General features: G+C 42.1%; 1 protein-coding gene across 2 annotated transcripts; it reads right to left on the bottom strand.

The window, feature by feature from the left end:
• Positions 1 to 34,018: 34,018 nt before the first annotated feature.
• On the bottom strand, positions 34,019 to 71,477 carry DNAJB12 (DnaJ heat shock protein family (Hsp40) member B12). 2 transcript variants are annotated; one of them, XM_034425989.3, is made up of 10 exons: positions 71,264 to 71,470; positions 60,020 to 60,194; positions 58,686 to 58,831; positions 53,794 to 53,973; positions 51,614 to 51,733; positions 50,754 to 50,833; positions 48,092 to 48,201; positions 41,224 to 41,396; positions 40,359 to 40,510; positions 34,019 to 36,472 (listed from the first exon to the last, which is right to left on the bottom strand). In XM_034425989.3, the coding sequence occupies exons 1-9, from the start codon at positions 71,394 to 71,396 to the stop codon at positions 40,389 to 40,391; spliced, it is 1,239 nt and encodes a 412-aa protein (XP_034281880.1). In that variant the 5' UTR covers positions 71,397 to 71,470; the 3' UTR covers positions 34,019 to 36,472; positions 40,359 to 40,388. The 2 variants fall into 2 exon arrangements, with proteins under 2 accessions (XP_034281880.1, XP_034281881.1); XM_034425990.3 differs by lacking the exon at positions 51,614 to 51,733 and having other exon boundaries at positions 71,264 to 71,477.
• Between the last annotated feature and the right edge of the window lie 612 nt (positions 71,478 to 72,089).

The raw sequence follows: 72,089 nt of genomic DNA, 5'->3' as shown, positions 1-72,089 counted from the left end.
CCACAATAGCAGATCAACACGCAGAGATCACGGCTTTTATTGCAGGCCCCTTACCTTGCTTGCTCCTCGTTTACTCATGGTACAGGTAGTCCTCGACTTATGACCACACAACTGAGCCCAGAATTTATGCTGCTCAGTGTGAGAAATTTGTAGAGTGAGTTTTGCCCCATTTTACGGCTTTTCTTGCCACCTTTTGTTTAAGTGAATCACGGCAGTTGTTAAATGAGTAACCCGGTTGTTAAGTGAATCTGGTTTCCCCTATTGAGTTTTTTTTTTTTAATTTGATTTATATGCCGCCCTTCTCCAGAGACTCAGGGCGGCTTACAATGCGCTAAGCAATAGCCTTCATTCTTTTGTATATTTATACAAAGTCAGCTTATTGCCCCCACAAACTGGGTCCTCAATTTACCCACCTTAGAAAGGATGGAAGGCTGAGTCAACCTTGAGCCTTGGCGAGATTCGAACCTGCAGTAATTGCAGGCAGCTGTTCTTAATAACAGGGTGCTTTAGACCACTGTACTACCAAGACTTTTCTTGCGACATTACAATCGTCATAAATATGAACTGGTTGTTAAGCATCTGAATGTAAATCACGTGAGCATGGGGATGCTGCAATGGTCATTAAGTGTGAAAAGTGGCCATAAGTCACTTTTTTCAGTGCCGGTGTAATTTCAAATGGTCACTAAATGAACTGTTGTAAGTCGAGGACTACCTGAATTTGGTGAGAAGAGCTACAGCTGGGAGTGCAGGGTTTGAACAGAAGACAGGGCTCTCATCTCTACGTTCCCAGATGTTATAGGACTATAACTCCAATAAATTCCCCGCTCGGAAATGCCAAAGGTTGAGAATGGTGGGAGTTGTAGTATAAGGATCTTCAGGGGTACTAAGAAAAACTAGAAGAAGCTAGAGAGCAAGGCAAGGAAACGCAAGCCAAGATCGATCCTCTCTTTTCATTCTTTTTAAGAGCATATGGGATGGAAACTGGCACTGGTTACTGAGCTCATCTTTTTGCACGATGCCACATCACCAATCTCTTCCCCATGAAGTTTTTGTTGAATAATTGCCCAGCTGTATTTTGCAGTGATTTCAGATGAGATCATCCCATTTTCAGAGCCCCTCAACATTTTCCCAGAGCTTTTCCTATAATCATTTTTTTTTCCTTCTTCCCAAAGGCAATATACGAGCAGCTTGCCTATTTATCTGTTGTTGGTTTAGTTCAGAGGTGGGTTTCAGCAGGTTCTGACCAGTTCTGGAAAACCGGTAGCGGAAATTTTGAGAAGTTTGGAGAACCGGTAAACACCACCTCTGACTGGCCCTGCCCCCATCTATTCTCTGCCTCACGAGTTCCAGCTGATTGGGAGGGAATGGGGATTTTGCAGTAACCTTCCCCTGGAGTGGAGAGGGAATGGAGATTTTGCAGTATCCCTCCCCTGCCATGCCCACCAAGCCATGCCATGCCCACCAAGCCACGCCCACAGAACCGGTAGTAAAAAAATTTGAATCCCACCACTGATTTAATTGTTTATTTCCATACTGAAGTTCTATATTCTGTCTTTCTGCTGGTAGGGCGCTCGAGGCAAGGAACAATTTTGAAAACTGCGCTTAATTGGCAGTGTCAGCATCTCTTCATTGTCACCTTTACGAGAAGCATAAAAGTGTACACATCTATATTTTTTTCCTAAGGGAACAATTAGCAGTTGGGAATCGTTGTGTGTTTATGTTTATTTTCATAGGAGGAATTAAAGCTTGGAAATCTAACCAGGGAATTTGTACAACTGAAAATCATATTTTTCTTTTTTTCTCTCCTGCCGAAAAAAGCTGCTGAGGTGACCTCTATAAGTATCGAGAACGCTTGAGGAATATTCTAACTGCATATAAAATAGGCTGCTATCCCATTACTCCTGTTTTTTTATGTGCTCTAGATTCTTGCAAGCTTATACATAAAATCTAATCATAACTTTCTATAGATTAATACAACCCCCCAAAAAGGAAAACTAAAACTAAAAAGGAAAACCCTTCACTTACAATAGATCATACTTTTAAAAAATAATAGCTATAATGCCAATCTATTTTATTCATACAGAATCATGAGTTTTGGTATATAAAATATAAGCAGAGAAAGTATTTAAAATATTAGCAGGGGAAAGAAATTCTGTAGATAAATCTAAATATCCAAAGGACACTTGTAGACATGTGAGAGGGGAATAAGCACAGTCTATTTCTGCCTTTCTCTTTTTTTACCCAAGTGAGAATTACACTGTTTCCATCTACCAATTATTTTTTCTTCCTTTCAATCATGCCCGATTCTTGGAGACTGCTTGGACAACTCCCTGCAGTTTTCTTGACAAGGTTTCTCAGAAACGGTTTGCCATTGCCTCCTTCCAAGGGCTGAGAGAGTGTGACAGGCCCAAGGTCATCTGTCCGGCTTTGCGCCTAAGGTGAGATTAGAACTCACAGTCTTCTGGTTTGTAGTCTGATGCCTTAAACCAAATTGGCTCTCAATCATTAAATATAGGAATCCAAATTTGGGTGTTTTTTTTTTTTAAAAAAAAGTCAATTTTGTCAAAGCAAAGGTGTATGATTTGCCACTGGGTTAAATCAAATTGTCAACCCTCAATATCACACTATATTTTGGAGATTTGTGGCAAAGGAAGCCCAGGGCTTCCATCCTCCACACCCATTGTGCTACTTCAGACCACAATAAAACACTGAAGATGCAAAATATATCAAATAATAACAAACATCCCCATCTTCACTTTTAATTTAAGGCTATAACTACATTAATATTTCAGATCTGGCTTAAGAAATCCGGGTAACAGCTACAAGTAGATGGGCAGAAGAAGATACAGAAAACCCTAATTCTTTGTTGCCAAGTAATAATCATTTGTATAGTCCAGCTCTGGTAACCTTACCTGGTGTTAATTATTCCTTTTTCTGAATAGTTTCAGAAGCTGGAATAGTTGTATAGCTTAGTAAATAAAAATGAATCTCCAGCAATCCAGCTCTGGGATTTTTACATGACTGGGCCTTATCTTGGATGTCATTTTGCTGAAGTTCTAAGCAGAGCCAACTCCAATCCTGAGAGGAATTCTAGAGGTCCAAGTGACTTAACTCGTGAATGGCCAAAAGACCCTAGTGAGTAAACATAGTTATGATAATAGTGTTAGATATATTAGTCCTTTACACGTCTGGTTTTCCCCTAGTACAAGGGTCTCCAACCTTGGCAACTTTAAGACTTGTGAACTTCAACTCCCAGAATTCCTCAGCCAGCTTTCCTGAGAGTTGAAGTCCACAAGTCTTAAATTTGCCAAGGTTGGAGACTCCTGCCCTAGTATGTCTATTGTGCGAAATTAAAATGGCTGCTCAATTTAGGGCACTTCCATAGTACTTCCATTTTCATTACCAAACCATCCAGAAGCAGACCATCCAGAACCATCCAGAAGCAGCATCTGCGATTGTCTTAATTTCTGCCCATCTAAAAGGACAACAAACAAAAAATTAAAACCCGTTCCCCCAAAATATTGCAACCCAACAGAAACAGTAGCCTGGCATTATGCAAGTTGGATTTGACCCAGGCTGGGGAGAAGGAGAAAAATGATGAACCTCTTGTTAATTTCACTCTTGTTCGTTTTGGCCACCCTATTGAAAGTGTCAGCTTCGGCCTGGGCAAGACCTCTTCAGGAAGATGAACAAAGCAGCGGAAGAATGGAGCGCCATCAACCTCCAGCATCTCAAAAAGAAGCAAACCCTTTAAAATAAAAACTGGCTTAAGCACAATTCCAACGACTATACAGTACACTACTGTCAATCTGAAAAAAGGAAAATAAATCAGCTCAGCTCTCCAATCCTGTCATCATTGGTCGTATGACTGGGTGGTTTCCCTTTGCTTGGCATCATGTGGAGTATTTTAAATAAATAAATAAATAAATAAATAAATAAATAAATAAATAAATAACCAACCAACCAACCAAACAAACAAACAAACAAACAAACAAAAATAAACAAAAATAAATAAACAGAAGAATAATTTTCAGATATCAGCACTATGCTATGTGTTAGAAAAGAAGTAAGAAGAATTTTGTCTCTTTTTTTTAAATAGATAAGGCCTGTATTTTAAATTACTATTATTTATAATCTATTTTTCCAAGTTCCAAGAACTACCGGGAACAAAGTGGGGACAGGGCGATGGGCCCTGCAAGGGATGCAATTTCATTCCTTAATGCCTTCAATTACAAGGATCAGGTGTCATGTCATTGGAACAACACCTGCTAGTTGTCTTGCAAAGCTACTATCATTCAGAGCAGACAACAGGACTAGACAAGGAGTCTATCTCTGAATATCAGAGGCTAAGATCAAACACAGGGAGGCCATAATTTCATACCTAGTTGGGAACTTCCTTATCAGATATGGACTAATTGGACTTTAGCTGTAGTTACTAAGGGCAATTCAGAGGTAACCGAGATGTGAATTGCTGAAGAAGCAAAACAGGTACTGGCCACAATCCTATTGGCCCCACCTCTAGATATGATGATCAGAAACAAATTGAATAAAAACTCTACCAACCAGTTTGGATCCATCTTTGGAGCTTTTTTTGTTACCCTATTCTAAATCCTGTGGTTTTCCCCTTGTTTCCAAGGCTGGGTTTCCTGAGCTCCACTGGGAATAACCCTGGTCTCACTGTCCATTGTTCTCTTAGACAATTATACAATGGGGTAGCACATCATAATCAAGCAAACGGAATCCAAAGCATACTGAACATTTCAACTGTGGTCATCTCTTCCACCAAAACCTTTTGTTATTTTTCTTTTTTTTCTTATATCCCATTCATCCACTCCTGGTGGGATAATTGAGTCTATTTCCCATTATATCATTATAGTCTTGCTTGGTTGGTTAGGCTGAAAGATCATAAATAACCCAAGGCATTATTATAGTGACCTTCATGGCTGGAGGAGAACTTGAATTCTTGCTATGCTAAGGACAAGAAAATTGTGGCTCTAAAGTTGTTGCTGAACTGTAGCTCCCTTCATTCCTCTTTCTTGGTTATCCTTTTTTGTAGCTGCTAGAAGTTGCTAGAAGAAGCTCTGTGATATCTATCACATTTATAGAATAATAGAATAGAATAGAATAGAATAGAATAGAATAGAATAGAATAGAATAGAATAGAATAGAATAGAATTCTTTATTGGCCAAGTGTGGTTGGACACACAAGGAATTTGTCTTTGGTGCATATGCTCTGTGTACATAAAAGGAAAGGATACATTCATCAAGAATCATAAGGTACAACACTTAATGATAGTCATAGGGTACAAATAAGCAATCGAATCACACTAGGAAACAATCAATATAAATTGTAAGGATACAGCAACAAGTTACAGTCATATAGTCATAAGTGGGAGGAGATGGATGATAGGAACGATGGGAAGATAGTAATAGTAATGCAGATTTAGTGAATAGTTTGACAGTGTTGAGGGAATTATTTGTTTAGCAGAGTGATGGCGTTTGGGAAAAAACTGTTCTTGTGTCTAGTTGTTCTGGTGTGCAGTGCTCTATAGTGTCGTTTTGAGGGTAGGAGTTGAAACAGTTTATGTCCAGGATGCGAGGGGTCTGTAAATATTTTCACAGCTCTCTTTTTGACTCGTGCAGTATACAGGTCCTCAATGGAAGGCAGGTTGGTAGTTGTTGTTTTTTCCTGCAGTTATTTATTTATTTGTATCCCACCTTTGTTATTTTTACACAACTCAAGGCGGCAAACATATCCAACACAACTTCCTCCTCCTATTTTCCCAACAACAAGCCTGTGAGATGGGTAGGGCTGAGAGAAAGCGACTGGCCCAAAGTCATCCAGTTGGCTTTCCTGGCTAAGGTGGGACTTGAATCCACGGCCTCTTGCTTTCTAGCCTGGTGCCTTCCTTAATGACTAAACCAAACTGGCTTGGTGCATTAACCTCCCACAAATTAGCCCATTCCAGATGTGTTGGATTTCAACTTCCATAATTCTCAGATGGCTGAAATTCAAGTCAGATTCATTCGGCTTGCATCTGGTTGGAAGAAGCTGCAGTCCACAATATTCTCTCAGAGATACATCGTTAGCTCTAGAAGGCAAAGCACGGGGGATCTAAAAAAACCAAACCCATCAGCATAAATCTTTATTCCCTGGACAATTTTGGGTTTCCAAATGCAATAAGAAGGAAAGGTCAACCATGCCTTTAAAAATTGTGTGGAAGGAAAAATGTTCAATTGGGGATTAAAACTAAACAGCTCTGCTCAATCTTGCATTGGGCAATTCAAGAGCAATTTTGTGGAAATGTTTAAGGATTGACAGGGTGGTCTTACGTGAACCTTCAGAAGTAAACCTAGGCAAGTTCAGTGGGATTAAACACAGGAAAGGATTGTACCATATGAATTGTTGTTGTTAGTTGCGAAGTCGTGTCTGACCCATGGACAACGATCCTCCAGGCCTTCCTGTCTTCTACCATCCTCTGGAGTCCATTTAAGCTCATGCCTACTGCTTCAGTGGCTCCATCCAGCCACCTCGTTCTCTGTCGTCCCCTTCTTCTTTTGCCCTCAATCGTTCCCAGCATTAGGCTCTTCTCCAGTGAGTCCTTCCTTCTCATTAGGTGGCCAAAGTATTTGAGTTTCATCTTCAGGATCTGACCTCCTAAAGAGCAGTCAACGTTGATCTCCTCTAGGACTGACCGGTTTGATCGCCTTGCAGTCCAAGGGACTCGCAGGAGTCTTCTCCAGCACCAGAGTTCAAAGGCCTCAATTCTTTGGCGCTCAGCCTTCCTTATGGTCCAACTTTCACAGCCATACATTGCAACTGGGAAAACCAAAGCCTTGACTATACGCACTTTTGTTGGCAGGATGATGTCTCTGCTTTTTAGTAAGCTACTATGTGAGTATCTCAAAAGGAAGCAACCAGAGTCAGGAAGTTTATTTTTATCAGATTTTTTTTTTTATCTGATCCAGCAGTGGAAGTGGATTTAATACCAAATTTTACTTAGGCTGTTTTGGTTGTAGCAACAAGCCCAGTAGTGTTGCCTGGACAAAAACCTGCAAAGCGAAAACCCACAAATATACCAACGACAAACCTGAGCTTGTCTCCTGACCTTATTCCCTGCAGGCTTGTATTTGTTCTTGCAGTTTGCATACACTGTGTTCCCAGCCAAAGCCCTTCTATAGCTGGGTTTGTGAAGCAGAGAGGCAGCTGTGACGACAATGGCTACAGAGTCGGCTGCCTGCTAACAAGGGCTTGTTTATTTCTTGACTAGGATACACACACATGGAGCAGAGAACAGGGGCGGAGCTGTTCCCACAGGTTTCTAAGAAAAGGCGAGTTAATGTGTTCCTGCTGGAGAGAGGCAAAAACAAAAACAACAGAAAACACACAACAAGGCAGAGCCAATAGAGAAGTCCTAGGGCAGATAAGGAGCAACAGAGGAAAAACACACATTCATAAAAGGAGAAAGAAATGATTAAATTCAAGGAGAATGTAAGTTCAGTGCCATCAACCAGCATGCAAACTTTCTCATGCCGCAGTTCCCTCAGGTTTTAGCCTGTTGTTACCTGATCTTTTTGAGGCCTATTGCGCAGATTGAACCTGGGATTCTCCACACCGTTTCTCACACAGAACTGTGGGTCTTCCTCAAACAAGACAACCAAATGCTTCTCAAATGAGCTGTCTAAGGCAGGGACTAGGAAACCTGTATCTCTGGGTGCCATCCGACTTGGTCAGAACAGAAGTCTCTTGTCTTAGGAATTCTTACAAAAAGCTGCTTTACAAATAACACGTGAACCACACATTCATGTCACATACGGAGTCAGATGTGTGAAATATATATATATATATATATATATATATATATATATATATGTATGTATGTATGTATGTATGTATGTATGTATGTATGTATGTATATGTATATATTTATTTATTTATTATTCGAATTTCTATACCGCCCTTCTCCTTTCGGACTCAGGGCGGTGAACAGCCAAAATAAAAACATTTATACATAAATACGATTAAAAATAGATTTAAAATAATTAAATTTGGCCCATAGTTTAAAATTTATCAATTTAAAATCCATATCAAAATTTAAAACCAACCATAAAATCATAAAATCAAGAGAGACCGGCTAACTGAATATATATATATATATGTATGTATGTCTTTGGTTATTTGGGCTTTCTCCCACGTAAAATTGGAGGTTTCTTGGCAACGTTTCGACGAAGTCTCATTCATCATCCTCAGGCTGGTGTCTTCGGCTTCATGCTTCTAGGAGCAAGAAGCCGAAGACACCAGCCTGAAGATGACGAATGAGACTTCATCGAAACGTTGCCAAGAAACCTCCAATTTTACGCGGGAGAAAACCCGAATAACCAAAGACCTACATACAAACACCCGCGAAAACCTCAGAAAACAAATATATATATATATATATATATATATATATATATATATATATATATATATATATATATATATATATAGGCTATCTGAAATCTAATATCACAATTTAACTATTACTCCATATGTTGTATTTTTTACCCGAAGGTCACAAAGCCAGTGAGGTATAGAGGTGAAAATGTGGGGTCCTTGTACTCCCTAAGCTTGGTTGTTTTCTTGCAGACGTTTCATTACTCAACTAGATAATATCATCAGTGCTAGAAGGGAGTGGGATTTGTAGTCTCTGTTTATATACAAGTGACTTGCTCTGTCAGTGTTGGTGGGAGTGTTTTGCTCTTGGAAGGTCCTTGATTAGGCTGTTGTTTACTATTTCATTGTTTGTCTGAGTTGGTAGCTCCTTGATTGGGATTTTGTTTACTGCTTGGGAGACCTAACCCTGCTCCCTTCTACCACTGATAATGTTACTTAGTTGGGTAATGAAACGTTTACAAGAAAACAACCAAGCTCTGAGACCTACAGAGGGCCCTACAGTTCAACTTTGAGCTACAAATATTATTTTCTAGAGATGAAGGTATTGGAATAGGAGTGGAGATATCCAGTTCACCCTTGGTTATGTTCATGTTATGATTGTGTGGAATTATATCAGTGGTGAAATGCTACTGGTTTGCACTGGTTTGGGCAAACTGGTAGTGATAAAAACTACTGGTTTATGTGAACTGATAGTTAAAAAAAAGCTACCGGTTCCTCCAAACTGGTATTTCCGATGATCAGCTGTGCCGCGTGATTTAAAATCTCTAGACAGCAGGAAATCCTGCTTTTTAGTGAATCTAAATTGCACGGCAATTGTCCCCCACCCCTCGCTCTTCTACTTACCTTCCCAAGTCTCCTTTTTCCATGGGAAGAGGACGTTTGGTGTGTACTGTGTATGCACATGCGCGCAGCATGTGTTTAGTAAGCACTGTATGTGCGCGCACACTGGACATGCATGTGCGCAGCACACGCCTGGCGCACACCACGCATGCACACCAAGCGAACCAGTGGCAAACCGGTTCAGATATCACCACTGAATTAAATAATATGTAAACACACTACATTTATATTATATCTGCAGAATTATTTTTCAGGATATTCAGCCCGCTTAAAAAGTTTAATGAATTGCATCCAACTTTCCAGCCAAGATTGGCTCCCAAGCCATCTAAAACAACTCCTTCAGAGAAATTGCAATGAAAACTTCCTTTCACTGCAGTGAAAGGAAAATTCTTCCTGATCCCACTGGGAGCTCTCTTTTACGTATAAGAGGAAATACAGGTTCTCTTGTTTCAGTCTGGGATCCAGAAACAGGCAAATGTGGAAACCTTCCTAGCTTTTGCAGAGTCCTGATCTGATGGTTGAGTGAATCTGTCTTCCCCATTGACTTTGCTTGTCAGAAGGCCGCAAAAGATTATCACATGACCTCAGGATGCTGCCATCCTCATAAATATGAGTCAGTTGCCAAGTATCTGAATTTTGATCACATGACCACATAGATGCTGCAATGGTTATAAATATGAAAAATGGTCTTAAATCCCTTTTTCCAGTGCCATTGTAATTTCAAACAGTCACTAAATGAATAGTTGTAGGTGGAAGACTACCTGTACTATAACAAAAATGGCACTAACGGTCAATAAGGGCTTTTGTAATGAGATGGAGTCAAGGAGTTGGGTGTAGGGCTTCATTTGCACAGTTGCAGCTGCCATCTTGACTTTTTTGACCCTGTCTTGAGGACATTCCTGAAAAACTAGCTTGACCCAGAACCGTCTCGGAGTTGCTGCTAATCTGGGGGAAGTAGTGAGTTAACCAGGTTACAAGACTGAAATTAAGTTGCAATTTAAGTCTTCCAAGAATTGAAGACTTTTTTTGTTGTTGTTGAAAAAAATCTTGCTTGGCAGGTCAAAGTTTGGCTAGGATAGTAAAAAGTAAATGAAATTAATAAAAATCTCAAATTGAAATGCTGTCTGAACCTGATTTTTTTCTTGCAGATATTTTGTTACCCAGGCTAGGTAACATCATCAGGGCTAGTCAAGTAAATAACAAACCACTTTTGTATTGTTGCCCAAATCCATCACATGGATGTGGCCTTGAAATCACCAATAGGCAGCTGTACTTGCCGAAGACTTTTGTAGTTAGTGTTGTTATTTCAACCATTTGTGCAGGATGATATAAGGCAGGGGTGTCAAACTAAAGGTGTGCGAGCCAGATCTGGTCCATGCGATGCTTAGATCTGGCCCGCAGGGCTGCCCTGGAAACAGTGAAGGATCAGTCCGCTGTGCCTCTGCCAGTGAAAACAGAGCTCAGGAGGGCTGCGTGAGGCCTTCCTGAGCTTTGTTTTCACTGGCAGAGGACCGCAGGAGGCTGTTGCAGCCAAAAACAGAGCTTGGGAGCCCTTTTTCATTGGCAGAGTGCTCGGGCCGCCACAGGTGCCCCCAACACGAGTGATGTCAAGCTGACCACGCCCACCCTGGCCACACCCAACCCGGCCCACTGAAGTCAAACACAACCCTGATGTGGCCCTCAATGAAATCGAGTTTGACACTCCTGATATAAGGTTTCTTGTCATGGGTAAAGGGTTGAACTAGAAGACCTTCAAGGATCCTTCCAGCCTTGGAGAATGAGCAGACAATTAGCTGATTCTCCTAAAGAAGCTTTTAGAGAGGTCAGAAATATCTAATAAGGGGGTCAGCAAAGCCAAAATGTCAACCAGAACCATGTGACACACGATACACGCCAAAAACGGTGGAACTTTGATTGCAGAGCTGTGCTGCCATCTTGACTTTTTTTTTTTTGACACATACATGCACACACCTTATGGACACCCGTGGCAAAGAATGCCAACTCCCTGCATAGTCCCAAATCTAAATGCACTTGGGCTTTCATCCGGAGATAAAAACTTTTGCTCTTCCAGTAGTTTGCAGAGGCAAGAAAAGCCATAAATCATGTCTAGTTTACCACCACACGCTGAACTGAGAAATTCCTAGAAAACAGCATTCCAGCCCCCACATTGTTTTCACAAAGACCAATGTCTAGTTCTTGTGTGATTCCTCCTTTTGGCAGAGAAATATATATTCAAGAGCATTCTGATAGTTCCTTGAATATAGCCACATTTGTAATTCTCAGAATCCAGACAATAATATCTTGGGCCATGTAATATGTACTGCCAACATAAAGATTTCTCAGCCTAGTTTTAGATGTTCTGTCCCTTAATTTCTTCCTGCAAGATTTAAAAAAAAAAAAATCTGGCTTCCTTCCAGGAATTCGTGTTCCTACTGCTCCAAAGAAAGGAAAAGAGACAGAGATACCCTTTCAAAGATGAGTCAACATCAACACAGAAGACACCATTTTTTACAACCCAGATGGAGATAATCCAGGGCAACCATTGCCAACGTATCATTTGTTCTTGAAAGCTTTCAGATGAGATTTCTTTGAAATGTTCATGCCTCTGAGGTTTGAAATGCATGCCTCATTGACACTTGATCGATTGGAGTGGATTTCTTTCATCGTTGAAATGACATTCTAAAATAGCACTCAACATCAACATCAGAAAGGTATTATTAAAAAAAAATAGCAAGACAAAAATCAAGCAACACAATGGGGAAAAAAAATAATAATTAAGTATTGTTTATTTACTGTGTTTCTGTACTGCATGTCAGCTTTGAAAAACAAAAGTGATTAACCCTAACAAAATTATCCTTACCAAGCACTAGAAGGAAAAGATTCAGTGGTGAAATCCAATTTTTTTTACTGCCGATTCTATGGGTGTGGCTTGGTGGGTGTGGTGTGGCTTGGTGGGTGTGGCTTGGTGGGCGTGGCAGGGGAAGGATATTGCAAAATCTCCATTCCCACCCCACTCTGGAGCCAGCCAGAGGTGGTATTTGCCGGTTCTCCAAACTACTCAAAATTTCCGCTACCAGTTCTCCAAACTACTCAAAATTTCCGCTACTGGTTCTCCAAACTACTCAAAATTTCCGCTACCGCTTCTCCAAACTACTCAAAATTTCCACTACCAGTTCTCCAGAACCTGCTAGATTTCACCCCTGAAAAGATGATATTTTTTTTCACACAAAGTTTGAGTTTAACACAGAGCTATTGTTCATTCCAAAACAGATGATCAGAACTCAACGCCATATTTTGATGTGTATAGAACATAGAATACTACAGAAAGAGCAACACTGCACCACACCAAAACTCACAACTTATATCAATTGTTCGCTCTGATACAAAGGCATGGAGAGAGAAGACAGCCAGATTATGTCGTGTTTAATTAGGAAACTTCTGTAATAGATTCTGGGAATGCTGCAGATATAATATATCTTGGCTTCAGCAAAGAATCTGATGAATACCCCATAGTATGCTGAGCATGCAGGCAAACATAGTATGCAAGTTGGGTTAACGTGTAAACTATGTATTGGTACCATGATAATGGCATGGATACATGGCTCACTTGAAAATTGTATAGCTTCCTCGTATTTTAATTGAAGGGGAACTGAAGATAGGAGTGGCGAATAAAGCTCAAGGGTGCAATGTGACAACCCTGAAGTCATTTTCTGTGTAAGAATTTGTCCCATATAAATCAACTCACCCCCATTCCTCAAGCTCTTGTCTTTCATGAAACCCTAATGACTTTTCAGTTCAGGACATTTTAATCTGTGTTCACTCAGAAGGCAGTGAATCAAGATGGCCATTAAAATACAAATGCTGGAGGATGAAGAAGCAATTTAACGTGAAGCAGAGTTGGCCAACCTTTGTGTTACTTCAATATGAACTATGCGGTATTTTTTTCAGTTTTAATAAATTAAACTGTAATCTGGGATATGTATATCTAAGAATGAATCCTTTGGACATAAAAGAAGTGACTTCTCCACAAAGATTACCGTATTCTTTGGAGTATAAGATGCACCGGAGTATAAGACGCACCTTGGTTTTTGGGGAGGAAAATAAGAAAAAAGCTGATTGGCAGGTGGATTGGTACCCCCAATCAGCTGTTCCCAGAGGTGAATTTTAGCAACAGGTTCCCTGGTTGTGAGCTCCGTGCCTTGCTTTTTTTTTTTTTCCTGCCTCTGAAACTTCTGAGACTCCTTTTCAGAAAAAACTTTTTCCTGCCTTTGAAAGCCTCCAAAACAGAGCCTCAGAAAAAAAGCCTCTGAAACTCTGTTTGGGGGCTTCTTTTCTGAAGCTTTGTTTCTGATGCTTTTTTCAGCCTCTGAAGCCTCCGTTTGAGAAGCTGGGTGGGGCTACATTCGGAGTAAAAGATGCACCCAGATTTTCACCCTCTTTTTTGGGGGAAAAAGGTGCGTCTTATATTCCGAAAAATATGATAGATTGTAGCGAGTATTAGCTTTTTCTCACTTTAAGCTATGAGGCCGATGGAGGTTGTATTCAAATTAACTGATGGGCATTAAACAGGAAAAGTCTAGCTTTTTTGCTAGAACTCAAGGAAAATATTTACATTTGGTTGAATCCAGTCTCCTACTAGCACTTCACTGTCATTGAAATCAATGGGACATTCCTTTCCTATTGATCTCAATGGGGTTAAAGCATGAAGAACAAAGTTGACATCCAATTCAAGCTACAGATTTTAAGATATAATGAAATAATCGTTATTCTAAATATAGTAATAGCGATAAATTACTTCAGTAAACTCTAAATACTGAGATGAAGGCTTCAATTATAGGAGAAGAGAGAGGGGATGCCAATATATATATATATATATATATTTGTGACAACCCTCCTGTTCTCAGATGAATTTAGAAATCATCTAAAATTTGGGGGGAGGGAGGACATAGGTCATATAATGTGTATATTTCACTGGTTCTCCTTCCCTCCTTTTAAAAAATTACACCCACTACCGCTTCTTTCAAAGAGAAAGATTTGTTCCCTCTCAAGGAAATGAACAGAAAAAATAACAGATCCTGTTCTCTCTCTCAAAACCGAAAGGAAGGAAATACAGTTAAACTCCAACTCTGCTTTTAGAGGCATAGTATATTGATAAAAAAAAAGAAGACTTAAAAATCTTAATTTCTAATAACAGAAGTGAGCCAATGGCATGCAGGTGGCACGCAGAGCCCTCTCTGTGGGTACGCCAGCTGTTGCCCCCGCCCAACTCCACCCCACATGCATGCGTGCGTGTCTCCCACTGGCCAGCTGGTCTTCGGGTCTCTGCCGTGCATGTGCGGGGGGCGGGGCGCATGTGGGGGATGCACATGTGCATGTGCGGGGGGGCACATGCATGGGGGGTGCAGGAGGCTCAAGCCCAAAATGGGGTGCCCCATTTTGGGCCTGGAAAGCCTCCTGCACCAACCTGGAAGCCAAAACAGGGGCGGGTGGTAGGGGTGCATACGTGGGGGATGTGGGCATATGTGTGGGGGCACACGCATGCATGGGGGTGGAGCGCATGCACGGGGGTGCTCACATTGCATTTTGGGGGTTCAGGCACGTGCATGGACGCGTACTCTTTGGGCACTCGGCACCAAAAAGGTTAACCATCACTGCTCTAGTGAAATAGGATGAGAATTTATGACTCATTTAAACGTGTTCTCCCTTCTTCAGCACTAGGTGCCTAACCAGCCCTGGAGAAGTTAGGAGTACAGCTCAGGAGCCTGACCAACCTCATAGCCCTTTCTATGGATCCATGGCAGGGTGTGTGTGCCTGCCATGCACCTCATCGCGCCTGTAATATTAAAAAGGGAGCCCGAAGAAGAGACTATCAGCTTCATTGTAGGGCCGGGCATGACCAAACCAATGATACTGGCTGTTCTGCCCCAGCTACGGGTCCCAAGAAGTGTACCACACACACACAGCAACAAAAACTCCGTTTAATACAAACAGACCCCTTTCAAAATGCAGGCTTTTAACCACCAATGTCCTTATGTGCTATGAATTACAGAGATTAAACAAAGTCCGACAAGGGTTGGCAATTAGCCCAGAAACCAAGTTGTAACAAAAACCTCACTCTCAAAATGCTCTGCGTAGGACCAAACGTTGTTTCCAGCAACGTTTGCTATCTGTGTGCGAACATAAATAGGCTAAGGGAGTGGCCACTTAACCCCAAGCCTTGCTCTCGAGGAGACCTCCTCCTGAGTAGCCACTCCTGCCTTTTGGCAGCCCTGCGTGCTCGAGCATTGAGAAGAGGCTCCTCCACTTCACTCTCTTCACTTGAAGGAGCCTCTGGAGGTTCTGAAGGCCCTGGCTGAGTCTCTGCCTCTGGCACCACATCCTCTTCAGCCTCCTCACTGTCCGACTTGAGCGTCGGCTGCACAGGCTGCAGGCGCGACACCACACCAGCCTCCTCGTTGGGCTCAGCCACAATCCGCGCAGGCCGCTGGCGGGCCACAACACTGGCACTTGCTTGGCTCAGAAAGTGGGATCCCACCATTTATTGAAAGCAGAATGCTTTGTGGATTTGTGCCAAGCACCAGGGGCGGCGGTGGGGGGGGGAAGGATGAGACTACCAGAGAAGTCACCACCAAGCGGCCAAGGGCTGCCTCCTAAAAGACTGAAAGGTGAAATCGCGGCAGCAGCCAGCCAAAAGGGCAGAGGCCTTGGCCGGAGGCTAAAACATGTGAAGAACAGTTTCAGGAACTGGGAATGTCTAGTCTAGTGAAAAAAAGGACTACGGATGACATGATGGTTCCAATATTTGAGGAGCTGTCCCAAAGAAGGGGGAGGGGGCAATCTATTTTCCAAAACATCTTCAGAAGGCAAGACAAGAAGCAATGGATGGAAACTAACCAAGGAGAGAAGCAACCTAGAACTAAGGAGAAAATTCCTGACAGTGCGAACCATCAACCAGTGGAACGGCCTGCCTTCAGAAGTTGTGGATGCTCCATCATTGGGAGGCTTTTAAGAAGAGACTAGATAGCCATTTGTCTGAAATGGTATAGGACAGTGATGGCGAATCTTTTCAGGACCAAGTGCCCAAACCGGAACATACATGCATGTGCGTGCATATGTGCACACCGGAAACCCAAAGAACGGCTGGCCAGGGCCATGCCTGTTTTTTGGCTGGTTTTGGCCATTTTCATGCTGTTTTCCAGCTGTTATTTGGGCTGTTTTCAGACCATTTTTCAGGCTGTTTTCCACGCATGCCCACAGAGGGGGCTCTGCATGCCACCTCTGGCACATGTGCCATAGGTTTGCCATCACAGGTATAGGGTCTCCTGCTTGAGCAGACGGTCAGACTAGAAGACCTCCAAGGTCCCTTCCAACTCTGTTATTCTGTATTCCACTCTCAATAATCCATATTCAATCCCCAGATCACTGACAAACACAGTTTTGCTCCTTGCTATATTATCTACCACTAAGCACAGATTTAATTTAATGGATGTGTTTCTTCCATCATTATACCTCCAAGCTACCCGTGACCCCCTGATAGCCTCCTGTCTGCATGTTGCAATTAAAGGCATCAGAGCCTTGCTGAACAACAACAGGCAGCAGTTCTGCTATGATGTCAGCCCACTGTTTTTAAATGTTTAGCTATGATTAAATTTTAAATAGAATTGTTCTGCAGGTTTGCAGGAGGCCAGTAAATGGTGCCTTTTTCCGAGGAGAAGACAGCAATCCTAATTACACAGTACGCCAAACAATAGTAAGCTTTCCAAAGACTTGTCCTTCATACCCATATATTAAGCTGCATTTCTTCTTCCCTTTGCTCATTACCAGCATTGTCAGTGTGTCAGAAAGCTGCTCTGGAGAACCTGTTCTTCCACTGGGAATTATATGGTTCTGTCTGGCTGCAAAGTTAGCGCAATTAATTGCAGCCAGCCTCGGCTCCTGAACATTTGAAAACGTGGGCCATGAGACATTTGGCAATCTCTAGGATCAGTTGCATGTAAATCAGGGGTGGGTTCTACTTACCTTTACTACCGGTTCGCATCGCTTCTGCGCATGTGCAGATCACCTATGACCGTGATGGTGAACCTATGGCAGACGTGCCACAGGTGGCACGCAGAGCCATATCTGTGGGCATGACAGCGTTGCCCTAGCTCAGTTCCAGCACGCATACACGTGCCGGCCAGCTGATTTTCTGGACTTCCGGGCCCACCAGAAGTTGGGAAACGGGCCATTTCTGGCCTCCAGAGGGGTCCGGGGGTGGGTGGGGACAGCCATTTTCGCCCTCCTCAGGCTCCAAGAAAGCCTCTGGAGCTTGGGGAGGGTGAAAAATGGGCCTACCAGGCCCACTGGTAACCTTTTTGCCATCGTGTGCCAAAAGCGGGGGGAACACGGGGTGGGTGGGTCATGCACGCATGGGTGGGGGAGCATTAAATTATGGGTGTTAGCATGCATGGTGCGTGTGACCCCCCCGTGCTCCCCCCACTTTTGACACGTGATGGCAAAAAGGTTAGCCATCACTGACGTATGATGACGTCCGGGTCAGTGGACAGAGCCTCCCGTTGATTTTACTACCGGTTCTAGCAAACCGGTCCGAACCGGGGACAACCCACCACTGATGTAAATCTTTGATTCTTGATTATTCCTCCCTTTTTACCACCAAAAACTCCCTCTTCTAACCCCTCTCCCCCCCCCAAGAATGTAAGTCATGTCAGAATCAATGGTAGGGAAATCACAAGGGAGAAAGAGGGAAAGGGAGCAGAGCAGAAATTATAGTTGAATTTAGGAACAGCTAATGCTGAACGTTGGCTTAATGGATTTTATCCACTCTCTGCAGTTGAATTAGCCTTGTATCAACAAAGACTGGGGGATATCATTCCATATGGGCTAGCCTTAAATAATTTTAAAAATTGAATCACATCTTGGAAAAAAATAAGAAAGCCATATAAGCTTAGTTGTTTTGATACACATCTAGTATTTATGTAACTCTGTATCTTTCAATGGATTTCATTTATTTTTATTTATTAACTTTATGTGCCACCACCCACCTCGCTGTTCATTTATATACATTTTTATTTACTTAGAAAAAGAGATAAGTTAAATATTTAGGAATTTGGTTGTTAACTTGATTTCTTTTTGTTTAGTATAGAGAGTTTTTTTCAACCTTTCAATCTTCTTATTTTAGGTTCTATTACTTTTATTTAATTTAGTGGTTTACTTTTTTATTTTAGCTTTATATGTGTACACGAAAAATAGTTTGGATATCTATACTAAAATACACTATTATTATAAACGTATAATTATAAAATTGTGATATAGTTATATTATTATGCTGCTGGTTTTTAGCTAGCACTATCTCGTTTCAGAGATACCTAAACAGAGAAACAGAATGAACAAGGCCAAAAAAGCAGTGGGAATATGAGTGACTTTGGACTTCCTGCTGGTTGGACCATGGCTGATCAATCTCTGTTGGCTGATGTTTGGACTGGTCTCCAAAATTACCAGGTGACAACCAAGTGGCACAGCAGCATGGTAGCACTGAAGCACTGAAGAGGCCACAAATGTGTCAAATTTCAATCCCAAAGAAGTGATGGGTCCTGGATTTTGGATGTGTTCTGCAAATTTGAGGATTTGAGGTAACCTTGGTTCAAAAACTGTTGTCCTGTGATGCCTTGTTTCACCCAATTGTAGGTTACAAATAAGACACAAGAGTTTTAGTAATGTATAGAATATAGTTAGCATTTAATGTTTTTGAAATGTAAATATAAAGAAAAAAATCATTATAAAAAAGTAGAAACGAACAATAATTAAATATGTATCTCACAGGTTGGTCCTTGACCACCAATAAAAATGGGTAAATTAATCGTTAAATAATTATGAATTGATACATAACTATTACTTCAAAACTAACTTCTTTAACTAACTAAGGAACATGGTTTCTTTCAAAACTAAAACAGACTGAACTGTAGGGGAAAAAATCAGTTGAAATGATGCAATACAACTAGGAGGAACATATATATATGGTGGGTTGCTTCCAGTTTGGTCTGGTTCTATAGAACCAATAGTCAAACCGGCGGGAGGCTCCGCCCACCCGCCACAACATCATCGTGGGTGATCTGTGCATAGGCAGAAACTTCTGCACATACACAGAAACACGCATGTGTGCTCCCACTGCAGACCGGTAGTAAAGGTAAGTGGAACCCACCCGATATATATATGTGTGTGAGGGACACGGTGGCTCAGTGGCTAAGACACTGAGCTTGTCGATCGAAAGGTCGGCAGTTCAGCAGTTCGAATCCCTAGTGCCGCGTAATGAGTGAGCTCCCGTTATTTGTCCCAGCTTCTGCCAACCTAGCAGTTCGAAAGCATGTAAAAAATGCAAGTAGAAAAATAGGGACCACCTTGGTGGGAAGGTAACAGCATTCCGTGCGCCTTTGGCATTTAGTTATGCCGGCCACATGACCACAGGGACATCTTCAGACAGTGCTGGCTCTTCGGCTTTGAAATGGAGATGAGCACCGGCCCTTAGAGTCAGGGACAACTAGCACATATGTGCAAGGGGAACCTTTACCTTTACCTTTATACACACACACATACACACACACAGAGAGGTCCTACACATTTCATAAACTAAAGCACATTTAGTCTTCTTTGGTTGTTCTCAAAGATGCAAACTACTTTAGCTCATCCACAGCTACTTAGTTCTGAATCCTGAGTAACTGCTGGGAAATGACTTCATCCATGGTGTGACTGCATTCTCTATTTTTTCCAGCCCCTGGGACATGTCATTATTACAAATATAAAATAAGATAACTCTGAGATGTGAAGTGATATTACACCTTTAAAAAATGACTAACAATGTCAACATTTGAAAATATGCTTTCCCTTACTAAAGTCCAAGTAAAATGATGGATGTATTCACAATCACATCTTGATTCAAAGATTGCATTTTTAAAAAAATATTTGCACTTTTTAAATATTTAAGTGCTGAAAGAAAAAATTGCTAGAAATGAGAAACATTATTATCTCTATACATTTCAGAATCATGCCAAAGAACAAGATATAAATATATACATACAGAGATTTTTATTTGAGGCATATAGTTAAGAATATTCATCCAAATTGCCATTTTTCTTCCTGTATTCTTAACAATCCATTCCAGGAATTATCCTATTTTATGGTGTCTGAAGGTTGTCTGAAGATGAATCATTGCAACTAGAGTGAGTTTTTTAAAAATTTGTTTCCTAGTACGATTTGATAGCTTATTAGTAACCTTGACTATCACTAAGTGTTGTATCTTTTTATTCTTGACGAATGTATCTTTTTCCCTTTTATGTACACCGAGAGCGTATGCACCAAGACAAATTCCTTGTGTGTCCAATCACACTTGGCCAATAAAAAATTCTATTCTATTCTATTCTATTCTATTCTATTCTATTCTATTCTATTCTATTCTATTCTATTCTATTCTATTATTTTTTGTTGTTAGTTTGAGAGAGTTTCACTGCCTATCCAGGCAGCTTCCTCAGACAGAGCAAGGCAATTAGGCAGAGTCTAATTCAACCTTTAGACATCGTCAGACAAGCTTCTAACAACTCTACCTGGATGATTGAGAAACTTCATCAACTATTTTTTTTTTGTGTGTGAATTTTGGCTTAGATGTTTTCTGGATTGATTTTGGGCCAAACCACAAACCAAGCATTAACACATATTTACATAAATACTTGCACAGAGATATCACTGTAGTGATAAAAATTAACTGCACTGGTACTTCCCCCTGGAAAGTATGAAACAGATTTATTTCCACACTAATTTGGAAATTTGTTCCTGTTATTTGTCACTGGTGGATGGTCTGCTTAGTTCTTTATAAGTATAATCCTGGTGTTCAAACGGCAATACTTTAAACCTGATGTTTACATCTTTGGGGGGGGGGAAAAAACCTTAAAGGGTGTCACACTTGTTCTTTAATATGATGTAAAATGCAAAGGGCAAAGAACAGAAGAAATTCAGATAATTCAAGTCAGACCAGAAGGCTAAAGCAAAGCAAAGTCAAACTTAAGCTATCAATGAGACGCCTGACGCAACAGAGACCTCCAGATGGGTATCAGCAATTGCAGCCAAGCTGCTTCTCAGGATTTATTGTTGCTGGGGGTTGGGGGGAGAGCGAGAAAGACTGCTCCAAGTTTGCGGGGGAAAAAATGTCACGTAGCTCATGTCTCACATGGAGAAGATGAAATGGGGGAGGAGGGGAGGGGTGGGCTTAGAGGAAGTAGAAGAGTTAGGAAAACCCAGCAGCATAAGCTCAGTTGCAGCTGGCCCAATGCAAGGAGAAGAAAACCATCGAGTCAGCAGATACAGTTCAGATACAGTGGGAAACTCCAGAGGTTGCCAAATGAATTCCTGCTTGTTCAAAGACCCTAGAGAAATTTGGGAGGGGGTGGGGCTCTATGCAGCTGCTCACAGAGCTGCCTGGAACCCTCCAAGACACAGGCCTTGGCTCAGGTCCACCAAGAATGGGCAGCTTTCATTTGCAAAGCCTGCAGGGGTTTAATAGGCAAGGCAAAATGTTGGCTATCAGTATATCCCAGCTTGTATTATACAGAATCCTGGTGTTTGTACCAAACGGGAATAAAAATACGAAGAATGTGCTTTGCAGGCAGTGTATTTCTTTACATAACCAGTAGCTTTGAGTGATCCCTTCTTCCATTCATGGAGGGCAGGTATCAAAAAAAAAATCAGGATGATGACCACAACTGCACCATGCCAGTCTGACCCCATTATTTTTTGGCAAGCATTTTTTAAATGCAATGCAGCTAAAAAAGTTGAGGCCTCAGATGTCCAGCTGTCACCATCTTCTTGACTTTTTTGATCCTTTCCTGCAGATACTCTGGCTATCTATAATGCTTTACAATAGATAGATTAAAATATACAATCTGTGCCTTATAGATTGGCTGTTTGGTTGGTTGGTTGATTGGTTGGTTGATTGGTTGTCTGTCTGTCTGTCTGTCTGTCTGGTTCATTTTCACGGTGGAGTTGCAGGAAAGGCGCAAAATGTATTAGTGAGCGACGCAAAATGTATTAGTGAGAAAATCACAGTATCCTTCCCTAACCACAAGGATGCCAAAAATAACACAGTGTGCCTTATGATATCAGCTCTATGCAAGCTCTATGCTTTCAAACTGCATTGTGATGTTGCACACAAGTATGATGTATGTTTTGCCTCTCCTTGCTTCTCAAGGACACCTATGAACCATGATGGTGGCACCTTTGCTAGGTTCACCCACCCTCCTGTGTTTAGTCTTTGTTTTCAACCCAACTACACTAAGGAGTAACTCTTTGAGTAAATTTACTGCTAACAAAACGAAGAAGAAGAAACACAACACTGGAAGGCTAAATTCACAACAGTGGTGAGTTGCCCCCGGTTCTCACTGGTTCTATAGAACCGGTAGTAAAACCAGCGGGAGGCTCCACCCACCGACCCCGACATCATCAGAACGCTTCTGCGTATGCAAACTGGTAGTAAAGGTAAGTAGAACCCATCCCTGATTCACAAGCCAGTGTTCCTCAACCCGGCATCCTTGAGATGTGCGTGGATTAGTAATCCAAAAATTCCTGACGAGCATATGGGTTGGGCATCCTGGGACTTGTAGTCCTAACATCGTGATGGTGAACCTATGGCACACGTGCCATAAGTGGCACGCAGAGCCATCTCGCTGGACACACCAGCCATTGCCCATTGCTCTTCCGGGTTCTGGCATGCATGGTCTTTGCGCGCACATGCGCGGCAGAAACTGGAAAACCAGGTGACCAGCACGCATATGTGTGCCGGGCAACTGCTCTTCCAGTTTCTGGTGCTCCTGTGCATGTGTGCTGGGCAGCTGCTCTTCTAGTTTCCAGTGCTTCCCCATGTGTGCTCCCGTTTTGGTACTCGATGCCCAAAAGGTTTGCCAACACTGTCCTAACATATTTGAGACTTGATTGGGGAAGGTTCTTCCAAGATTCTGATTGTTTGGCAGCAAGGTCTTCTGAATATGTCCTAAAAGTGGTAGGTTGATTTCTAGGATTGGTCTCATACTGTGTAGAATTTGCGACTGTTTATAATATATGGACTTGATGCTATCTAACTATTCAAAACACACAGCATGTTGTACAGTTACAAAATACCAATTAAAACAATCCATAGCAGCATGGCGCTATTAAAATAAACAACCTCAAAAGTAAAAGAGAGCAAAAAATATTCGGCATGAAATTTTGGCTGAAACTCAGGGACTTTAATGGTCTTTGTAGAGCTGATTTACAGAGCTGAAATCACAGACACGCAGCCTGGAACAAGCCGTCCAGTTCAGCAGTTGTTCATCTTTGAAAAGGAAACTAAATAAGTGGAAATACTGGCTGGTTGATGTAAAGCAAAGTTCCAGCTCCTGGTGGTATCTTTACTTGCAAAAAAATGTCTCTGAGTTTCATCAAGGCCCCAAAGGCAATCTTAAAACAGGGAGGGGGGTGGGAAAGCAATTTGGCCGTTATCCAGGGCTTTTATATGGAAGGGTGCCCAACTGTAGGGGAGGTAGAGGAGACAGAGATTAGCAAAGGACCCTCCTTGGAGGCTTAAAGGAGTGGTGAAGATAATTCTCATCAGTTTGTAATCATGTACTTAATGGGTGTATAGGGGCTTGATGTACCTCCCGTGGCAGCCATTTTGTGAATAAGACATGCCTCCCCCTCATGACAGCCATTTTATAGGAACCCTCAACAAATGCTTTTAAGCCTCCTCAATGTGTCCATTAATCCAAAGAGCTGCCTATTCCCTTATCTAAAGGAACTAGAGGTTAGGTGAGATATAGATTCCTTTTTTTAAAAAAAAGTTTTTATTTTTTTTAAAGATAAACATTCCATCTTCCCTTAAACAGTGTGTCATCTGGGTACAAATACCTCTATGCAATAACCATCAAAATTTACAACTTCATTCATTACATTGATATTCATTCTCTAAACTTACAATTGTAGTATATTGAACAATTGAGCTTAGTAAACGTATTCATTTTCCCCTCTTAACGTATCTTCTAATAAGATAATAATATTAAGCATAATAATCATAATAATCATAATAATAATTATCATACTGTTTGCATCTCTACCTTAACATATTTTCTACTCTTCTTTGATCTCCTTCTTTTATTTTTAGCTTCCATTTTTATTCTCTAACCATTGATAAAATAATTCCTATATCTTGTAATATTCAGTTCGTTCTTTCTCCTTAATTGCAAGCGTTAATCTCTTCATTTCTGCACATTCTAATATATAGATTCTTGAACCATATCTAAGAATAATTGAATCATCAATTCAGGACAGGTGGTCCTCAATTTATAAACAGTTGCTGAATAACTGTTTGAAGTTACAATGGATTTCAGAGCTATTTATGACTCATTTTCAGAATTACAATTGCTACCCACACGCACGCACGCACACACAGACTTGCAAACTCTTGAATACATTTTGGGCCCTTGCCAACTGGCTCGCCTTTATGGCAAATTTGCAGCATCCCACAGATACGTGATTGTGATTTGTGACAGTTTTTGCCGGTTTCCAGTGTTTATTTCTGGTGTCCTGCAAAAAACAAAAAAACAAAATGCTCATTGAAAGAAATGGATTCCTTTAATGACCACCATGTTCACTTAGCAACCGCAGCATTTGCTTAACGGCCATTGTAAAAAAAAAATGGTTGCAACTTCAAATCTAGTCACATGATGTCTCAACCTACGACCGCAATTCCAGGCTCCATTGCAGTCATAAATTGAGGACTACCTGCATTGAAGAAAGAGGAAAAGAGAGGAAGAAAAAGAAATAAGAAGGACGTGGCAGTCACTGACTGGTTTCCATCTGTTGACATTCTGGTTCTGCAACTTTGCATAAGAAAATTGGGGTGGGGGGAAAAAAAGGAGGGTGTCCTAGTAGGCTAAACTTTCCATCTTCTCTCTCTATAATCCCCTCCCTGTCAACACAATTAAACTTTTAGATTCAGGACTGGCAGTTAGCCAGACACACAATTCTACAGCCTTTGCTGCTACATGAACCGCTGGAAAAAGACAGCCCAAAGAACAGCATCCTGCCTGAGTCCCCAAGAGACATTTCTAAGAAAGAATTAGTGGAAGCTCAGAAATAAAGGCACTTGGGTTAGAGAAAACCACACCTTCTTCACTGCAGATCTTCAGTTTTCTCCCGTCCATTATTCATTCTACGTCCCTACCAAAAGAGCAAAAGGGTGCTAAGATATCTCAATACAGTGTGTGACAAAGGCTTCTGGGTCAGGTTTCAATTATTTCAACAGAGTAATCCAGGAGTTCACCACCTCTTCTCCCCACTCCCCTCCTACTGTATGAATATCTCTTAGCTTGCAGCTTTGGCCAACAAGGAAGTGTATCTTACTTCAAGGCACCTCTATTTCCTCCCTTAACAAAGGCAGGTCAGAAGGCTGTTTCTCCACCCTTCCAGATCATGCCAAGCTGAATGTTCCTAGGGCTGTTTCCTGATTCATATCAGCCACTCCGCTGTCTTTCATTCAATCAAGATCTGAAGCTCTGGGCCACTGGAGGTTGCACTACCATCAAGATAAGAACAATGAAAAGAGAGTCAAAGATTTCTCTCGGAATGAAATTGTAGATTTCTGGAGTCGCCCTTGGTCTCTTCAGTGAAGGGAAGTCAGCTATTGAAACAGAGCTCTATACAAAGACATTGATGTTTTTCTTTTAAATAACCACAAAAGAATTTCTTTCGGTGATTCTTCCAAATCCTTTACAATTGTTCTTTAAGAACTTAATTGAAGGTGATAAGATCTTGAGAAGAAATAGCACGGTTTTCAATGATTATGTTTTGCTTTGCTGATTGGAATATATATATATTAATCTCCACATAAAACAAGATAGGCACACAGAAAGAATATGCCCTTCTTTCTATGTGGAATATTTCTTTCCTTTTTTCTTTTTTCTGGGTGGAGACCATACATGGGAATAATTTTTAGAGAGGATGCAGGGAACATATCCTTCCTGGTTTTTCAAAGTTTCCCCATTGTCCCAACCAACATTTGTTTGTGGTGCCTGCAGGATAAAACCAGCAAATAGGTACCGGATAGAAAATCCTCTCTGTATTTATTTGTGAGTACATATTTTGAAGCTATGAGAATGAGAGTACTACAATGGGAGGCTATTGTCTTCTGTGTCCTCATGAAGTTGTATTCATCTGATGTTTAGTCCAAACCTGAGACAGCTATGACTCATCCTTAGCTTACTAGAGATAACTTCACTGACCACCTGGATCATGGTGCACCCAGGTTGGCCTCTAGGGCAGTGTTTCTTGACTGTGGCAACTTGAAGATGTGTGGACTTCAATTCCCAAAATTTCCAGCCAGCCTCTAGTCACCAGTTCAGCATGCCTTTTAGTTTTTTGGGGGGAGCACATCCCACCTGTTCTGACCTAGACTTCCTTAGAAAGTATACAGCACAATCTTAGTCCCAGCAAACCTCTTTTATTCATACGGCTGTGAATTATTGTCATTCCCAGTCTGAAAGGCTTCTCAAACAGTCTGTCAGGGGAGTGTTTACAAACACCCACCTTATCTCCCTTGGAATGCTGCCAGAGAACTAATTGCCACAAGCAGGGCAAGGCCAAACATAGCACAGTCAGAATTCTCCCAAAGCTTTTACCGACCAGATGAACTAATTGCTTCCTGCAAAAGCTCACGTCTCATTCGCTCCTCTTTTATGTCTTATGGATGGGGGGCACTCATCTTCAAGCCTTACTTCCAAGTCGACCCTGTTTTCTTAATTGTTCTGTCTTCTGGCAGCTCTGCGCATGCACCCACTGGGAACAGGCTCCCGCTGTTCTTCTGCCTCGCTGATATCAGACTACAGAGACTCCGGAGGCAGCAAAGAACTACCAGATGGCCTTGGCCCCCTCTCTGCCTCTGACTCAGAGTCCTCGTCTGAGCCTTCCCCAGACTTCAGGACTGGCCCACATTCCTCCCCAACCTCCTCACTGTCTGAATCTGCTGCCAGCTCTGCAGGCTGCTGGTGGGCCACAACACTACCCCCTATTTTCTAGGCATTTATTAGTTATTGTTCAACACAGACACTTCACTGGAATAGTGCTAAATCTGTGGCAGATGGAATGCCAACTATTAACTGAACTTAACAGATGATCAGGCTCCTTTTGAACTCATCCCACGAAAATATTTGTTCAAAACCAGAGGGAATTGTGACACGTGGCTCAATTTGCTGGTCTAGACATCTGTCAAAGCTTGCTTCTTACCCATCCCCCATCTCATTTTAAGGTAAGTGATTGCTGGTGACATTTGGTGGAAGAAGAGGGAGCAACTAGGGCAATTTATAAACTTCTGCCTTTAACATGCACAACATAAATAAGAACCTACCATTTGTTGGCACTGTCCCTACGGTTTCAAAAAACGTAACTTATATGTCACTGTGGTTTTCTGTTGGTTCAAAGAGTGATGGAGGCCATTTTAGTGTCAGTTGCAAGAAAGAGCACTCTCTCTGTCCTACTTTGGAAAGAATGGAATTTAGAGTTATAGAATAACAGAGATGGAAGGACCTTGGACGTCTTCTAGTCCAACCTCCTGCTTAGGCAGGAAATCCTACACCATTTCAGACAAATGGTTATCCAATCTCTTCTTAAAAAGTCTTTTTAAAAATTTCCTTGTCCCTCACTTATATTTCCATGTTGTTCCTCCTCAGCTTGATAATCCTTGATCCTTGTCACATCATATTACTTCACAAACAAAAGTTAGAATATCATACAATGGCCACAACCTAAGTTTCAACCAGAGGTTTATTTGTTGTTCCAAATAAAAGCATTTGTTAACCATCTATCAGTCTCTACTGAGGCATTTGCCATTTGCCATTCTGTTCTAATAAATAGTCATATACTTCAGAATAGCTTTCTGCTCTACTTTCAATGCAATATGCATAGCAAATAATTTATCGCAAAACATAAACTTCCCATCACTATGAAGGGTTAAACTTGAACTCTTTTCAATACCTGGTCAGGCTTGAGATATGTCTTCCTACAGTGATGTTCTAAGTATCTTTTCTCCTGCTTCATCTCCTTGAATGTGGTGGATCTTTGCAAGGGGAGAGATTGTTCTAGTGCAATTTCATCAAGAGTCCTAACCATCCTCTTATTCCAGTGTGCAACTTGGGTCTCAACTAAAATGCCCACTAGATCCCTCTCTGAAACCCACTGGGTCAATTAGGCACTTAGGGGGAGATTGATGCATTAGGGTCTGTAGAGGAGGATCATTCTGTGAAGCTCCATAGAAATCAGAGATATTGCTTCATGATTAGAGGCTAACTTTGATGCTCTTCACTTTCAGATCTTTTTGTGTCTGTCTGAAACATCAAACAGATTCAGAGTGTGATCCCTTATATATGTTGGGCTCTCAGTAAATTGGGTCAGGTCCATGGTCATGAGCTCTTGGGTTGCTCCAGGTACCTTGCCCAGGAAAGATAGGTTGAAGTTCTCCAGAACCACCAATTTGGGGAAACTCCACTACTCCAGCAATTAGACTGAACAGGTCTGCCAGAGAAGTTGCTATGCAAGAGAGGGAGCTGACAAACTCCCCCTTCAGGCTAACCTACCAGCTAGGCTATTTTTGGACAAATGTTTCACACTATTTCAGAAGAAGGCTGATTGATTAGTAGCTAAACAGGTCATTCTAAGACCCACCTACAATTGCACAAGTCCGCTCCACACCTCTTCGGGAGAGTGATTCATATGCATACTGTTTCCTCCTGTAATATGCACCTGGTATATTTTTTTCCTCTAGAAGAAAAAGGAAATAGAATAGAGTAGAGTAGAGTAGAGTAGAGTAGAGTAGAGTAGAGTAGAGTAGAATAGAATAGAATAGAATAGAATAGAATAAAATAGAATAAAATAGAATAAAATAGAATAACAGAGTTGGAAGGAACCTTGGAGGTCTTCTAGTTCAACCCCCTGCCTAGGCAGGAAACCCTATAGCACTTCAGACAAACGGTTATCCAACATCTTCTTAAAAACTTCCAGTGTTGGAGCATTCACAACTTCTGGAGGCAAGTTGTTCCACTGATTAATTGTTCTAACTGCCAGGAAATTTCTCCTTAGTTCTAAGTTGCTTCCCTCCTTGATTAGTTTCCACCCATTGCTTCTTGTCCTGCCCTCAGGTGCTTTTGGAGAATAGCTTGACTCCCTCTTCTTTGTGGCAGCCCCTGAGATATCGGAACACTGCTATCATGTCTCCCCTAGTCCTTCTTTTCATTAAACTAGACATACCCAGTTCCTGCAGCTGTTTTTCATATGTTTTAGCCTCCAGTCCCCTAATCATCTTTGTTGCTCTTCTCTGCACTCTTTCTAGAGTCTCCACATCTTTTTTTACATCATGGCAACCAAATAAAATGGCTTGTTTGATGAAGGGAAGGGGGAAATCCATAAATAAAAAAAGACTTAAAGAAGCTGGTTTGTGTAATTGGTTCATTACGCAACATTTTATTCTATTTCTTTGAGCTTTGGGGAAAGAGAGGCAGTGGACGTCCTAAAAATGGCCCATCCAGTGTTCAAGTACAACCACCTGCCTTCAGCTTATTTAAACTCAGTTGGTCAAAGGAAAATTACAAGGAAAATATGTGTGGTAATGTAAGTAATTTGGACAATATTGACACAAATGAAATCAGCTCAAGAGTGGTGGTTGTGCATCGCCCCTGCCACATGAATAAAGGCACAGTAACAACTTTTGTATCTCTGATCACCCTAAGGAAACCCAGAGTGGAAAGCACAGAGGAAACAACAGATGCTTAAAAATATTATAGAATCTTCTCCTGGAGTTAAGATAGAAGAAGCTAAATACCTCTTACTGTTTTTACAGATACTCCTTGACTTACAACTCTTTGTTTAGTGAACATTCAGTTACAATGGCACTGAAAAAAGTGACTGATGACTGTTTTTCACACAGTTGTTGCAGCATCACCATTTTCATGTGACTTTTTTTAAAATAACAATTTTTTATTAGTTTATAATGTAGCATACAAAGAAAATACAAAAATAAATAATAAGGAAAAGAGGGAAGGAAAGGGGGAAGAGAAAAAGGGAAAAAGAAAGAAAAGGCATTGACTTCCGATTCCCTTCGGTCCAGTAGAATAAGGCATTAATATCCAACCTCAACTTTTTACTTTTACGTAATAGTTTAAACTAGCCCTTTTTATAACTACAAATCTTTCTAATCGGTAAAACCCAAAATCAAAGTTTCATTTTTTTTCCACCTCAAGCACAAAATCTAGAAGCGGTTTCCAAGCAGAAATGAAAGTATTTGGTTTTTTTTTTTCTTTAATCAAAGCAGTCAATTTAGCCATCTCTGCTAACTCCATCAATTTTTGCAGCCATTCATCCATTGTGGGGATCGAGATGACCTTCCATTTCTGTGCGTAGAGTACTCTTGCTGCCCTCAACATGTACAACATTAAAGTTCCAATTTTTTTTCCAAGTCCATTTTTCCATTAACTCCCCCGCCCCCAAAGTCTCTGGTCTTCTGTTCATATTCAATTTAAGTATTAAGATATGAATCCTACTCCAATATTTCTTCGCTTTATCACATGTCCACCATATTTGATTTAAAAAAATCCCTTCTTTACATTTACATTTCCGACATTCACTTGAAATGCCTTTATACATTCTTGACAACTTATCTGGAGTCAAGTACCAACCAGACATCATCTTATAGAAAAGTTTTCTTTAGGTTATAATTTAATGTAAATTTTAAACCTTTCTTCCACGTATTCTCCCATCGTTCAAACATTGTGGTATGTGACCATCTCACAAGCAGTCAACGGGGAAGCCAGGCTCACTTAACAACCTTGTTACTAACTTAACAACTACGGTGATTTACTTAAGAACTGTGGCAAGATAGGTTGTAAAATGGGGCAAAACTCTCCTAACAACTGTCAATGGAAATTTTGGGCTCAGTGGTTGTGAGTCAGACTACCCACATTGCTATCATATGATATTCAAGGGTAGCACAGAGTTAAGTTGTTAGAGTGAAGGCTCTCCCCATAAATCATTCATGAAGTCTTATTTATATGACGTGCTACAAAATCTTTCAGGATAATGTCCAGAATGTCTATATAAAAAGTTGGTGGTGGGTTGTAAACTCTTTAGGCTAGTCTCTTAACCTCACGGCCAGAATTTCAGAACATAAGGAAGTAACCTCTGCAATCTGCTTAAAAGCCTCCAAAAGAGAGGATGCTTATTCCAGTGGGTCATTCATGGCATTTCGAAGGATTGTTGGCATCAATATATTCCATTTTAGGTTCACCTGGAGCTCACTGTAATGTAACTTACTGTAAACCCATTAGCTCTTACCCCCTTCAGATATTAGATAGTTGAACTCATTATTATTATTATTATTTCTTGCTTTCTGGTAAGGCGTCTAACTTCAGAAAAACATCATCCACTTTTGCTCTTTAAAATGCCATCTGAATTTCTTTCTCCACTTAGTTTTATTTCCCCATGCAGCCATTGTTCAGTTGCTTGAATTTTTTTTGCAGGTGTAGATGTGTGGTATATAATGTTACTTCTCTTGTATTTGTTCTACTTACAGGTATCCCTTAACTTACAACCATTCACTTAATGATGGTTTAAAGTTAAAAGGGCACTAAAATGTGACATGACCAGTCAGGGGTGGGTTATACTTACCTTTACTACCAGTTTGCATCGTGCCCATGCACGCTCTTCTGCGCATGTGCAGTTCACTTCTGATGACATCTGGGTCAGTGGGTGGAGCCTCCTGCCAGTTTTACTACCAGTTCTTGTGAACCGATCGCAACCCACCACTGTGACCAGACCTCAAAAGTTATGACTGCCACACCACCACTGAGGTCAGATGATTGAAATTTGCCACCTTCTCAATTAGCTTCTGACAGTCAATGGGGAAGCCACAAGTGCTTAATGACCATGGTGAAAATGGTCATAAAATTGGGTCTGGTCATGTGATGACTTGTTTAACCACATTGGTTAGTGAACAAAATTTCAGTCCCGATTGTGATCATAATTTGAGGTCTACTTGTAATGACATCCTTCCACTGCTACAGTCTAATTTTGGGAATCATCTCATCAAACTTCAGTGACTCCTATCATATTCAATTTCCAACAGGGATTACAGCTCATCTTCCTTCCAACGATGTTGCATCAGAGTATCAATATCTCTCAACTGTTTTCCTGGAAAATTTCTAGATATCTGCATATCCTCTTCGTTTCTCTTACAGTAGAGCTTGGTTTTCTTCCAGGTTGAGTCTGCAGTTTATCTCCCTGATGAGCTAATCGGCTGCAGGAAATATGAGCCATTGGTGGCGCAGTGGTTAGAGTGCAGTACTGCAGGCTACTTCTGCTGACTGCTGAGATGGCAGTTCAAATTCCACCAGACTCAAGGTTGACTCAGCCTTCCATCCGTCCGAGGTGGGTAAAATGAAGACCCAAATTATTAGGGGAAATATGCTGACTCTGTAAACCACTTAGAGATGGCTAGAAAGCACTGGAAAGTGATATATAAGTCTAAGTGCTATTGCTAAGTGCTATTCCAGTAATGTCACTAGAGGGGGCCTAGGAAAGGGTATTTTGACTCATTTTTTTCATGGTGGAGGTGGACGTGAGTGGAGGTGAGAATAGATTCTTACATTCTCACCTCTGCTGTTTTATGTTTTCACAAGCTCTCAAAGCAAATGAAAAGTAGGTGTGAACTTAGCTGGTGGTTCAAGAAATGGACCTTTTCTATCATCACTCATGTAACCATCATTTAGCTTTAAAATTCTCTTTACAGTCCTCTTATCATTTATACACATATGAACACCCAAACCAGGTCCATCACCTTCCTCTTCAGAGTTTCAGTCAGACAGAACACATTCACAACAAGATCTGGAAGTATCACTCATTTCCATGCAATCTAGTGAATATGAATCATGATCAATGAACTTGACAAGTCTTGATAATCTTGTTTATCACATCCTGGATCCATAGACTGGGGAGAGCGCATGTTTTAACAGTCAACATATCTGATAGCAACCTCTTTGGTATCCCAGGAAGAAACTCCAAAATTAATACACCTAATTTTGTCCTTGGAGGGTTAAACGTCTTGTCTATATATTCTGGAATCCCATGTGAGGCATAGCTTCTCCCCACTTAATTTCTAACAAGAAATGCCCATCTTCAGTTCCAGAGGTAGCTTGTAAATTCCATCACCTCTGCAATATTATTTTTTTTATTCCATGGCAGTATTAACCATTTGTTTGGTTGGAAGCATGAGAGCAATCTTCTATGGTGGGAATCACCTTCCTAATTATGTGCAAAGTTACAATTTGTTGCTTGGAATTCATAGTATCATTAAGAATGCTAAAATATTAGGAGACATTGTGGCTGAAATGGTATCGGGAGAAGAAAGAGTATTTTTCATTAGGTAATCTGACAGCCATTTTCAGTATATAGCATAGCAGCTTTTCACAAAGAGGGCTTCTAACGTTTATGTTCTTTGGATCAGCAGAACACTCAGTCTCTATGAATTCTTGTAAATATGCTTTGCCTATTGTGGAGCCGGGAAATATATTCATTACCAAAAACAAGCACCAATTCAGTTTAAAGGCAACTCCTGGGATGACCCCATCATGGCATTTGGTGGGATGACTCCACTTCGCTTGTACGGTGACACAAACACCAGGGGCAAGCTTTCATGTTATAAATCTTTATTTATAGATGTACAATTATATAATTAAGAAATACAGCTTTCTTCAATATCTTTCAAGACCTATGCTTTTTTATTGCACGTTGCTCATTCATTCCCAGCTATCTACTTAAGAAAATCAAAAAAAGATCAGATTTATTATGGCCCGGGGTTCCTGTTGCCATCTCAAGTTGGTAATTTTGCGCCGCGCCTCTGGACCTGTGATCCTTCGAAATGGCCAGAGGGATCACTGAATGCGAATCAGGAGAGCTGAGGTTTTGAGCCACGATCTGTTCTCCGGGGACGGCGGAGAGTGGAGGCAGCTGCTTGGGACTGCAGACAAATGGAGTGGATTTCTCCATCAAGATGGCCGCTTATGACAGGAAAAAAGGGAACCCAGCAACTCAGTTCAAATCAAGATCCATTTGTCGATGCCAAAGAAATAACGCAATTATTAGACCGTCCCTAAATCCATCAGCTCTTATTTGGTACGCGAACAATTCTGAACAAGTCTTTAGATGGATGTTCGCCAACAAAATAATATAAAAGTTTCTGGACAAAACTAACAGCAACGTAAAGAAGGTTCCAGTGTGAAGTAATTAATGGTAATGCTACTTCCTTGGCATAACTAAGCCATTTCTTAACATATTACCCTGATCCTGAGGGCTTATTTGCTTTGAAGGTAGGAGTTGATCCATGCCTGCAAAAGGAATCCTCTTGCAGGGGTGGAAGCATCTTCAGATTACTGCTAATTCAAGATGATGAGGCTTATTGGAACTAGGAGCATTAATTGTTAACTCTGGTGAATGGCTCAGCTCTTTGAAGTAACTTCTTTTAAGGCTCTTTTGACAGCATTGTATGGACTTAAAAGATAAAAAAAAAAGTCTGGCATTATGTAGCTTTTTTTTTTTTTTCAAACAAAAGGTGGACTTCACAGCCCAGTCAAGTAATAAGAATTATTCTTTGCTTTTTTCAGTTGCTTAAATAATGGAACGTAGCAAAAGCTCCTTGGACAAAAATGTCCTAAGGAAGAGGACATAAGAGTCCCATTCTCTTGAGGAAGATTCTCACCAGTCTACAAGCGTTGTTGCTACACAGCCTTTCCTTACTCTAGAGAAGGCAGGGTCCCCACATTTGGCAACTTTTAAGACTTGTGGACTTTAACTCCCAGAATTCGCCAACCAGCATGGAGAATTCTGGGTGTTGAAGTCCACAAATCTTAAAAGTTGCCAAGCTTAGACGTCCCTGCTCTATAGAGAAGGGCCATCCAAGTCTCACCAAATGGGAAAGTACATAGCTACATCACTGCTTGGTAGGCCACACCAGCGCACAGCAGGTTCCTGGAATGAAAACAGCGGCAACATTTTGTCAAAAAAAAAAGAAAAAGAAAGATTTTGTAGAGGAAGAGGAAATTTGATTGGGGAGCAGGGGAAAAGGCAGAAGGGGGTATCACTTGGGGGAAAAAAAAAACCACAATAGCACACCTCTGGGTAGTAAAATGAACCCTGATTGCAAGGCAAAAAAATGAAAAATCTGCAATACCTAACAAAATAAAATTTAAAAAAAGTCCACGCAGCAAAAGCCCTCTTGGTGAACTGAAGATCGTTTTGAGACCATTTGTTCTCCGTTTATTAGGAAGAACGAGTCGGTGAGCCAAAGCCGCCATACGTTGCAAAATCCAAAACGTGTCCGTAGAAAATATATCTGTTGGGCTCCGTATTTCACATTTGAAAAAGGAAAGAGTTTCAGAGTTTTGTGAATTTACTTTTGTTTCCCCCCACCCCCAGAAAGTCCAAGCCATTATAAAATATAAAACATTTGTATTGTCAGATAAGATAGCCGTTGATAGAAAACAGGACATAGGGCCAGAAAAGGGAACGAGGGCCCAGGCAGGGAAAAAAGAAACTAGAATTCAGAGATAGTAAATTATGAAGTTAAGCAAAAAATGGGGGAAAAAGAAAAAAGAAAAAGGAAAACAAAATGAAATAATTTAATTCTATCCCTGCATAGTTTAAAAGTACAACGTATTTACAATGGTGAGTTAAATTCTATATAGTGTCTTTTAAAATTAATTTTGTTTTAATTTCTAGCTCTTCCAGTTCTTCCCTTGCTCTCTGAAGTGACTAGTGCAATTGCAGAACTTTCTCCACTGCTCCTGATTTTCTGAAGATCTCGAAAGGAAACCGAGGCAACTCAACAACTGTTCTGGGGGAGGGAGGGAGGAGGGGATCCTTTGGAGGAATGGAGAGGGAGGGAGAGAGAGAGAAAAAAAGACCAGCTGTCTTTTCCCTCCTTAAGAGATGTTCAAGTCTAATGCTGGACAGAGAAAGAGAGGAGAGGGCAGTTGTGCGTTGTTAATACTCCAATGCCATTTTAATTTAAGGACTGATTCTTTAAATAGAAAGTCTGTCTCCTTGGCTCAGTGCACTTCCCCCAAAGTCTTCAGGCATTTGAAGAGTCTGAGGAGAAAAACAGCAGAAGCATCATCAGTCTCTAAGTCAATTACAAAGGGTAACAGGACTGGCACTTCCATTAAAGAACAGACTGGCAGAACTGGAAATGTTCATTTAGAAGCCTATTCTTACTTTTTTTTTTGGTCTTTAAAGGTAAAGGCAAAGGTTCCCCTTGCACATATGTCCTAATTGTTCCCAACTCTAGGGGGCGGTGGTGTTCATTGCCATTTCAAAGCCGAAGAGCCAGCGCTGTCCGAAGATGTCTCCATGGTTATGTGGCCAGCATGACTCAATGCCAAAGGCGCATGGAACGCTTCCCACCAAAGGTGGTTCCTATTTTTCTACTTGCATTTTTTACGTGCTTTCAAACTGCTAGGTTGGGAGAAGCTGGGACAAGTAATGGGAGCTCACCCCGTTACACGGCACTAGGGATTCGAACTGCTGAACTGCCGACCTTTCGATCGACAAGCTCAGCGTATTAGCCACTGAGCCACCGCGTCCCCTTTTTTGTCTTTAAACATTGAAATGAAATGCATAACAGGGCATCTTCAGAATAACGTTTAAAAAAAAAAGTCAAGATGGCCATAACTACATTGACTGAAGCCAAGGCCCCTTGAATGCCTACAAAAATTGGAGCGGCTTCAATCACACAGTTGTACGACTTTCTGCCATCTTAACTATTTTGCTCTCCTTTTATGGGTGCCGCTGAAAAGGAACACAGAAGACTATCACGGCAGACAAGTGTAAGACTAAATAATCTTCAAAAGGCTTCTCAGGTGTTCTTCAAATATTTCTTCCTTTATCCCCAAACACACGTCAACATTCAGAACATTGTTCTTAGGAACAGAAGCCTTAAAACAAAAACTCGGGGTAACAGCCTCAAATATCTAGGTTGCCTTAAATAGAAGTCTGGTAAGCCTCACCACATTTCTAAAAAAAAAAAATGACTAAAATATTTTTCTCACCAAGGAAGCATAGCTATGGTTGGGATGGACTGCCTGAAATTCAAGTCAAACCTGTTCCAGAAGGAAGGGGGGAGGCTGTGTGTTTAGCATGGAAGACCATTATGTCAGATACACCCCAGTTGCATTCTAACTCTTTCTTTTCCCATTTGAAATAAAACACATGCCATAGAAAGAAAAAGAATGAAAAAGTTGTGCGACTAGAGATCAATTCGTTTTTAGCCTGGTTACACCTGATCAATGGTCATTAACCTGGCTCAGCTCCACTTGGGAGGAAGGGCAGAGCCCTGGAAGATTCTAGTACAACTGCCATTCATGCTGCCTAAAATTTTGCGGGCTATCTCTGCATGACAGGCTAAGCCAAAACACCCAACTCATAAGTGCACCCAAACCGCCATTTTAGTCCCATTAACTAGTGGAGTTAACATCCTGGAGCAGGGGTGTCAAACTGGCGGCCCATGGGCCGGATGTGTCACACACAGGCCACGCCCACCGCAGCTCCGCGAAGGGGGAAAATGTCACGAAATGTCACATGATGGCAACGTGACACCTCTAGTTTGACACCCGTGTCCTAGAAAGACTTCCATTTGAGGCTTTCAAAACTTAGTTTCAGAATTCCAGTTTCTGGAACCCCCTTCCCCCAAATAATAATTGCTTCTGGGGTAGAAAAAACAGTACAACAGTGTGCATGTTTGGAATAAAATAGGGGGCATATCTTAACTATGGGGGGGGGGGGTTGCCTTGCCAGTTGTGTGAACATTATGTGAGTTTGATTTAGAGTTTGTTGCTGGAGTAACCAGTGGACTCTTGGATTCCAATGTACTGTATTATTTTTGCAGTGCTTAAATTTTTTTTTTAATATTTTGATCAGTGGGCCCTATATGAAGTATTTGTAGATTGTTTCAACTTTAAAAATATTCACATTAATAAGGTGATATAATGTCTATAGATTTGTTAAGCAATCACCCCAAAGATTCTGTTCACTATGTAATTTGATTGTTGTGAGTTGCTTTGAGGAGAGCTGACCCAAATTAAAATGGAACACAATAAACAAGACAAAGAAGGGTGGTGACAAAGACAATTTTAGGTGATAAACAATTCTAATTGGAAAGCTACAGAAGCATCACTACCTTAAATCAGTGGCTGTGTATTTTACACAAGTTTTTATTTTCTTTTAAAGGCATTTAACTAGGGCTAAATGCACAGCAGATGTATTCATCTCTTTGAAGCTGTTTAGTATTATTCCAATGCTTACAATTCTATGGCCAAGTATTATTATCGGTAGGAAATTCTCACTATGAGAGGGAGAAATCATTGTGATTTTTTGGCAATCCAAAGGAAACGACATCCAATGCCATCTTTTTGTGGTAGGTCTACCAGGCCCTGCTGCACCTCTTTCCTACCATTTTTAATGGCATGGTAAATCCATGTATTAATACTAACTCTTAAAATCAATTAGAGTGTCGTCTTCCAAATGTCCAATGCCTGTAATGTTATGATTAAATTGGTTTTGACTTGAAGAGTAAAAGCATGTTGGTTAAGCACATGTTTAATTGGGATTTAATTGCTTAAATAATTTTGAAGAATCTCAGGATCCTTTAAGCCACATTTGAAATTGAGTTTGCAAAACTGTGCTCAGTATTTTAACCCTACTACAACAATCCATAGCTGACTGTCCATTTGATGCTTGACGCTCTACCTTTAGCTGAAGCCACTGCTGCTGAATAGCTTTATCTGTGAGTGCTTTTAAGAAGATGTTCACCAATCATTCTGTAACAGGCCCATCAGTTTTCCAATAATTGTTTCTGCACCAAAATTAACAATGCTCTTGAGAAACAGAAGGGACCCCCAGCGGTGTTTGCAGAGAGGGGGAAGCCACTCAAAATCAGCGAGATGGCAGACAAAGCAAGTCCTGCCCCTTTGATACGTGTGGATAATGCATGTAGAAAAGAGGTGGGCCTCGCACTGCAACCTGCCATCTGCCACCAACCTAGGACACTGCTGAGAATAAGGGAAAGTGCAACTATTTAACTTAAGCTAAATGCCCCGGCAAAGGAATGATGATCAACAGCACATGAGCATCAAGAGGGACCAGAGAGCGTATAGGAAGTCTTGCTTTGGGTTCGTTTATGCAATTTAATGTTTTTGTCTTCACATAACAGGCAAATGGGGCCAGTGAATTAAAAAACAGGTTTGGGGCAATAAACCACTGAAACCATGATTCATGTTGCCTTTCAAACCAAATCTATGGCAGGGGTGTCCAACTTGCGGCGTCACGTTGTCGTCATGTGATGTATCGCGACTCCCCCCCCGCTTAAACCAGGGGTGGGCGTGACCAGCACACAATGCATCCGACCCACGGGCCGCGAGTTTGACACCCCTGATCTGTGGTTTAGCGTGACGTGTAAATAGGAGCATTTTGTTTATTCCCAGTTTGTTTTGTATTCAAACCAAGCATGAAACTAATTCAGAGAGATATGCAAAGGAAATGCTGCTAAGAATGGAGAGGATGATCTAAGAATGAGCACAGAAGTATCTCTCTCTCTCTCTTTTTTTTTGGTCTGCAAGATTTGCAGACTTGCTTATTTGATTAACTCTGCTAAAAGTAACCATGATTTAGCATAAAACAATAAAGTAGCTTTGGATTCTAAATTATGCTGGAAAATTAGAATTCCTAAACCCTCTCTGTGGGCACATGCGCCGTCGCCAGCTGCTCTTCCGGGTTCCGTTGTGCACATGCGCGCAGTGGCCAGCTGGTCTCTTCCGGGTTCCTGCATGCACATGTGCACCAGCCAGCTGCTCTCTTCTGGGTTCTGGTGCTCCGATGTGCGCACACGCTCCAGTTTCGGTACTCGGTGCCAAAAAGGTTAACCATCACTGTCCTAAACCAAACTTCCCAGGTCCCAGAAATAGAAATCACCAGCTCTTACTTAGGTCTCTATGGACTGTTTCTACCACAGCTATCCATGCATTGATGCTTGAACTTCAGACAGCCTGGTACAGCTGGGTGTGCCCATCTTCTGCGCTCTCTGATACAGATCTGAATCACCAAAATAACGGGCCCGGTAAAGTAAGCCTTCCTCTGTAAAAGGAGAAAGCCAAATCATTAAAGTTACAGTCCCGGCAGCTTGCAACTTTTCATATTGCATTTCTGATCTACTTTGTGTATTTCACTGGAGAGAGTATGTGGTTACCTCATTTTGTCACCTGCCATCCTGAGCAGAGAGCTGCAAAAACATTTATCCACTGCTAAACTCTGCCCCAGATGTTGTAGTTACCACTTAGTTTAGGCAGAAATTTTAAAGGAGGTGAGTGCAAAGATGGAAAGCTTGGGGACTATTGTTCCATTTGGATATTTTAAACTCTTAAGTTCGGGGAAACAGGACAATAGAATTAGTGCAGATTGTAATGATCAATAGGGCTGTATAAAGCATTTGAAAAGAGCACTTTGCACAACATGCTAGCACAAGTCAAACATTCTTCCCCTCAGCATAAATACATTATATCCTCTGGAAAGCTCATATGGCTCTTTGCAGGGTCTGTTTGTACATGTGTGCACACATAAATAACACTTGAGCTGCAACAGCTAAATTGTCAAATGCATCTCACTTATAAAAGTGGCTGCATTTTAACTACCAATAACCTCTTTCCTTCTTTGTGAGGCCCGATTTACAGGGACGGGATATAAATATAATAAAGTAGCAAGTGATAACACAGGATTTCTTGAAATGCACTTTACAATGCCTTGATCCCGCATTTCTCTTTGTCCAATATCTTAAGAGCTGAGCTACTCACTCTGCTGTTTTTCTTTCCAACAATTATTTCGAAGGTTTGCAATATAATCATCTTCCACGCTCCTCTCTACATTTTTAAGATTCGTGCCTGTGTATTCTTCTGCAAAGCTGTCACCTACATAGTAAGACACTTTCAAATGCTCAGTCGTTCGTTTAAATACATGGCCCACTGACCTGGAGGAAAGGAGGACAAAAAGCAACGGTCAAAATTGCACACCTGCAATTTGTTTGTTTGGATAAGGAGACTAAAAGACCCCCTACCAGCCAATCCCACCCAAAAGCAAACTGTGATACCCAAATCTCCCTTTATCCTCTGCCATACTGCTCCTGCCAGAACAGAGTATAGTTGTCAAGCCCTTTAAAGGAGAATCAATTTAGATTATCCATAAACTGGGCTGGTGTAGATTATCCGCAGGCAGAAACAATGTAAAGCTTAAGAGCAGGTTGTTTCTAGCTACTTCAGGGGAAGGGAAAATTGAATGAGGGCGGAATGAGCCTAAACAGTGGATATTAATGGACATAAGCTTTTGTAGTAAAATAATGAAATGTGATTTGGAATGGAGAAAGGGGACTGCCTCAACAAACTCTCCATTATCTCAATGGTTTGTTCCTGAAAAATCCCATTTTGTCACCTCTTTCCAATGTCCAGGGATGGGCTTCAAAACTTTCAACAACAGGTTCTTTGCCCGGTTGCTGGGTGGGCGTGGCCATGGTGGGCGTGGCCTAGTCGGCCTCCTGCACCACGGCAGGGGGCCCATTTTCGCTTTCCCCAAGCTCTGGGAGGGTGGAAACTGCCTCCCCTGGGTTCCAGAGGCCCTCCGGAGGCCTGTTTTCCCCCCTCCCCGTGCCTCCATGCAGACCCTGCACTTATCTCGTATCCAAAATGGGCCGCGTGGAGACTCCTGGGAGGGGCAGGGAGGGGTGGGCGGGGCCAGCTAGAGGTGGGTTTGGAAGTTCTCTGAACCAGCCATAACGTTAGCTACAGGTTCTCCCGAACCCGGGCGAATCTGTAGCAGCCCACCCGTGCTGATACCCCAGAGACCTTCTAAAAACCATCTTCAATTTAGGCCTTTGTTCTGCAAGCGTGTCACCAGTTAAGGAAAGGTCTGAACTAACCTGCTGCAGATGCTCACAACTAGACATATTTCTGATACAACCAATTGGTGTCCCATGGCTGAAGGAACAGGGGGCGTTTTTCTCTCTGATGCCAGGAACCCCCGAAAGAAACAACTTGTGCTAACTTGAAAAGAGAGGGAGCTCCCCTTATTACTTTGGAAAGAGAAAAAAGGAACCTGATCCTCTCTGTGCTACAGGGCTAGATTAAAGCAATCTGCTGAGAAGACTTTTCCCTCTGACTGAAAAGTATGTTTCAGTCAGTCATGTTTCAGAATGTCTACAGGCCTTTCTCCCATGTTTCTCAGCACTTGACGTGAGAAATCAGTCGCTCTTAAAAGCGGCTCCTATGTTTAGTAAACACTTTTATTTTCAATGCATTTCAAGGCTAAGCATAAGCCCTTGGGACAGAAATGATAATCTAATCAGGCTTTGCAAATCACTAATTGCTTTGTCTTAATTGTCCCCCCCCCGCCCCAGTTTTTGGGCCATGCAAATTATTCCTTCTCTTTGTTTCAGAAGCCATGTTTTTATGCAAAGCTAGAACCAGTTCTTGGTATCTCGAGTACGGAATCCCTCCATTTCAGAAGAGTAGAGTGCCTGGCTCTCATTGTTACAGAAAAACGTCAATATTATGGTTGAGCTAAAAATGGCAAAGATTTGTTTTTATGGAAGAAATGTCTATCACTCTACATTATGCATAGTTCCATCTGTTCGTTTTACTCTTATCACATCTAATTTCAAGAGATTTTGAGTACCTTTTCTGAGGGAGGAATTCTTGTGAATCTACTTGCTAGATCTTTACAAAGAAATGGTTCTTTTGGCTTTCCTAGCCTAATTAAGGAACCCCATCCAACTCACCCTAAAGGTAAACGGTCCCCTCGCACATATGTGCTAGTCGTTCCCAACTCTAGGGGATGGTGCTCATCTCTGTTTCAAAGCTGAAGAGCCAGTGCTGTCCGAAGACATGTCCGTGGTCATGTAGCTGGCATGACTAAACGCCAAAGGTGAACAGAACGCTGTTACCTTCCCACCAAAGGTGGTCCCTATTTTTCTACTTCCATTTTTTATGTGCTTTTGAACTGCTAGGTTGGCAGAAGCTGGGACAAGTAATGGGAGCTCACCCCGTTACGCGGCGCTAGGGATTCGAACCGCTGAACTGCCGACCTTTTGACTGACAAGCTCAGAGTCTTAGCCACTGAGCCACCATCAACTCACCCTACTTATATCTTATCCTCAACCCTGCAGAGATGGCACTGTCTCATACAAACAATTGCTATTTCCTCCTGAATAAGATAAGCATTCATAAGCATTTACAGTGATACCTTGGTACTCATTCTTAATTGGTTCTGGGAGGCACAATGAGTACCAAAAGCTATGAGTAACAAAGGAATTTTTACCATAAGGAATAATGTAGTGAGTCACAAGGCAACCGACATCAATAAGTTCTAACATGTGCATTGAGTACCAAACAAATGAGCACCGGGACAAAATTTTCACATCAAAATGCGTTGAGTACCAAATTCGATGAGTTTTAAAGCAGTTGAGTACCAAGGTAGCACTGTAAAACAAAAATGTATTTGCTCCTTAAATCATAGGTACTTCTGCATCACATACGAGAATACTAGAGATTTCTTTTACACATGGTGAAATTTTTAGAAATGGGATGTTGCTTTTTGCCTCTGCAACAGACACTTAAATCTCTGGTTGGCTGCCTATGTGTACATGTTCTTACCCACTTCCCCCATTGATGCCATCCAGAATGAAATTCTTTTAATACCCTGGGCCTTTTGTCAGAAGACGACCTCTTAACCCAAGACAGACATACAGTCAAGCATTATACACGTGAATTGGAGACAAATCTTTTTTCCCCCATTTGACAGGTTTGTTTACCTGGGTGATAATCCAAACAAGGATTAAATCTACCACTTAATGGCTGAACTCCAGCCATTTTTAACAGCAATACATTTTCCTCCACCAAGAGCAGCTGGCAAGATCAGGTTCTTCTAACAACTTCGTCTGCTTGGAAGGAAGAACTGATAAGGCAGCATTGCCCCCTTCTGGCTACCTGCTGTATTCTAGTGACAAATGGCTGGTGCAGTGCATGTATAATGTATTCAGTCACTCAGGCAGTGGATGGCATTGCTTCCAAAACGTTTGCCATTTGGTTAATTCTGCGGATTTATTTGCGGTGAGCCAGTGCACTCAATCCATGTGGTTTCCTTTTCGAGTCTCTAGTGGGGAAGTGTGTGTGTGTGTGTGTGTGTTACGAAAGTCGCCTCACGTGAACAAGTTCCGACTCATGGTTTAAGTAGCATCCTGGGAATGGATAAGAACATATCAGCTCATATGATCAAAGCAGAAACGGGTATCCGTCCCACACATACAGAATAATAAAGTTTCCACGTGGCTGGCACAGGATTTAATCAATAGATCCTGATAGGCTACCCAAAACATGTCTAGCAGACCAAATTTTTAATTCCTGGGTAAACTAACTTACTAACGTTATTTCATACCCAGAGGTGGTATTCAGCCGGTTCGTACCGGTTCGGGGGAACCAGTAGCGGAGATCGCGGGTGGGCCCACCCCCAAGTCCCAGCTCTATGCTGTCCTATTTAGGCACGGTTTTCAGGCTGGGAGCATGCGTGGAAGACACACGTGCGAGCAAAGCACATGCATGGAAGGCTGGGCGCATCTGTGGAAGGTGCATGTGTGTGCGGAAGGTGCGCACACGCACGCAAGACAAACCAGTAGCAACAAAATGTGAAACCCATTGCTGTTCACACCCAATATCTACTTTCAACTGTCTCCCAGGCAAGGGAATTTTTTAATGAGAGGTCCTTGGCGCTTTCTGAGCTTGGTTGTTTTCATTACCCCAAATAGGTTCCCCAACGACGTTACCTAGTTTGGGTAATGAAAAGCCTGCAAGAAAACAACCAAGCTCAGAGAGCGCCAAGGACCCCCTCACATCAACCACGAGCTACAAATATTCTCCTTTATTAGAAATTTTTAAACAGGAGTCCCAGATATCAGTGTGCAAAATGACATGGAATTTTTGGTAAGGAAAAAAAAAATTGCTCCTTGAAGTTGGTTTTACTAAAAAGAAAACTCTTTTTTCAATTCGAAAAATACCTATCAATCAGTTTTGACACAATTCTCAAGGGCTATTCTAGAGCAAGATTTGTGTTGATGGATCCCATGGCCAAATATGGACAGTTCACCTTCACTATCTCCTGCCATATCACGACAGAATGTGTACATGCAGTGGCCCAGCCATTATATACATACTTATTACATACACTACATCAATACATGATATTATTCATTTTTTTTGACTGATATGCCCGTCTTAGGTACTTAACATCCCTACTTGAAAGAACAGCCCATTGGGATCTGGATGTCAGATTGTCTTATTTCCTCCTGGGCTCTAATGTATACATTCTGGGACTGATCTGCTAAATTCATAGTTAAGGCAGTTGAGCTAAGAACTCATTATATCCTGTAAAAGTGATATATTTATCTGAATGCTTGTTCTTACACACATGTATTTTATTACTGTATTTTCTCTTGTCTATTTTATCCTAAAACAACCTAGAACCTATATTGGCTTTTTAAAAAGTACGATCTAAGACTAATCAATAAATTATTCAGCAAACAAGCTATTGAGGAAGGAAATGTGGACTGAACAAAGGGAAGATTTCTTGTGAGTTTCAGGAACCAGAGGACTTCTGCATCTAAAGACAAAGGAGAAATATCTTGGCTTCTTCCAGCCTATGACATGGAAAGCTACTAAGAGCTCTTATCAAGGCTGTGGTCTTGCACAAGGGCCTATACAGTCATGCCACCAGCTGATAAAAATCTATGGAAGATCACAGCAAGATGTTGCTATGAAGAATAACTAGAGGAGGAGGGAGCTTCAAAGAATGACAATGTCACACACAGTTTTTAAAAAACTGCATTTTAAAAATATTCAAGTGTTAAAATCCTTTATTCCAGGTAAATGCACATCTTTCTGGTGAAATATTTCTTTTTATGGATTTTGGGACAAAGTTGATTGGGATAGTCGGCTTCAAGCTTGGGAGATTACATTCATGAATTCTGCTTTTGTTAAACACTGAATTCCAAAAAGCTGATTTGTTGAGTCTGTGCTTTGGGATCTGAGTTCAGCTTCTGAATTCGACATTTAAAAAATGCAGAATTTATGAAATTTGAACTGCAAACTAAAAGATGACTTATCCCAGTTTGGTTCAGGAATTCTTAAAAGCAAGTATTTTATCATGAAAATGTGCTGTTTCAATTTAAACAACTAGTGAAAGGATGCCAAACTTGGCTATTAAAAAGTGCCAATTTGAATGTATAGTTTATAATCCTTTTTTAAAAAAAGTCTCCTTAGAATGGCAGCACATATGGGAAACTCACACCAAATCACCTCCTTAAAGAATGGAATTCTAGTCAACATTTTACTAAAACCCAGCTAAGCATGGTGGCATCCTAACATGCAATATAATATATGAGGCTTATATACTCCCTTATGTCTATTAGTTGTGACTTGTTTTACCAGCAGACGACTTGGAACCAAAACCTATCAGTCAAAGGATGGATGTCTCCTCCAGTCCAAGGGCTCAAGTGTCCACATTTCTTTCCCTTCTGGCTGATTCAATGCCAGGCTGGAGAAGGACCCGCAGAGAAACCAGATTATGCCTCAAGGTTCCAGCTTCCAACTCATCACTGAATGATGACAATGTGAAAAGAATGGAAAAGCACCCACAGCCTCAATATCCAAAAATCTTGTCCTCACAGAATAAGGAGTACTTTTTTGTAGGCAATATCTCCTGCCTTACCTTCGTCAATCCTGCATGTCAATCCATCGGTAAAACTGACAATTGCACAACAAAATAGCCAGATCTTCTGCCAGAACCACCTAAAGCCCTTCATATAAGAAGGGGGGGGGCAGCCTATACTTACAGAAGGTCCACATTTCTTTCTTTTCTACTTTCCTTTTTGGACAATTTGCATGAATAGGGTCCATCCTTCCTGGTATCATAAATACTGATTGGTAGGAACCTTCGTAGAATTCAGGGAGATGCTTTTTCTGACATATATGAGAAATGCCAGGGCTATAACTTGGGGCATGTACCCTACCTAATATCCCCTCCTTCTGTCATTGTCACCTCAGCATTTAGACTCGCTAGAAAAATTCCACACTGAGGATTTCCTGACCCAGAAAATGGCAGCCAAAAGGCATCCGTCTAATTACATGGTCAAGATCATCTATCTAAACAGTCAATCTGTGGAGGATTTCAGATGCCACAGAAATGCTTCTTTGTGTGAAATAGTACCCTTGATGAGAGATGATAGGTTGGGTCAAGTTTCAACTAAATGAGTCTTACTCCCATAGACCGTGAAGTCCTACAATTTACATGTAAATGTTTACCACATAAATACCTGGATGTTTTAAGCCAGGGGTCTCCAACCTTGGCAACTTTAAGCCTGGTGGACTTCAACTCCCAGAATTCCCCAGCCAGCTTTGCTGGGAGTTGAAATCCTCCAGGCTTAAAGTTGCCAAGGTTGGAGACCCCTCGCTTAAGCAATCTTATCCCAGCGTGCATGGTATGAAACCAAGAAAAAAACAAAGAGAGATGGGAAAAACACACCAAAGAATACCAATCACTGGTCAATAAAAGCTTGGCTCTTAAGTCTTTCCCCAAACCCTACCACCCAGGTTAACTATAGGGACAAGAATAACGGTCACTAACGGTCTGTGGCTCAAACTGTAAGGTGGACTGGAGACCATCATCTGGCTAAGGGCAGACACGATGATGAGAATGAGGATAGGCATCAGCTGGACAAACAGCCCAAGGCCACCCTGGGAAGAAAGAATTGAAAAGGTCAATCATTTGCCTCCTCCAAACCACTTACCTTTAACAACTTTGGTTCAAATCTTGCCTCTTGGGTAGCCCGCAATGTGTTTTTTTTTTTTTTTTTTAAACTTATGGCTTTTGGATGTCATGTGAATTTGCTCACATTTGATTTAGTCAATACCACGTGGTTAGTCAAACCATGGCTTAGCATGGTGTGTGAAGACTAACTTCTGAAAGGCCCTATGGTTTCATACCAATTCAGCAAATGCTTGAAGTACCGTATTTTTCGGACTATAAGACACCCCTGACTATAAGACACACCTAAATTTAGAAGAGGAAAACAACAAAAATGTTTTTGGCCTACCCTTTTTCGGGCCTTTTCCAGTCTTTTTTCAGCCTGTTTTTGAGGTTTTTTTCGGTCTGTTTTTGAGGCTTTTTTCGGTCTGTTTTTGAGGCTTTTTTCGGCCCAAAAAAAGAGGCCGAAAAAAGGGGCCGAAAAGAGCCCTGAAAACAGGCCAAAAAAAGCCCCGAAAACAGACCAAAAAAAGCCTCAAAAATGGGCCCCAAAAACAGGCCGAAAAAAACTTCAAAAATGGGCCAAAAAAAGGCCTGAAAAAGGCCAAAAAAAGGGTGTGCGGAGGCAAAAAAATGATTGGCAGGTGGCGGGGCTTCGGCTTCGGTCTATAAGACGCATAGACATTTTTGCCCCCTTTTGGGAGACAAAAAAGTGTGTCTTATAGTCTTATACGGTATTTTGCATGTACTATATCTTTACATGTCTGTATTACAAACTAAGTCATGGTATGATTTTTACCATGGTTTGTTGAATAAGCTACAGTTGCTTGGGTCCACACAACCTGGTAAAACAAAATCAACTTATATTATGACCAAGCATATTGTTGAACCCAGAAGCTTTCTAAACAATTCTATGAAGTACTGCAGCCAATCTAAAGTACTGTACACTTATTCACAGCTTTTGATCTTCCCTGAACTCTGTTCCAAATTAAATCCTCTGGAAGGAAGTGCAAGGGACTTCAGGTTAGTCCCGTTTTAGGTATTTATTTATTTGTATCCTGCCTTTATTATTTTTACAAACAGGGTGGCAAACATATCCAACACACCTCCCTCCTATTTTCCTCACGACTCTTCCTCTGTGAGGTGAGTTGGACTGAAAGAGAGTAACTGGCCCAAGGCCACCCAGCTGGCTTTCATAACTAAAATAGACCTAGAACTCACGATCTTTTGTTCTCTAGCCTGGTGTCTTAACCACTAGGCCCAACTGGCTCTCTACTTCCTCCTTGCCTTGTTTCTACATGTTCCATTCTTTGTTCTAGAAGATTAACTTCTGGAAATTAACAAAATATTCCTGCCCTATCTGGATTGGGGCACTCCAGGAGAAAAATAATGATCTGTGAATGGACCAGACATATCCTCTAATAGCACTGATGACGTTACCTAGTTAGGGTAATGAAACGTCTTAAAGAAAACAAGCGAACTCAAAGAGCACTAAGGACTCCTCATATCCTCTAATAAACAATATTCTGATAGAAATGAAACCCTAAGTTCCACCTGTGACATTTAGCTTATTTTATGAATGGGTATGAATCCTTATTTTAAGATGGTGGGAATCATGTCTGTAGAGCAGGGGTATAAAATCATGTCTGTAGAGCAGGGGTATAAACTCAAGGCCCGTGGACCGGATATGACCCGCGATGTCATATCCAGATCCAGCCTGCGGGGCCGTCCTGGAAAATGTACGGGGCCATCCCGCATTGCTTCAGCCAGGTCTACCCAATGCGAAGAAGAAACACTGGGCCAGTGTGGTTTCGGTCTGGTCTACCCAATGTGAAGAGGAAACATGCCAGCAGATTGGGGAGTGGCGTCAAGATGGCCACGCCCACCCAGTCCCCCCCCCCCAAGATCAACCACAGCCCTGATGCAGCCCTCTATGAAATTGAGTTTGACACCCCTGCTCTAGAGAGTCTGTGGTAGAGGCCAACACTGAACAAATGACGTTCTGCTTCATAGCTTTTATTTTCTGGAGGATGAGCCCAGTAATAGACTCAGCAATCCGAATGACTCCATGCTAACTCCAATGTCAGAGGCAGGCTGTTCCTCAATATTAGGTGCTAAGGAAGATTAGTGGAAAGGCATGAGTCTTTACTTTTCTGTTTGCAGCTTTCCGTAGGCGACTCATGGGTACCCAATGTACTGGTAAAAGATCTTTGCAACAAAACAGAGATCATTTACAAAACACATTTTCAAAGACTTTCAGCACATTGCATTACAAAAGCACGATAATGCTGTTACTTTAGCATTAGGCAGGAACTGTACTCCTACACCTAAATAGCAATGAAAACTGCCTTTATGAAAGCCACAGTTAACTGCAAATCAAAAACCTAGCATCCTCCTGCACTTTGGGATTATTAGCAAAGGAAAAAAAAATGAACAGACCTCCTAAGGACACAAGCAATATAGCAAAATGCCATTTGACTGAAACAGATCTGTGCATGGTCTGAAATATTTTCATTTCTCCCTTTGCCTCGCTTCGACTTACATCGCCTTGATGTTCTCGTCTGTCTTGCCGTTGGTGGTAGGTATACCGCATCCTGCCATTGCTATATACATGTACGTTACCTATGAGAGAAAAGAAGCTTTTTAAGAATAGTCGAAGACTGTCCATCAGCCAAATATCCTTGAGAGAAGCTCCTAATTGTCCCTCTTTTTAAAGTGAAGTTTAACAGGGTGCTTTCAACTGAACGCAAACCAGTTTCGTCTATTTGTTTGCGAATTGTGGATGTTGTAGCCAGCGAGTTCAGGAAAGACAAGCTTAGAAGGTGATAACGGATGGATGGAAGAACGGTAACTGTAACGATAACAAAGGCAGACTGGGTTCTTTTGGGGCGGGGGTGGGGGAGGGAGGGGAGCTTATTTGGATACTGGCTTTTATAAAATGCCTGAACACTCTGTTCCTGGCCGTGAAGGATAGAAGCCAAATTCCAATTACTGAGATTCAAATAGTAGCCTCAGCATCGTTTGACTCTTATTTTCCGCTCTCCAAGGAACGCTCTTGGTGTCAGTCGTAAGCCTTTTTTATTCAGGGAACAAAGTGGCGGTAAAAGTTGTGAAGTCCAGGGACTTTTCTAGCCCAGGGGTCTCCAACCTTGGCAACTTTAAGACTTGTGGACTTCAACTCCCAGAGTTCCTGGCTGAGGAACTCTGGGAGTTGAAGTCCACAAGTCTTAAAGTTGCCAAGGTCGGAGGCCCCTGTTCTAGCCCTTTCCTCCCTCCCCCCTCTCTCTCTCCCCCACCTGCTGCACCATCTGGCTGTTAAGATAAGCAGCCTCAGATGGCCGCTCTGGGCCCCCAACTCCTTGGCCACAAAGGGTGCGGATTCCCAGAGGAAGTTAATCTCACGCGGTTCTCCCTGGTGTTCTCTCCAAGTAGGCTCCACCACTCTCGGAGGCTTTCTGTTGCGGACCGAGATGTTGTAATCGCAGCGTCTTCTTCCTTTGGGCTCTCTATTAAAGGTGGAGCCTGCCAGGGAGACTCAGGTAAGTATGCCCCCCAAGCCTCTCAGGAAACCCCTTCCTCACTTCTCGAAAACCTGCAGATTGAGTTGCTGTTGTTTTATTCCTTTTCTTTTATTCGCTTAGCTGCTGAATCCTCCCTTCCCTTTCCCATCGCTTTGGAATGGACCGTGACCTCCACATCCCCTCCTTGACCCTTTGCTCCACTAAAAAAAACCAATAAGCTGGACAGAACTCAATAAAACCAAGTTCTAATTGGTAAAGTCGGGACAGCCTTCCTCCTGGAAATGTCTCCCCGCTCAGTTAGCTATCTATCCGCGAATCTCTCACATTTCTGCTGCTCTAGAAGTGGTTCATGTTTTAATGGACATTCAATGCTTTCAACAGCCAAGCCAAGGCATGCCGTGCAAGTGATAAATGTTTAGGAGAGAGCACGTCAACCTGCTGGGATGGAAGGTGGAAGCCCTCAAAAAAGTTATCAACAGGTTAGATGGTCATCAACGTGGACAGCGGAAAGTCAAAGAATATTATCTGGACACTGGGCTTAGTTTTCAAGGCGATTCTGAAGCTAAAATCAGCACACGGCCAGAAGCTCACGGACACATGCAATTCCTGAGTTGCCAACAATTCTGGTTATAAAAATGCTCAAAGGGGTGTGTGTGTGTGTGTGTGTGTGTGTGTATGTATGTAACTCACAAAACGCACCTTTGTGGATACTTGGGATGTTGAACATAAGTCTACAACAAGTAATTTCTTCGTGGATTAGTATTATGATTCAGGGGGAAAACTGGAAAACCATTGTTGTGCACCACTTGAAAGAGTGGAATTTTTTTCTTTGCGACAATGTCGATATAAGCTCAAATACTGCATCTCGGTACAAAATGTGAGGGTTGTTCGCCGACATCAAACGAGGACATTTGCATCCTGGCTTAGATTTCCACATAATGGTATAAAGTTTGTAAAGACTCCTGAGGGTTTTTTTTTTCCTTTTGTTATTTCCATTCAGTTACGATCAAAAGCATTAGCAAATTGTTCCAAACAATTCGAGCAAACAAGCAAGCTGAGCTACATGCTATACGAAGGCAACCTCAACTGGGCTCTACCACCCAAACCAGTGTACTAGACCATGGGTCTCCAACCTTGGCAACTTTAAGACTTATGGACTTCAACTTCCAGAATTCTGGATTCTGAATTCTGAAAGTTGAAGTCCACAGGTCTTAAAGTTGCCAAGGTTGGAGACCCCTGGTCTAGACAATTTTACCTACAGAAAGATGCCTTCTAGATCTCCCAAAAGGTGATTACCCATCCTCTTAGGTGGGATTAGAAGAAAGCTCAAGATAGAAAGTCAGCAAAAAAGCTTCTCTTTTCTCAACAGATGCTTTAAGAGTGTGAGGAATGGAATGTTCACTCCCCATAGCAAAGCACAGAACTCACCCAACAGGAGCCCTTTTCTGCCTATAGCTTCATTCTCAGCTACAACGTGTAACTCTGCCAACAGCACGTCTACTACTAGCCTGAAGACACTTAGATCCGGTTACATTCTCAATGTCTGGGCCCCGAGGAACAGAAAGTAACTTTAAAATACTTCTCTTCTCCAAATGTCCATGCAACCTGACCCACGGCCTCAGACCCCGATTTTATCTCCGATAACCATTTTCCCAACAATATTGTTATTTGTCCAGCATGTGAAACCTATTAGAAACTTTCCTAGCATTATAGACCTAAGTCAACACCTCCCACATGGACAATCTTTTGGAGGTTGCAACTCCCATCGTATCCAGCTGGATAGACCCATGACCTGGTTGATGGTGGATGACATATATATTTTTGTTAAATACATCATCAAATTTCCATTATAATTTTAAGGAAGTTTCAAAGACTGCCCTGTCAAAGAAAGGCTGGCCTAGGCTTTTCAATGAACACTGTTCCCTCTGGCGTAACAAATGAGTCAGGCTTCCATCTTGGATTTCCCTCCTTGAGGAAACAGGAGAAAAGCCAACTCAGAGGTATTTCCTTTCCTTTACAGCCTTCCCTTTGTCAGCCGGGCACATAAAATCCATGACTTACTAGAGGGAAAACCACCACCAAAGAACATATTGAAGAGATCTTCTGGAGAAATATCTGCCTCAAAGCCTCGGTTGAAGTCCGCATGACCATGTCGCGTAGAGCTGACTTTGGCATCTCCAAACTGGTCGTACTGCTTCCTTTTCTCTGGATTGCTCAGGACCGCGTATGCATTCCCAATGGCTAAAATGTAAGAAAGAAGGAAATCGTCATATTCATTCCCTTGGCAATAGCTAATGTGTTAATGGTGATTATAGCAATAGCAATAGCAATTAGATTTATATACCGCTTCATAGTGCTTTACAGCCCTCTCTAAGTGGTTTACAGAGTCAGCCTCTTGCCCTCAACAATCTGGGTCCTCATTTTACCCACCTCGGAAGGATGGAAGGCTGAGTCAACCTTGAGCCTGGTGAGATTCGATCTGCCAAACTGCTGGCAGCCGGTGATCAGCAGAAGTAGCCTGCAGTACTGTACTGTAACCACTGCGCCACCGCGGCTCATATTATGACGGAACAAATCAGGAAATGTCCAGCATCTCCCACCTTATATTCAAATCCATCACCCACAACATTATTTCTTTCAGCCTGTGGGCTCTAGTGTTCTGAAGATGTTCATCCTACCTCTAGAGGAAAGATTACTGATAAATTTACATCACATGTCTTGAGAACCTAGGAAACCATTTGAATAATAAATAACGATAACCATATCCCATCCTTTTTTCTGAAACTCAGTTCAACTTGTTCCATAAAAAGATATTTCCAAGGGAAAAGTAGAGGAAAGAAAGACTGCATCGCTGGGGCAAAGACTGGATCTTCTGGCTATGGTCTAGAGCTGTATTCAAATGTTCATTTTGTCACGTGACCATTGCACTTATCAGGTGATTAGTAGTGCACAGTATTATTTCTCGTATGTTGTTTAACATTAGATTGCAAGCAGGCTCCAATTATTTTCAGACTGCAACTATGGATTGGAAGGTCTGAAACCTTCTCACAAGTCTTTGCCATACTATTAAAGTTGAGGTCCAGACAACTTAGAGATATGGTTTCTCTAGTGGTCCTGCCAATAATTTATACATTATACAAAGCTGTCTTCCAAAATGAATACTGTGTTTCCCTGAAAATAAGACCCTGTCTTATATTTTTTTGAACCCCGAAATAAGCGCTTGGCCTTATTTTCAGGGAGGGTCTTATTATTTTGGGGCATGTGGAGCAAGATGGGGCTCCTCTTGCCGTCTTACCTGATTTCCAGCTCTGTTTCCCTAACCCTAACCAGAGGAAATGGCGGGGACCAGCTGTGCATGCGTTTAAATATTTTCAGGGGGCGCTTATTTTAGCAATGCACTCAAAAGCCCAATTGGGCTTATTATCCGGGGAGGTCTTTTTTGGGGGGAAACATGGTACTAGTTAAAAGTGAAACCTTAGCATGCGTTGGATTTTTCTTACTACACGTGAGCTGGCTTTCGGTGAATCTTTCAAAGGCAGCTCCTCAGAAATGAAATGAAACACAGCTTAATACAGGACCTAGACTGAACCAATCATTGGGAATCAAGTAAGAAATACGTGGGGGAGGCACTCTTCACACTGATTCCAACGGGATTTAAGTGCAATTAATGAAGATTCACACTAATCCCTTGCATTTTATTCTAGCTTCTCTTTTTGAGTCTTACTTTCCTTTCCTTTGCTACCAACCTTTCAATTTGGTTGCATCACTATGATTTATTTAATAAAGTAAATATTCTTCTTTGGAAAAATTATTCTAGGAAATGCCTTCATTTCAGAATAACTAGAAATGCAAGATAACAGAAAATAGCTAGGGAGCAAAGTAAATGGCAAGAATTGTGAAGCAACGGAAATGAACTCAGGCTGAATAAAACATTTATAATTAGTTGAGGCACAGAAGCTACCATCAATATTACTATTATTATGGAAAAATACAATGGCCAAATCCAAATTCATCTCTGTAATCATATTGTTGCTGTTGTTTGCTTTTATTTCAGGTTCGTTGCTAATATAAATTATATTTCTTCTAAATTATATCTAATATTTTTATTCCTCAAATTAATTTTCCCATTTATAGGAAACTGTCCTTGACTTCAGTTCCCATCCATAATTATCAGATGTTCAGATTTATGCTATCGTGATTAAGCACAATATTGCAAAAACACAGTAACACAATACTGACAGTTTTCACAGCATTACAAAAAAAGCATGACCAGAAGAGGAATAAATCGGCAATAAATTATAACCACAAAAGTTAAAACAAAACAACAAGAAAAATGCCAGGGATTAAGTACCTGTGTGAAGGAAAGTCTGTGCACTGTAATATTTGATGAAAAAGAACAAGATTATCTTTGAGAAATATGCCTAAATTTGGTGCGTACTCATCTCATGCTTGGTCTAATGGTTTTCAATGAAGTGTTAAGACTTATTAATTTTCTTTGCCTAAATGATCAAGGTTTAACTGGAAAGGAATTATAAAAGGAAACAGAATCCTGAAACTTCAAAAGACAATGTGCTAAAAATGTAAAAGTATAACATTTCCATTTTATCAAAACTAGGTGCATTCTTACACTCTTGTTATTTATTAACAATACAGCCATTTAAAAGATGCTGAAACTATCTACGTGCCGAATTTGGCTTGCATGGATTTACTCTGCAAAACGAAGAAGCACAATTAATTTCAGCAAGGTCTAAAACGTAAAAATAACACCATTATCATCTGGCACTGCAAAATGGAAAATTAAAGGATCAACTGACATCAGTGACTGAAAAACATTAACCGAGGCACCTCCAGAGAGAGAATACTAAACTCTCGGAAGATTAAACAAGAGGAATAAAACATGCTTAGCTAAAGATAAACTCTTGGAAGATGGTCCAGTAAAAGGAGGCTAAAGTGTTATTTAGCTCATGCATCACAGTTGTGATATATGGATCTTGGAAAATCCTTCAATAAACATAATAATATAAAGTCTACAAATGAAGAAACCTATGTAGTGTTAGTTTTGTGCTAGATATACTGTGGCTGTCTAGACAAGGACAGTTTTAATCTGATTCCAACTAAGAAGAATTGGAAGCTAAATCTAAGTCTTATGTTTATTTCCCCCTGTAGTATGGCTGTATTACTATTACCCTTCTCATTTTTTTGACTACCTTCCTTATTGGTATCATTATGATTATTATTACTCTGTTGCTTTGCATGTACAGAGAGCTTATGCACCTGAGACAAATTCCTTGTGTGTCTAATCACACTTGGCCAATAAAGAATCCTATCTATCCTATCCTATTCTATTCTATCCTATCCCTTCCAGTCCCATTCTTAGTCCTAGCCCTAACGTAAAAGAGAACAAACGAGTACAGTGCTGTGATCCAAATCCTGATGCAGCTTCCCAATTTCATGGCTGTAATTAACCCTTCAGTATTATTACTCACTGAGGGATGCAGTGGCTCAGTGGCTACAACACAGAGCTTGTCAATCGAAAGGTCAGCAGTTCAGCAGTTCGAATCCCTAGTGCCGCTTAATGGAGTGAGCTCCTATTACTTGTCCCAGCTTCTGCCAACCTAGCAGTTCGAAAGCACGTAAAAAATGCTAATAGAAAAAATAGGGACCACCTTTGGTGGGAAGGTAACAGCGTTCCGTACGCCTTTGGCTTTTAATCATGCCGGCCACATGACCACGGAGACATCTTCGGACAGCGCTGGCTCTTTGGCTTTGAATTGGAGATGAGCACATCCCCTAGAGTCGGGAACGACTAGCACATATATGCGAGGGGAATCTTTACCTTTACCTTTATTTTATACTCAAAAAGTACAGCCAGTTTGGTCTAATGGTTAAGGCACCAAGCTAGAAAGCAGGAGACTTTTAGAGTTTTAAGTTAAATTCCGCCTTAGCCATGAAAGCCAGCTGGGTGATTTTGGGCCAGTCATTCTCTTTCAGTCTAACGCACCTCGCTGAGTTATTGTGGGGGAAAATACAAAGACGAAGGCATGTTGACATTTGTTATTTGTAAAATAACAAAGATAGAATGCAAGCAAACAAACAAAAATAGTAGTTTCAGCTTGGGAAAATAATATTTTGCTCAGGTGACAAACTGAAACAAATTCAGTTTCAAAGCTGTGTTTGAATTCAATTATTGATTTCTAATTGAAATCCAAGGCACTAATTAAGTATGAAGATCACGGAGGGATCATTTCAGCATTTTAATATTTAGGCATAATTTTAACTGTTACAGCAAAATCCCAGGCGTTTGCACCATAAACCCACATGTAACTTTTCAGACAAAAAAAATTCCATGTGTTCAGGATACAGTCAGATTGATTGACACTTTATGACAAGTACATTCTGGGTCCCATACTTGTAAATATAAATGCATCTAAGACTGTAGCCATAAGGAGTGTTTTTCATCATCTCTTTAGAAAGAAAACATATCAATTTGCAACAGAGCTTAACTCATGGAGAAGGGAGTATCAGATAGCAGTCTTCATGTGCCTGCCTTTAGCACAGAAATAAAATTTTTAATCAGGTGGGAATCTGTTTCTTTTAAGCACTTATAGATAAGTCCGACTCTTCATTTATTTATGCACCAAATTATTAGGGATTTCAATAAACACCACCAACCCATTCACAGGTTTGCTACCCTGTCTTACAGCAACTATAAAGTGATTGAGAAGTCTCTGTATCAAATGCATGAAGTGAATAAGTTAATCACACGTATTTATTTTACAACTTTTTACTTGATTTTTAAGAGCATTTAACATAGCAAGAGGCCCTTTCCACTTCCTTTTTAATGATTACAAATCAACAACAGCCCCCTTTGGTGGACTTCCGTCACTAAAAGGTATAATTTTCAAGGTGTAAAGACACGCCTCTTGGAAGAAAAAGGGTATTTTTTTTTTTACCTTTAAATGCTTCTGTGGCACCCGGTGCATGATTTTTATCAGGATGAAATTTTAGAGCTAATTTCCGGTAGGCCTTTTTCAGATCCTCATCAGAGGCATCCCTGCCGACGCCCAGAATTTCATAATAGTCTTTACATTGTTTCACCCTAAAAGTTGAAAAGGCAGACGAAACACCTCATTTGACAATCTATTTAAAATTACAGCATTAAAACTCATAGCAATACAGTCCCTTATTTCCCTTTTCTGGATAGAACCCAAATATTGAACTGAAGATCAGACTCAAGCCTGTGAAAACGGTGCCCTCAAGTGGCACACGTCTATATTACTTTAAAGAAAAGAACTCGGAGAACTAAACATAAACAGAAGAGGACGGCTTTAAAAAAAAAAACCTTTTAGACATACCGTATTTTTCAGACTATAAGACGCACCGGAGTATAAGACGCACCTTAATTTTTGGGGAGGAAAAGGAGAAAAAAGCTGATTGGCTTTCCCCCCAATCAGCTGTTCCCAGAGGTGAACTTTAGCAACAGGTTCATTGGTTATGAGCTCTGCACCTTCCTTTTTTTTCAGCCTCTGAAACCTCCGTTTGAGAGGCTGGGCGAGGCTACATTCGGTGTATAAGATGTACCCAAAAAGGTGCGTCTTATACTCTGAAAAATACAGTAATTACCCCCCCCCCAAATCTAGATTAAAAAAACCACTAAAAGTATTATCCTCTATAACAGCAGTGTATTTTTCCACTTCAAGCCACATTAATCGTAATTTAAAAAAGCAAATTATAAGAAGTCAAACAAATCATTTTTAAGGAACAAACATTTAACCAGTTGGTCTTTACCTCATACTGACAACTCTTGCTTAGGAAACACATCCTGTTAGAAGTCTTCTGAATTCCCTCTCCCTTTCCCAAAGACTGAGGATGCTATTGATCAACATGTATTACTGCCTTATGTATATTTTACCCATTTTACCATATTTTTACCCATTTACCCTGTTTTCCCCAAAATAAGACATCCTCTGATAATAAGCCCAATCAGGCTTTTGAGCGCATGGCAATAAGGCCAAGCGCTTATTTTCGGGGAAACACAGTAGTATGGCTGTATTTTTAACCTTCTCATCTTTTCTACTTTAGTCTCTTATTAGCATCATCCTTACTCCTCTGTTGTTTTGTATGTACGCTGAGAGTTTCTGCACTGGAGACAAATTCCTTGTGCGTCTAATCACATTTGGCCAAATAAAGTAGTCTATCCTATGAGATTGCTCTTCCAACTCTAACCGACAAGTTGTTCTATGATTGTAACTGTGGTCTGTTGGTCAGAATCTTAACTAAGGCTTACCTCTTCACAGCATCTACTTGATCCTGAGTGTAACCTTTGCTGGTATCACCCCCGGCTTCTCCATTGGCCGAAGCAAAATCCTCGGTTCTTTTTTGACTGCCGAGGTTGGAGGATTCCTTGGGCTGCGAATGGTCATCTGCTGACTGTTTGCGCTTGGTGAGCGAGTCCAACAGCGCTACAAAGAAAAACGTTCAGCATAGATCCAGTGGTTCCATTCTCACAAATTTATTTTTTTTCTCCCCCACCCCACCCCCCGTCATTACCAAATGTTCTCATCCTCATTGACAAATCTTTTCATTAGAACCAATCAACCATTCCTTAAGCTTTTGTTTGATTTCTTCCAGAAGACACCAGAAGTTTCTCCATTTCTTTTTGAGCAGCAAGTGTAAAAATGTGCATGATATTAATGGGCAGATTTCAAGATTTATTGCAAAACATATAAGAGCCGCGGTGGCGCAGTGGTTAGAGTGCAGTACTGCAGGCTACGTCTGCTGACTGCTGAGATGGCAGTTCAAATCCCACCAGGCTCAAGGTTGACTCAGCCTTATATCCTTTCGAGGTGGGTAAAATAAGGACCCAGATTGTTGGGGGCAAGATGCCGACTCTGTAAACCCCTTAGAGAGGGGTGTAAAAGCACTATGAAGCAGTATATAAGTCTAAGTGCTATTGCTATTGCTATTAGAAACTCAAAACAGAAAGATTGCTTTCTGATACCCTAGAATTCCTCTTGTTTGCATTAGAATCAATACAGTATTTTCAGAATATTTATTCCTTTATATTCTTGAAATGGGACACCTTCCAAAATTAAAATTATATACATATGTCAACATATAGTCATTTAATCCTTACAAATATTTTAGTTGTGCCTAGTCTTTTATGTGATTTTTATTATATCAGGGTTTTTGTGGACAGGGTGTTAGATAAGCAACATACATTTTTAAATCAATAAAAACAAAACTGCATACTAAAAACAGGAAGTCAGAACAAGTAAGCAACTAGCGTTCAGCAACAAACAGAACACCTAAATTGATACTGCTGGTAAGATCCTCACTTATCCAACTTCATGCCAAGAATTATGTTGAGTTTATACATAACAGTCATCAGGATCTTTGAAATCACATTTCTTTGAACAAACTATAATGATTTGGCTAACTTGTAATACTAAACTATCAAGGGTGAATTCCCATCACATCAGAAACTAATTACATTCTGGCTTAATGTTATGAGTAAACCTTATAAACAGTTGTTTCAATACCATAGAAATGGTTAGAGGAACATAGAAGACACTTATCTGGGTGGCAAAAATCTGGCTGACCACTAGAAAGCAACAATGAGTCTTCTGTATCTCCATGCTACCATCTAGTGGTTGTCCGGATTTTTATACGCTACATGCGGAATGTTTTAAATAACAGGAAAAAAGAGAGCGTATCTAATGGGATAATCGCAGAGGGAATATTAGCTACATCCATTTCCAAAACCTCAGTGGCTGCCAGCTCTCTAAATGCACAAAGACCTGATGTAATATTGATGAATTCTAGTACTTTAATTCCACTTTGGCAAAGAACGTGAATCTCAAGAGTTTATAGCAGCCCCTTCTGATTCAGCTTTGCCGTAACGTTAATGTTCTTGCAGAGCCCTATTCAAAGGCAGCAATTAAAACAATTTTAAAAATTCATTTTTCCCTATTAATTGGAGAACGACAATAATCACGGCCCTGGTTAACATTATAAACCAAAAGCCGAGCCAGTCTATATGAAATGGCTTTATTTGGGGACAGATCGTTTAGTTTTGTCTATATGGATTGGCTATGATTTTTCCAGTGTTTTGGAGAGAGTACTTTCCCCACTTTGTAGTACCTGATCCACTTAAACTAAGTGGTATGTTTTGAATTTAGGGAGCCTGCTGTAGGCAAACCATTCATCGTTAATCCTTCCAACAGAGTTATGATTGCAGGAAGGTTGCAGTTTTCTATATGCTTCTGAATCACAATTCCAACATACTTTTACCACTAACAATGCTCCCTGGCTAAAGGGAGTGAAACTATTATAAAATGCACTTGGCCCTCGTGACTTTTCCCAACAAATCTATCGTACGATTAAAAACCAGATGGAACCACAAGTTGCGCTGTTTGATTTGTCTACAGCCACTCTCCTGTGGTGGCTTGAAATAACTGACACTATTTCGTATTCTGCCTGGGTTATTTTCTACGTATTGTTTCCACTGCACTGTTGTATGTATTATCATACTCCGAAGGGCTACTCAACAACATTTCCAGCAAGATATGCTACTCCGTACTTTACTAAGCAACAAGCATATGCAGATCAGCTAAAGGTGGCACAATGTCATGGAAAAAAAGCTTGCCATTTTCTTCCTTTTCTTAAAAGAATAGCACAGTTTGATGCTTTAAGCTTGGAAAGGAAATAACCAGGGCATCTAACCATTTCTATGAAGATTTAGAGCACTGTTTTAAAAGTCATTAGTTTTAGATTGGTGGCCACAAAATGCCACCTTGTCTGTAATGCTACTTAATGCCCATATGAGCTTGCTGGAAACAATCATTAAGAGATCTGGAGCCCACTGTCATAAGAATCTTCTATTTATCCCCGATACAGGTAGTCCTCAAGTTACAATGGCAATTAGGAACCGGAATTCCCATGGTTAAGTGATAACAGTCCTAATGCGTGACATCACATGACTGCATTGCATAATGACCGTGATCCTGGCACTCCCTGTTGCTGTCGTAAACCAAAACACACTGGCCATTAGCCGAGGATACACGCCAATCCATGCCATTTTTGGCTTGCCCCTCTCAGCCTTGAGCCTCAGTTTCTTTCAAAGGAAGGCATTGCCTTCTCTTCAGCTCCCCGCCATTGCCTATTCCCTTGATGGCGAACCTATGGCAGGCGTGCCACAGGTGGCACATGGAGCCATATCAGTGAGCATGCGAGCTCAGCTCCAGCTGATTTTGGGGCTTTCTGGGCCACCCGGAAGTAGGGAAACAGGTTGTTTCCTGCCTCCGGAGGGCCTTGCTCTCCCCAGGCTCCAGAGCCCTCTCTAGGAGCCTGGGGAAGGCGAAAGCGGCCTTCCCCACTCCCCACCCACCAGAGGCCCTCCGGAAGCTGGAAACGGCCCGTTTGCCAACTTCCAATGGGACCAAGCAAAAAACAGGCCTACCGGGCCCACGTGTGACAAAAGCAGAGAGAGTGCGGGGGGATGTCGCACGCGCATGCATGGGGTGCATAGAATTATGGGTGTGGGCAGCGCAACCCCCCGTGGTCCCCTCACTTTTGGCACATGATGGCAAAAAGGTTAGCCATCACTGGCCTATTCACTCCAATCTCTGCCGTTTTGGGCTGTCCTGCATCTCCCTTAGGGGCAGCAAGCAGCCCCAAAACCTGGCTCAGAGGTTGCTTGCCTCAATGTGGTCCAAGAGCCTCTTGGCAAACTGCAGCGCTGGAGTTACAAGAAGCCTCTGATCCGCATTGCCATGTGAAGTTGCAGCCCTCCTGGGAAGCCCTGGCTACCCCAACCTGGCCCAACACTGTAGTGCCGAGACTTAGACGCAGCCCTTCCACCAGAACACCCTGCACTCCTAGGCCCATGCCTCCCTGCGCTCTGCCACCCTAGTTACCAAAATGATAGTTACCATTTTCTTGTCCCCTTTTGCTGACCAAGCACACCTAGCCTGGCCCTTTGCTGAACGAACGGTCGTAACTCAAGAACTACTTGTATACGGATCAGAAGAGGACTTGAGGATTGAAGGGCCAGTGTCTCATGGGCTCAATGTTTGTCTTTTGATGACCCCGTAATCCCTTGCATTGGGGTGGAGTCGGGGCAACTGAATGGAGCTAAGTGTTTACTAGCTGGACGCCCTTCCTGTCGCCGATGCAGAGTTCGCAGCTAATATTTACTCGTTGTGCCCAGAGACAGAAATATCTGCTGCTACCTAGGATCGAGCTCACAGCCTCCTGATTGTGAGATGAGAGCTCCACCACTAGGCCACTGCACCACTCATAATGAGGGCTAATAATGTGAACTGGCAAGAAACACATTTTCTTCCTTTTTGGAACATCATCTGTTACCATTCCATGAAAGGGACAGTTGAGACTCGGTGACTCAGTAATGTCTCAACTGCTGCTATGTACTGTAGGTGTAAGTGATGCGGTGGCTCAGTGGCTAAGACGCTGAGCTTGTCGATCGAAAGGTCGACAGTTCAGCGGTTTGAATCCCTAGTGCCGCGTAACGGGGTGAGCTCCCGTTACTTGTCCCAGCTTCTGCCAACCTAGCAGTTCAAAAGCACGTAAAAAATGCAAGTAGAAAAATAAGAACCACCTTTGGTGGGAAGGTAACAGCATTCCATGCGCCTTTGACGTTTAGTCATGCTGGCCACATGACCACGGAGACGTCTTCGGACAGTGCTGGCTCTTCAGCTTTGAAACGGAGATGAGCACTGCCCCCTAGAGTTAGGAACGACTAGCACATACGTGCGAGGAGAATCTTTACTTTTTACTGTAGGCGAGACTATTCTTAAGTATGGTCTAGAATTTACAATTATAGTTAGCCTTCGAATTACGACAATTGAGCCCAAAATTTCAGTGGCTAAGTGAGCCATTTGTTAAGTGAGTTTCCCCCCCCCACTTTACAACCTTTCTTGCCATAGTTGTTAAGTGAATCACTGCAGTTGATACAGGGTTGTTAAGTGAATCTGGCTTCTCCATTGACTTTGCTTGTCAGAAGGTCACAAAAGATGACCCCGGAACACTACAGCCATCATAAATGAGTCAATTGCCAAGCATCTGAATTTTGATCCCGTGACCATGGGGATGCTGCAATGGTCATAAGTGTGAAAAATGGTCAGAAGTCACTTTTTTCAGTGTTGTAGCTTTGAATAGTCATTAGTTTAGTTTAGTTTAGTTTGTTTGATTTGTATACCGCCCTACTCCCGAAGGACTCAGGGCGGTGAACAGCCAAACAATAAAATACATAAATACAAAAAATTTAAAAACCAGTTAAAATCAAATTAAATCATTTTGGCCCAGACAAATTAAAACACCCCAATAATTTAAAAACAGATTAAAATTTACATATTAAAAGAGGGAGGAGATTAGGCCAAGCCTGCTTGATGGAATAAAAAAGTCTTCACAGCGCAGCAGAAGGTACGCAGATCCGGGATCCTCCGTATCTCTGGGGGGAGCTCATTCCAGATGGTTGGTGCCCCCACAGAGAAGGCTCTCCCCCTAGGGGTCGCCAGCCGACATTGTTTGGCTGACGGCACCTGGAGGAGTCCCTCTCTATGAGAGCGTACTGGCCGGTGGGAGGCTATTGGTGGTAGTAGGCGGTCCCGTAGATAACCAGGTCCTAAGCCATGGAGCGCTTTAAAGGTGGTAACCAAAACCTTGAAGCGCACCCGGAAGACCACCGGGAGCCAGTGCAGCTCGCGCAGGAGAGGTGTCACATGGGAGCGCAATGACGTTCCCATTACCACCCACGCGGCCGCACTCTGCGCCAGTTGGAGCCTCCGGGTGCTCCTCGAGGGGAGCCCCATGTAGAGAGCATTACAATAGTCCAGGCGGGAGGTGATGAACTGTTGTTAAATCGAGATGTGCTGCAATGGGAAATAGCAAGAAAACTTGTCCATAAAATTCAGCCATTGCCACAAACAAGTCTCATGAAAATAAGTGTGCCGCCTGTTGATTTGGAAATGGGCAGGCTTCAAGTTTTGATATTAATCTGTACAACCTTAAACCTGTCCAAGCACTATGATCATTACTACAGGCAATTCTGGTTATGCCAGATTCTACAGGCTTTTAAAAAAAAAAAAAAAAAAAAGACCATCAATAATTGGAAATAGCATCCAAAACAAAATTTAAGTGAACAGGCTGCTTCTGAGGATGACGGAGATGCACAATGCAGGACTTTTCAGATCCTTAGAAAGTAAATTTTAAAAAACCCAGTTCTTAAACGTCTTGCAATAATGTATTATGCAAGGGATTAATCAGATTGCTTTAAATCTCTCTGTACTACGTGTTACTTCCAAAGGTTTCAACACTGGTTCTATCTGTTCAGAACAACATATAATTAATTATACCTTTACAGAATAAAAATATCTTATTAAAGCCTTCATGATGTTTCATAGCTGTTTTGCCAACCGAGCCATTTTCAATTAGGTAAAAATCAATATAAAAATGTGCTCGAAAACAGTAATAATAATAATTGTAGTAGTCAAGGTTGACTCAGCCTTCCAGACTTCCGAGGTGGGTAAAATGAGGACCCGAACTGTTGGGGGCAATAGGCTGACTCTGTAAACCGCTTAGAATGGGTTGTAAAAGCACAATGAAGTGGTATACAAATCTAAGTGCTATTTGCTAGTAATAGCATTAGTAGCAGGTAAGGCAGAATAGCAGCATATGACATTCAAAGCACATCAGTTAAAATTCATTTCAATGAGCTATTATCTTTTTAGAGACTACAGCTCTCCTGAATTTGTAAAATAAAATATTTTCTTCCAAAGGATCAGCACAAATAACCCTCAATTGTCAAATCCTACAATCATTATACATGAACATACAACAAAAAGAATATAGCAATTCATGGTGCCTTCCTGGTTTAATTACACCGCAAACAACCCAAGTAAAATTTGTAAATGTGCCTAATTCTGCATGTAGATGAGCCTTCTCTCATAATGGCAAGTGGAAAGGTGACAGGAGTATTTTTCTTGGTGGATTTTCACCAAATCATTCCCCTTTGGGTAAGTATTTAAAGAGACATGGCGCTCCCATGTAACACCTCTCCTGCGCGAGCTGCACTGGCTCCCGGTGGTCTTCCGGGTGCGCTTCAAGGTTTTGGTTACCACCTTTAAAGCGCTCCATGGCTTAGGGCCTGGTTATTTACGGGACCACCTACTACCACCAATAGCCTCCCACCGGCCAGTACGCTCTCATAGAGAGGGACTCCTCCGGGTGCCATCAGCCAAACAGTGTCGACTGGCGGCCCCCAGGGGGAGAGCCTTCTCTGTGGGGGCACCTACCATCTGGAATGAGCTCCCCCCGGAGATACGGAGGATCCCGGATCTGCGTTCCTTCCGCGGTGCTGTGAAGACCTTTTTATTCCATCAAGCGGGCTTGGCCTGATCTCTTCCCTTTTTAAATATGTAAATTTTAATCTGCTTTTAAATTATTGGGGTATTTTAATTTGTCTGGGCCAAAAAGTTTAATTTGATTTTATCGGGTTTTTTAAATTTTGTGTATTTATGTATTTTATTGTTGGCTGTTCACCGCCCTGAGTCCTTCGGGAGTAGGGCGGTATACAAATCAAATAAACTAGAAACTAAACTAGAATAAATGAAGTACAAGAGGAAGGGGAAAATGTAATCAAAGTTGAAGTGATCATGTATTTCAAAGTAACTGATTGGTAAACATATAATCAGTCTGATCCCTAACTCATTAGGTAAATAATGTACTACCAGGAGCCTTGGTAGTACAGTGGTTTAATGCACTCTGTAATTAACACAGCTGCCTGCAATTTCTGCAGGTTGGAATCTCACCAGGCTCAAGGTTGACTCAGCCTTCCATCCTTTCTAAGGTAGGTGAAATGAGGACCCAGTTTGTGGGGGCAATAAGCTGACTTTGTATAAATATACAAAAGTATGAAGGCTATTGCTTAACGCATTGTAAGCCGCCCTGAGTCTCCGGAGAAGGGCGGCATATAAATCAAATTAAAAAAAAATAATACATAAAATAAATTGTTGGATGCAGCAGCCTTCAGGTTTTTTTTTTAAAGAGTTGTAATAGCCAAATCGAACTGCTTTTGCAAATACCAGTGGACCCAAAAACATTGATATATAAGCCCATGTGATTAGAGGTTAAAGTGGGACCCAAGTTCTAGTCCATCATTAACCACAGAAGCTCATTGACTGATCTGGGCCAGTCACTGTCTTGCTGCCAAGAGACCCATTTCACAGGGCACTGTATACCAACTTTAGCTCTTCACCTAAAGGCAGAATATAAGTCTAACAAACAAAGAATAACTATTCAGAGCACAACCCTTTTTCTGGAGGCACTTATAACTGTCTTTCCTGAGGTATCTGAGAAGTTGAAAGGCAGCATTTATACAATGCATTTAAATATTTTCTGATATAATGGTATTTGGTTTAATTATGAAATGTTTTAAAAAATTAAAAGGTTACAATATTTTTAATTTTTCTATTAATCAGAGATAATGTAAGTCTGCATTTATCACTGCTATGACAGAAAGCTTTATTTAGAGAACTAAGAACTTGCAGCAAGAGCTCTTCAGTTGAAGGATCAGGGTTCAAAAATAACGCTACTCAGAGAAGTCAGTGGAAAGTGAATAATTAAGCAGGAAAGTCAAAGAAGATGGGAAAGGGAGAAGATAAGGCAGAAACAGTATCGCCAGACACTAATGTTACTTTCAGAAGTTGTGGGTGCTCCATTACTGGAGGCTTTTAAGAAGAGAGCTATTTGTCCGAAATGGTATAGGATCTCTTGCTTGAGCGGGGGGTTGGACTAGAAGACCTCCAAGGTCCCTCCCAACTCTACTATTCTGTTATTCAGACAATCCACATGGAGGACTGAGGCAGTGAGGTAAAGGATTGATTGGAAAGAAGTGGCACAGTAGAACATCTATTAAAATTTTGGAATAAAACATTGGATCTATTTGAAAACTACCTATCTTCACAAATCCAGGCTGCTTACAAACAGAGAGTTGAAATATTCCAGCATCCTTCGAATTGTCTCTGGGAAGTGCACAAGCGACAGCTCCCTACAATGTCTGTAACATCATGTACTCAAAGGTACAATATGTTGTTTGGGATACAGAAAGTCAAATTGAATGCTGTTGCTGGTTCCAATACTTTCCCAGTGGAATGAGGAAGATACTCAGATGTGGGAGGGAAGAGATTACAGTGATGAAAAAAAAAAAAAACAGGGCCAGGCAACTGAGCACAATTTGTGGACCCAAGTTCCCACTAATCCATCTAGTATGTGTGTGGGGAGGGCTGCATCCAGCCCATCTTGGCTAACCCTGGAACCTTTGTACAGTTGGGAGAAGTCTGTGTGGCCAGAAGACTAGGAAAACAGTTATAAGCTACAGAGGGCTATTCCAAAAAATACACCGGGAAAAGGGAACAGCAAATGGTTTCCATACTATTACCGTGAACATTACACTGATGTGTCCACCAGGGATCAAACCCAACTGGAGAGGGTCTTTCCCTTGACTTCTGCCCACCCAACTGGAGGGGGTCTTCCCTTGACTTCTGCCCACGCATCTGGAGGGGGTCTTCCCTTGACTTCTGCCCACACAACTGGAGGGGGTCTTCCCTTGACTTCTGCCCATCCAACTGGAGAGGGTCTTCCCTTGACCTCTGCCCACACAACTGGAGGGGGTCTTCCCTTGGCTTCTGCCCACACAACTGGAGGGGGTCTTCCCTTGGCTTCTGCCCACACAACTGGAAGGGATTCTCCCTTGATTTCTGCCCACCCAACTGGAGGGGGTCTTCCTTTGGCTTCTGCCCACACAAATGGAGGGGTCTTCCCTTGGCTTCTGTCCACACAACTGGAGGGGATTTTCCCTTGATTTCTGCCCACCCAACTGGAGGGGGTCTTCCCTTGACTTCTGCACATCCAACTTGAGAGGGTCTTCCCTTGCTGCTGCTCACCCAACTGGAGAGGGTCTTCCCTTGACCTCTGCCCATCCAATTGGAGAGGGTCTTCCCTTGACTTCTGCCCACCCAACTGGAGGGGGTCTTCCCTTGACTGCTGCCCACCCAACTGGAGAGAGTCTTCCCTTGACTTCTGCCTATCCAACTGGAGAGGGTCTTCTCTTGACTGCTGCCTATCCAACTGGAGAGAGTCTTCCCTTGACTTCTGCCTATCCAACTGGAGAGGGTCTTCCCTTGACTGCTGCCTATCCAACTGGAGAGGGTCTTCCCTTGACTTCTGCCTATCCAACTGGAGAGGGTCTTCCCTTGACTGCTGCCTATCCAACTGGAGAGAGTCTTCCCTTGACTTCTGCCTATCCAACTGGAGAGGGTCTTCCCTTGACTGCTGCCTATCCAACTGGAGAGGGTCTTCCCTTGACTGCTGCCTATCCAACTGGAGAGGGTCTTCCCTTGACTGCTGCCCACCCTACTGGAGAGAGTCTTCCCTTGACTTCCTATCCAACTGGAGAGAGTCTTCCCTTGACTGCTGCCCATCCAACTGGAGAGGGTCTTCCCTTGACTGCTGCCCACCCAACTGGAGAGAGTCTTCCCTTGACTTCCTATCCAACTGGAGAGAGTCTTCCCTTGACTGCTGCCCATCCAACTGGAGAGGGTCTTCCCTTGACTGCTGCCCACCCTACTGGAGAGAGTCTTCCCTTGACTTCCTATCCAACTGGAGAGAGTCTTCCCTTGACTGCTGCCCATCCAACTGGAGAGGGTCTTCCCTTGACTGCTGCCCACCCAACTGGAGAGAGTCTTCCCTTGACTTCTGCCTATCCAACTGGAGAGAGTCTTCCCTTGACTGCTGCCCATCCAACTGCCCCGGCCAATGCCCAGCAGGCCCAGAGCTTAGTCCAGATCATCTGAAAGGCTCCCAGGAGCCAGGACCGAGGCTAAAGGCGGGGGGAAGGCGTGTGTGTGGGGGGAGTGTTACAGTCCTCCAGTGGATCTAGGGAAGGGGGTAGCAAAGGTGGGCCACGGATCCCCAGCAGAGAAGGCCAAAGAAGGGGAGAGAAGAATGCTTACACCGCGCCTGTCCCAAACCGGGAGGGAACCCTGAAGACGGCGGGAAGGGGAGAAGGGAGAGAAGCTACACGGACCGGCAGAGGGGAATTGCAATGGGGGGGGGACAAGGGGAAATACTCCGGGGGGGGGCATCCCTATCACTCAGGTGCGGGGTTGCCCCCTTCACCCTCGGCGCAGTGCTCGCTGGGAGTTGTAGTCTCTCAGTTCCTCTAAGGGAACGACAACCCTGCTCTCTTCACGCAGAACCTCAACCCGGCTCACCGAGTCGGGTTTCCCTTCGTCCCCCGCGCCGGCCATGAAATTTCCCCTCGCAAGACCCCACTTCACAAGGCGCGTTTTCCTTTCACGGCGAGTTAGGGGACTTCAAGTCCCAGGGTGCCTCGCGCCACCCTCGCTTCTGCTCACGCGCAGTACGGGTGAGAGGTCAGACCGGCTGCCCAAGGCCTCACTCATCTAGGCCTCCACCCCCTCCCCCACCCTCCCCCCCGTGTGCCGCTCACCGCCGACCCGCTGAGATGGGTACAGCCGCTGGGCCTTCTCCAAGAAACGGCGGGCCTTCTCGGTCTGGTTGGCCTTGATGGCGGCTACCCCGATAACAATACAACGCTCCGCTTCGTCCCTGTTGGATTCCATGGTGGCGGTAGCGGTGGAAGGCGCCGGCGCACGATGATACGGTCATAGCGTCCCCTGCTGGAAACTCCCCAATTGTCAGGCGGCAAACGTGGCCGTATTGTTTGGAATAGCCGCGCCACAGGATGTCATAATCTCGCCAATAGCCCGGCAGTGCAAAAATATAATATCTGCGGCTGAGAAAGGGATGGATTGGGTACCTCTCTCGCTCTGAAGTGGCAGAAAAAAAAATGCCCTGCTCACCGGGCGGGAAAGAAAGAAATCGGAAGGATTTTAAACGTAGGAAATTTGTTCTTTTTCCAAATTGTATTAAGAGATGCATGCAATCCAGTGGTGAAATCCACATTTTTTTTTACTACCGGTTCTGTGGGCGTGGCTTGGTGGGCGTGGTGTGGCTTGGTGGGCGTGGCAGGGGAAGGAGACTGCAAAATCCCCATTCCCTCCCCACTCCTGGGGGAAGGATATTGCAAAATTTCCATTCCCACCCCACTCTGGGGCCAGCCAGAGGTGGTATTTGCCAGTCAGTGGTGGGTTCCTCCCGGTTCTGTCCGGTTCGGCCGAGCCGGTAGCGGTGACGATATGATGTCACCGAACCGGTTCTTCCCCCCCTCCCACCCCCCCACGTTATTCTTATCTTTTATTTGATCCCACCCCCAATCTATTGCTGCCTCCTGAGTCCCAGCTGATGACTAGAGG

The sequence above is a fragment of the Pantherophis guttatus genome, chromosome 6 (genome assembly GCF_059756535.1).
Source record: "Pantherophis guttatus breed Tessera chromosome 6, ASM5975653v1, whole genome shotgun sequence".
In the NCBI taxonomy this organism is placed as follows: Eukaryota; Metazoa; Chordata; class Lepidosauria; order Squamata; family Colubridae; genus Pantherophis; species Pantherophis guttatus.
This window is presented reverse-complemented; position numbering and strand designations above follow the sequence as displayed.

Bases quoted from the DNA above. Each gene is read 5' to 3' on its own strand.
- DNAJB12 (XM_034425989.3), bottom strand. From the start codon at position 71,396: ATGGAATCCAACAGGGACGAAGCGGAGCGTTGTATTGTTATCGGGGTA. The intron at 58,832-60,019 runs GTAAGCCTTAGT...TTCAACTTTTAG, and splicing joins CAAGTAGATGCTGTGAAGAG to GGTGAAACAATGTAAAGACT. The intron at 53,974-58,685 runs GTAAAAAAAAAA...CTTACATTTTAG, and splicing joins TGCCACAGAAGCATTTAAAG to CCATTGGGAATGCATACGCG.